General features: G+C 36.7%; 6 protein-coding genes and 1 long non-coding RNA gene across 14 annotated transcripts in view; 2 read left to right on the forward strand and 5 right to left on the reverse strand.

The window, feature by feature from the left end:
• LOC116202291 overlaps positions 1–1,243 on the reverse strand; it is a 3,102-nt gene extending 1,859 nt beyond the window's left edge. The window contains exons 1-2 of one of the 2 annotated variants that reach the window (XM_031533796.1): positions 751–1,243; positions 84–156 (exon numbers count right to left, since the gene is read on the reverse strand). In XM_031533796.1, the coding sequence (XP_031389656.1) occupies positions 127–156; positions 751–1,044 (324 nt within the window). In that variant the 5' untranslated portion in view covers positions 1,045–1,243 and the 3' untranslated portion in view covers positions 84–126. The remainder of the gene's footprint in view (positions 1–83; positions 157–750) is intronic. The other variant, XM_031533795.1, reaches the window with a different exon arrangement.
• Positions 1,244–17,308: 16,065 nt separating this feature from the next.
• LOC116205708 (F-box/kelch-repeat protein At1g16250-like) lies at positions 17,309–18,909 on the reverse strand. The gene has a single exon (XM_031538353.1). It carries the CDS (start codon positions 18,671–18,673, stop codon positions 17,543–17,545), a length of 1,131 nt encoding a protein of 376 aa, XP_031394213.1. The 5' UTR covers positions 18,674–18,909; the 3' UTR covers positions 17,309–17,542.
• A 2,077-nt stretch (positions 18,910–20,986) lies between these two features.
• Positions 20,987–23,690, forward strand: LOC116205792. The gene is made up of 4 exons (XR_004156582.1): positions 20,987–21,215; positions 21,366–21,416; positions 22,969–23,015; positions 23,376–23,690. It is a non-coding gene; the product is annotated as an uncharacterized LOC116205792 (long non-coding RNA).
• Positions 23,691–33,324: 9,634 nt separating this feature from the next.
• Positions 33,325–36,091, reverse strand: LOC116205762 (protein GID8 homolog). 5 transcript variants are annotated; one of them, XM_031538425.1, is made up of 7 exons: positions 35,888–36,091; positions 35,600–35,789; positions 34,953–35,112; positions 34,750–34,856; positions 34,278–34,409; positions 33,947–34,103; positions 33,325–33,706 (listed from the first exon to the last, which is right to left on the reverse strand). In XM_031538425.1, the coding sequence occupies exons 2-7, from the start codon at positions 35,648–35,650 to the stop codon at positions 33,585–33,587; spliced, it is 729 nt and encodes a 242-aa protein (XP_031394285.1). In that variant the 5' UTR covers positions 35,651–35,789; positions 35,888–36,091; the 3' UTR covers positions 33,325–33,584. The 5 variants fall into 5 exon arrangements, with proteins under 5 accessions (XP_031394285.1, XP_031394282.1, XP_031394283.1 ...); XM_031538422.1 differs by having other exon boundaries at positions 34,953–35,127; XM_031538423.1 differs by having other exon boundaries at positions 34,750–34,853; positions 34,953–35,127; positions 35,600–35,786; positions 35,888–36,087.
• Positions 36,092–47,107: 11,016 nt separating this feature from the next.
• Positions 47,108–48,794, reverse strand: LOC116202841. 3 transcript variants are annotated; one of them, XM_031534469.1, is made up of 3 exons: positions 48,053–48,780; positions 47,520–47,643; positions 47,108–47,431 (listed from the first exon to the last, which is right to left on the reverse strand). In XM_031534469.1, exons 1-3 carry the CDS (start codon positions 48,305–48,307, stop codon positions 47,406–47,408), a joined length of 405 nt encoding a protein of 134 aa, XP_031390329.1. In that variant the 5' UTR covers positions 48,308–48,780; the 3' UTR covers positions 47,108–47,405. The 3 variants fall into 3 exon arrangements, 2 of the variants coding, with proteins under 2 accessions (XP_031390329.1, XP_031390328.1); XR_004156158.1 differs by having other exon boundaries at positions 47,108–47,688; positions 48,053–48,794; XM_031534468.1 differs by having other exon boundaries at positions 47,108–47,643; positions 48,053–48,777.
• A 5,231-nt stretch (positions 48,795–54,025) lies between these two features.
• Positions 54,026–55,683, forward strand: LOC116204309 (F-box/LRR-repeat protein At3g26922-like). The gene is made up of 3 exons (XM_031536399.1): positions 54,026–55,037; positions 55,148–55,306; positions 55,408–55,683. Exons 1-3 carry the CDS (start codon positions 54,093–54,095, stop codon positions 55,681–55,683), a joined length of 1,380 nt encoding a protein of 459 aa, XP_031392259.1. The 5' UTR covers positions 54,026–54,092.
• A 5,496-nt stretch (positions 55,684–61,179) lies between these two features.
• The window catches only part of LOC116203692 (DNA-directed RNA polymerase I subunit 1), a 12,287-nt gene continuing 2,542 nt past the window's right edge, over positions 61,180–70,924 (reverse strand). The window contains exons 5-21 of the mRNA XM_031535559.1: positions 70,532–70,813; positions 69,829–69,999; positions 69,279–69,441; positions 68,970–69,160; positions 68,467–68,733; positions 68,164–68,252; positions 67,929–68,076; positions 67,622–67,834; positions 67,082–67,432; positions 66,796–66,940; positions 66,049–66,257; positions 65,506–65,708; positions 64,680–64,878; positions 64,318–64,589; positions 63,982–64,122; positions 62,613–63,369; positions 61,180–62,056 (exon numbers count right to left, since the gene is read on the reverse strand). Of these exons, the coding sequence (XP_031391419.1) occupies positions 61,460–62,056; positions 62,613–63,369; positions 63,982–64,122; positions 64,318–64,589; positions 64,680–64,878; positions 65,506–65,708; positions 66,049–66,257; positions 66,796–66,940; positions 67,082–67,432; positions 67,622–67,834; positions 67,929–68,076; positions 68,164–68,252; positions 68,467–68,733; positions 68,970–69,160; positions 69,279–69,441; positions 69,829–69,999; positions 70,532–70,813 (4,398 nt within the window). The 3' untranslated portion in view covers positions 61,180–61,459. The remainder of the gene's footprint in view (positions 62,057–62,612; positions 63,370–63,981; positions 64,123–64,317; positions 64,590–64,679; positions 64,879–65,505; positions 65,709–66,048; positions 66,258–66,795; positions 66,941–67,081; positions 67,433–67,621; positions 67,835–67,928; positions 68,077–68,163; positions 68,253–68,466; positions 68,734–68,969; positions 69,161–69,278; positions 69,442–69,828; positions 70,000–70,531; positions 70,814–70,924) is intronic.

Here is a 70,924-nt window from a genome sequence, read left to right on the forward strand (position 1 = left end):
TATCACATCAAGGAGCTTTTAGATTTAGTGAATGAAATGGACAAATGATATGCCAAAATAAATTAAAAGAGAAGTGTACTGACCGTATTGACATTGACAGCAAACAAAAGCAATACGATTTAATCTTTAATGAGTGAGTCCCTTTTCTCCTTTTGGCTGCCAAAAAAATACCTTGTGCAAATTACACTGATGGGGATACTTTAATATTGTATTTGGATTTGGAGATCCATCTTTTGTTTTATTTTTTTCTTTTTATTTTCCTGTTTTTCCAATTGGCAGAATATCAATAGATGTTGCTTTTTCCTTTTTTCTTGTCGGAGCTGAAATAATTAAAAAAAAATGTGGAACTTCTACAAATTATTTGCCAAAAAAGTTTACAGAAAAGGAATTAATTTTTTTCTCAATATACGGCTAAAATGAAGGGACAATAAGAATTTCACTCCAATATCAATGTGAGATAAACTTTCGAGATCGATTTTAGCTCCCTTAGATTGTGTCGGAAAAAAACATTTTTTCGGTAAGAGATTAGATACTCAGGAAATGATTTTGTACGATGTGATGCGATACGACGCCGCGAATATATTTTGTAGATTCCTCGACCCGGTAAGATCCATGTCAGTGAAAAAATTCACCATCAAATCGAAGTCGATACGACTCATGAGTCTGATATACGACAATACGGGGGGCCGCTCTGCCCCGAATCCCGGATAATCAAAAAAGAAATGGAAAATGCGGCGAGCAGCAGCTTACTTTCGGAGAAGGGCACCTGAGCTTGCCGGAGAGCTCGGCCCGGGACGCAAGATCGCGGCGTTGCCGTGCGATGGGCGGGGGCGGGTTGGGGCGGAGGAACCGCTCGAAGATGGCCATTACGAGGAACATGGAGATGAGAATGGCGGTGGCGACGAACCCGAAGGACACCGCATTGACGGAGTTGTCGAAGCTCCGGCTGCCCCAGGAGTGGTCGTCCCTCTGCTGCTGATGCAGGGGGCTCGCCGGAGCTCCCAGCGGCGACCAGCTGCCAAAACGGCCTGCCTCTGCCGCCATTGTTAATCGGAGAAGTCCATCATCTTCTTCATCATGAAGATGAGGAAGGATGTTTGTCTTTATTTACAGGAATGCCACTGGGACAGAGCTTTCTTTGATGTTTGGGTCTTGTCTGAACGAAGGAGCAGAGAGAGAGAGAGAGAGAGAGAGAGAGAGAGAGTATTCGGACTGGAATGTTGGGCTCAGCGTCGTCTGATGAGTCATGAGAGATATAAAAAGGAGACCGGGAGGATGAAAATCAAGAAATGTTGAAGTGGTCCCCAAAGTTCGCATACATTTTTAATTGGGCACTTTACTTTTTAATTTTTTATTTTCCTAATCTCAAGGCTTTGCTTCTCATCTTGGTTAGAGCTTTCGACGTTATTCATCCCGTGAGAAAAAAAAAAAGCAAAAAAGGTTCCCCCATACTTGAGCAAAGTTTTTGAGTTCGAAAAGTAATGCCACTCGAAAAATTACACAAACAGTTTTGGTCTATGTAATTTTTCAAAGAGATTTTAGATAATAGTGTGAGATTTTAAGTTGTCACCACCATTTAATCTAAAAGGTTGACATTGTTAAATATGATGTGATTTATTGTTTTATCTCAATAGATAGACTGCTATGGTATTAGTTGAATGTCTTTGCATTCCTTACCAAATGATTTTGGTATTTTTAATCTAATAGGTAAAATAGTTTGAGACTTACTGAAAATAATATAGTAGAATTACTTATATCCAAAAAAGGTACTTGAATTTTATGAGTTAAATAGTAAACTTTGAAAACGCGAGACCCTTGAACCCAGATTTTAGTTTTGGATTGTAAATGTACCATTTGAAAAGTTCAAATGATTCCATGAGTTTGGAAGTACTATTTTTTTCTTTTGGCCAATTTTCTCTATAATATTATTTCAATGCATTTACGAGTTTTTTTTTTTAGTATGAAGGAAGCCTCCTAAAACAAATTATCGGATTTGAGTGGGTGAACTATGAATCCGACGATGATATTAAGACATTCAAGCGAGAACTCATTAGCCAAAAATCATGGATCTAGAATAAGAATAAGAGACTTAACCGGAAATGTACGTATTGAAAACGGAATTTATCTCAATGGAGGAAAGATTTTTTTTTCTCTCTATTATGATAAGTTCAATGGAGGAGAGATAATTAATGTATCCCACTCATTCTCTACTTCATTAATGCTATGTGTGATTAATATGCATTAACTGGTCAATGCAAATAATATGTCATAAATTATCAGGTCCCCCAACTCATCTAATTTCATATGGCATTTATAGATATCAATTAATCGATGAAAATTAAAAAGCAATTTATTAAAAGTTGTAAATATATGATAAATATTAAATGATCCTACCTCACATTGACATGAGGAGCAAAAATCAATAAAAACTTTTTAATGAAAAGTAATTATGATAATTATCTGAGTGATTAGTACTAATTTTCATATTTTATACAATTTAATTGGTACATTTTTACGTTACGTGGTGAGGTACATCACTCAAGAACTTCTCGTATATACGTATATTTCTTTTCGGGGACCCAATATATAAGTGGAAAGAAATAAGACAACACATGAAGAATAAAGGAGACGAGAGCTTCCATCCACCAATGCAAGCTGCCAAAGGGACATAGGGCCTGTGGAATATCTTTTGCTTATAATTTTCACCCGAAATTATCGACTGAAAATTCCTCGACAAAAAATATATTCCTAATTAAAGGCTGGGCCATCGCAGCTCCAAATTTTTTTGCTTTATCACGTATGCATTCATTGATGTGGCCCAGCCCCATGAATGAATTCTCCCCGGCTTAATTTTTACTATATTGTTTAGAAATCACCTCGCGGTACAAAAGGAAAAACAAAAAAAGAGGACAGATACACCGGTCCATTGACCCCATATGATAGTTCTCCACGAGATGAAGTTCGATCCTGATAGGGTTTGTTCTACATACTCCTATTTAATTAACTTAAAAGTTATTAATTCAAAAGTCAGTTCAGGCGAATAAAATCAAAATAAAATCACCGATGCGATAATGACCTGATAACGCGCTATCACTTTCTAAATGCTTCAATCAAGAGCTCCATGTATGGCCAAACCAAGTTTTGCGTGTAATCACTCTTCTTATGCATCTCGGATCGAGTGATAGCTCGTTCTTATCAGACATAATGCCAAATTCGGTCATCCAAACTCACCCACATTCATAATCATTTTATATGATTTCGATGACAATTCGTGATACTGTACTGTAATTGGCTCCATGTAATAAAAGAAAGATCATCAATTAACACATCATCGAAAAAGATTATCAATTAACGGTTGAATTTTCAAAGAAATTAAACGTCGACCCACCTAATGAGTCCCTCACATGCACCATGTCGGGGTCCTGTGCCCGTGTCTCCCTGGCCCCTCGACTCAACTGGTCCCCAAATGTGCCCTCTCTCCACGTGTCCCTTCAACCCTCGACCCTCCAACAGGCGTCCACGTGGCAGGCTGGTACCGGTCAGATCTTAATCCTAAACAAAGGCACGAAAGCAGGGAGCCAAATCACACAGCAAAATACTCTCACCCCCGACATGTCAACTTCGTCTGTCGGCCTTTTCAGGTCCTAACAACGAACATACGGACCAATCCGGTTCTTGAGACTGTCTCGTCTCCCATCTCAACGGTTCAGGTTTCTCCTCCGTTCAACGTATGATCGCGACCGTTGATTCAGTGTACTTGGGGTCAAAGTCCCCACACGGGTCAATTGAGCGTCACCCCCCGTCAGATCAGAAAAGTACAGTGACGGGTAATCTCCTCAAGCGTGGTATAGGTATTGCACTCCGGAGTATCCGAGTTTTACGCACAGCTCCCCAAAGTTCTCAGGAGTTATCATTCATACCCTCTGGCATTAAATGTTGTGAATAGGACACATTAACTAGACGTGTGAGATCAATGACTATCGAAAATGAAGTTTATGATGGTATAATTAATAATAAAAAATCAACTATATGATTCATGAGTCTCATTCATGAGCTCATGTCATGACTCCGATTCATGCGCGGATTGTCTTATATGTTTATTTTCAGTTAATATTTGAGTACATATGATTTGATAGAAATACTATAGTTAAATAAATGAGTTAGATTTTTGTGCACTGAGAAAGCATAAATTAAATAAATTTGCCTTATTTGTCACGAAGAAAGTGTTGCATATCTTTGAGGAAAGTCATTTCAGATGAATTGATTTCTGAATTTTTCGAAATTTGAAAATATAAAAGACCTTGTTCAATTGGAAAATATTTTCGATCAAACTGCAATGTAAGCAGAAATGGATGGCAAAGGCGGATAAAGCAAATAGTTCAACTTTAAGTTATATATTTGATGAATAAATACATACAATTTCATATATAAGTAAAAACCTTGAGTTTTTGCATTATCATTCATTTAGTAATTTAGGAAAACATAGTAATTAATAAGTTAATTAGTTTTGACCTGGCTGGCTTTCTCCAAATTAATTAATATGGAACGAAGGAGACAGTAAATTTTTGCAAAAAAGGACGTTGGTGGTGAAGGAGAATGTGATATAATTGACAAAGTTGCTCTATTGATGTAATACATGTTTGCGCGTTTGCATGATTAATACCACAGGCCGAATGAAAGCATTTTGTCTGTAAACACAAAATGTATAATTTGTTGGATCTGTATATATAACACTTCTTTTCCTTTGGCAATCTGTTTTCAGATTATATGTTGATTTTACTTCAGAAAATGCAAGTTGTGAAAATCCTGCATTAAACTTATGGAAACTAAGGACCGTCTTGTGCTTACATGAAAAATATGCATTTTTTTTCCTTCTATATCGCGGGGTATCCAGACTTCGTATAACTAATTTCCATGATCCTTCATGTACACAGGTCTATAAATGCAAAGAACAGGGTAAATTCGTCAAAGGCCATGTAGGCTAGGTCCAAGGGGATTTGAGCTTGGACTAGGGTCGATACGTTCCATCTTACGACCAAGCCAAATCTTGGGGGTTTAATAAAAAAAGAAAAAGAAACGCATTTTTGATCTTTCGTATTCGAGCATCTTTCTCACGCACAATCGAATCGATTAATGTTTATATGTCTTTAGCTATGAGACTAGAAACTGATCCCTATATATGACCAAAAGTTACATATTCTATAGCATATGCCTTATAAGATTATTTTTGCTATAAGATTATCATATTATGACTCTTAACAACTATACTATATTCTACTATTGATCACTTATTGGACCTCTCTTTACAGATTATCTTTGAGGTTACAATTATCTTTGAAATTGTCATTTCCCAGGAGATATTCATTCCAACTACGACCATATTTAATTTATATAAATGACTGAAATTGTGATGTTACATAATTTTGAATAATTCTTAATTTTCATGAATTATGAAGTTTATTTAATAATGCAATTTCAAATAAGGGATTCCACTTAAATTAATTATATTTCCCCCCCTTTGTTATGTGAAAGCATATCTACTCCTCTTTTAGTATATGTCAAAACCAATTTATAAGAAAGTAGAGCGTAGTGGCACATGTTCTCATCTAAGATCCCAAGTTTAATTCTCGTGGTGTGATTATATGTGTCCCTTTATTAGCTATATTAAGAGGTATATTTTATTGTACTCGATTCATATGCTTCTTTTATAATCAAAAAAAAAAAGAAAAATTAATTCGTTATTTAAAGGTTTAGAAAGAAATGAATTTAATTAGAAAAAGGGCAGAAATAATGAAAATAGTAGAAAAGGCTTTTTTTTTCAAAATAAACATGCCCTAAAATTTTCAAAAATAAGCAAAGTGGACCCTTGAATACCAAGAGAAAATCTTGATCAACAATATAATCTGTAATTCACAAACAATTATACGAGATGAGGATTTTATTCATATGTGCCTTTGACCAGATTTCTCGATAATAAAAAAAATGATCACCTGTGTCATGAGTTTGTTTCTTTGTTTTCAAGGTTTACGAGATCAATAAAAGATAGAGACATGAGAAATCACTTACTAAGAGAACTGGACTTTCAAATTTCTTAATTTTAATTTGAGAGCGAGTTTAGTTATTATCCCTCATCAAGTTGCATGATTCCATCGTCTTACATCTTGTAGTCGCCTTTAAATCACGTGAAAGTGGTTGTGAAAGTTAAGGTGAGACTTACAATTCTTTATAAGTTCGAGAATGCGCAGCTCATATGGGGTTTAACATGAAATTTTACCTTTTATCGTCTTTCGATGCATAGTAAAGAGGTCAATCCCAATTTTCCACATGGGTCTTGGGCTAATTTTAAAAGGCACCATATAATATTGATATGCCGATACATAAAATACAATTATTTTCACATTATATATGTAATAAAATATTAAAAGTCTAATCATGGGGTTAAAAAATTTTATTTTTTATCAACCAAATCCACCTTGAGCCCACAAAAGAATATATGGGGTGGTGGGACCCATCTCATACTCACTTTAGGCCCACCGGCTTGTGGGGCCCATTATCCCAATTCTTGGATCTTAACATCTGCACTACATCGTATTGTCCGCTCTTAACTTTTTACCAAAGAACTCTAATTAGGGTGTGGTGGTGTTGTGAAGGTGAGCTCTAGGCATTTGGGACATTTCAATTCGACTAATGGACAATCTTCGTACTGAAAATTCTATTGTTCATTAACCGGACCGTCCCCTCAACTTCTCCAAGCTATTGTATTGATATAGAGTCCATCACTAAGTGTCAATCTAACAACCGAGAGAGATAAAAAGATAATCAGGCTGAGAGACAAATTGATTTCTCAATTTAATGTATGTCTGGTCAATTTCAAAGTGCATTTTAATTTGATCGATTGGGATTAATGTCAACCTCCAACTCGGTATCAGATAAGGGCTGTATGCTCGTATGTAAAATAAATCATTCACATCGATTCAGTTCGATAAGGGACTATTTGTCAATTTGGTGGATTCAATAGTCCTCAGTAGTTGAATTAATCCAGTTGGTCTTTTTAGGTAATGAATGGTCCAACTGAGAACGAAGGACATGGAAATTGGGAACACACAGCTGTGGCAAAGATCCAAGGAAATTCAGAAAACATCTCATTTTCTGGAAAGGGAGAGACTCAAGGGACCGTTTGGTAATTGCCTCATCTGAAATCCCACCCTCTCATCCGAGGCAAGTAATTAATAATTTTGCCTTTATAATATATACATATTGGGACAGTAATCACGTAAGGACTCAATTATGATAATCGTGCAGAGTCATATATACACGATACATCCTATATGATAAAAGTTGGGCTACAATTAGTATGATGTCTCGAACTGGGCAAACACGGCGTAATCATGCTAAGAGTTGATAATTTCTTTCTAATTCGGGACGAACACAACGAAACCAAACCAAACCATAACCCAAGGGCATAGGTTGAATGAATCTCAATTATCTCATTCGCTTAAATTGCATTGTCGGTGAGATGATATGCTTTGCTATATTAATTCGTATGCTCTCGATACAAACATAGTGAGCTTGTCGGAAATCTGTATGAGATCAATATCAATGATATATGGAACGGTGATCACATGCGTATTTGGAATTGTGATGTACCTTGAGATGCATGTCGGAGATGGAACTTTTGAAACGCTTGGAGGCATCCATGCGCACAAAATACTTTTCTCTGATTTCGCATGACGGCATGAGTGCTCTCTTGGCATATAACAAAACCTTGTAGTGTTCTCAAAATTTGCAACTCAAAGAATTCTCGTCTGTATCTCTTGCACTCGATTTTTCTAAGATAACACTTGAATGATTTCTCCCGATGACTTTTGGTAATAAGGCTTTGTTTTTATTCGCAGAAATTCGGGTTCCCTTCTGTCAGCACCCAATTTTGGTCCACCGGCTTCAGAGGGGCAGAATCGTCGTTTTAGCCACCCGTGAGGGAAGTATTTTCGATTAATTACCCTAGTATTCACGACTTTTCGGAAATAGCACATTTTCCTAATTTAGCACCAAATTTATGATTTTTCAAAATAATACTATTTGTGACGTTTACGAATTTCGCGTACATCGACGTCAATTTTCTAAATTCGAGACAAAATTCGAGATTTGAAAATAATTTTATCGCGTAATATCGATCATCAAATTTTTCTGAGCGTGATGGCGGTCTCGAATTATTTTTCCGACGTCCGATCAAGAAAACGAGATTTTAAATTTATACGCGCGTCGATTTTGTAATTAAAAAAAAAAAAAGCAACGGTCAGAAGTCACTGACTTCTGACCGCTGCTCCCCCCTTCATCATTTCTTTTCCTGTTCTTCTTCTTCCTCTTTTCTTCTTTTCTTTTTCTTTTCGCTTCTTCTTCTTCTTCTTCCTCCTGGTAGGGACGGACCCGAGCCTCTTGCGCCGCTGCACCCGAGCCTGCCACACGCCAACTCCTCTGCACACGCCAACGTCTTCCTCGGCACACGCGATCGGATTTTGTGCACGCGATCTCTCTCTCTCTCTCTCTCGATTCCGGAACAAAAAAACCGAAGCTCTCACACACGAAGGGGGGGACTCAGACACGAAAAAAATTTTCCCCACAGCTCACGCTTTCCCTCAGCTCACCCACGGCCGGAAACCTCCGAGCTCGATTTTCCAGAATTTCCCCCAGCTCGGACGCCCATCTCACACATTCGACGTTCTCTCTCGGATCCGAAACCCACGACTCGCCCACGGAACGACTCCCTCAGCTCAACCTCGAATCTCTCGGCTCCCTCACGCCCTCTCTTCCTCTTGATTTCTTCGCCCCCAGCTCACCCGCGACCTTCGGATCTCTCACCGACTTCGCCCTCGGCTCGTCCGGACACCCCACCCCGGAACTCTCCCGCTCTCCCTCACCTCGGCTCCCTTGGCTCCTCGTCCGGCCTCCAGTTCGCCTCTCGCCGCCACCCGAGTCGCTCGGCCGCCCCGAACCGAATCCCTCCTTCTCCTCGGTTTCGTTATTATTTTTTTTTTTGCTAACCGCCGGTTCCTCCTCTCCGGGCGAACACAGGTAGCCGCCCAACCGCCCAGCAGCCCAGCCATTCGGTCCGGCCCAGCGGCAGCCGTTCAGCCCGGTTCAGCAGGGGTCCAGCCCAGCCAGCAGCGGCCCATTCGGTCCAGCGAGCAGTCCGGCTCATTCGGCCCATCGTGGCCCAACTGCTCCCCTCTGCGGCCCAACTCCGTCCTGCGGCCCAATTCCCTCCTGCGGCCCAATTCCCTTCGAGGCCCATTACCCGCGCGTTCGGCCCAGTTCGCCGCGCCCGGCCCAGCACTCGTCCGCTCGGCCCAGCTCCCGTCCAGCCGGTCTGCACTGTTCAGACCGCCTCCAATCCGGTCCAACCGCACTGTTTCCGACTTAAACCGAGACTAGGTATATTATTCCGACTTAGTGGCATGCGTAGGACTCAATTTATGAATAAATTCGATAATTGCGGTGATAATTTGTGATTGTCGTGTTAAAAAAAATATATTCAAAAATTCAAAAATTGGGAAATAGGAAAAATGGAACAATAAAAAAAAATAAATAATTGTGTTTTAATTAAACCGACGAAAGCACGAATTTGAATGTTTTTAATTACTCGACATTAAAACCGGTTGTTTGAAGCAAGAACGAATTCACACGAACCAATCTCATGTTCACTCGGCTTTAAGAGAATTAAATCGATTAAATACATCAAAAATTGGTTTAATTAATTATTCGGACTTAAAATTGACAAATTAAATTCCGCCGTGACTAATTTTGCTTGTTCATATGCACATGTGAATAATTAGATGCGCTTTGATCGAAATCCCGCACGAATTGGTTAATCACGTAAACACGACATTAAAAGACACAACTCTTTGTTTTCTATTTATTTATTACAAGTCGAGCCCGGATCCCTAGGAATACGATATACACAGGGTCCAACACCCTCTTTTGTCAATCACGGGGCTCAACGCCCCCACACACCTAACGCACGCAACCCGAGTGCGGAATCGGGTCCTGTTTCGACTTACTGCTGCGTTCCTAGTAGTGTCTATGTGGAAGACGACTCGGATCGAGTAAGTAAGTCGCGGCCGGACATGACCCGGGAGCTCGACCGATCCTACGGCTATCAAGAGAGTCACGTGATTCTTTCGCCATCCGTTGGCTCGGTTGGACCCGACCCCCGGCTCACTGAGCCCGCGTTGCTTTAATTTCGGTTTCGGTTACTCAAACCACACGGTGAGCCACGAGTGGAATAATAACCGAACACGAACCGACCGGGACTCAATTGTTGTAATTTGTATTCTATTTATTTGAGAGAACAAAGTAAGGATTTATGTTGTACATTTATTCATGTAAGAATCCCGGTCGGAGAGTGGACGGTCGGAGTGTTCCTTCGAATTTGCGGTGTCAAAACGCGTAAGATGAGCGGAACTTAATTAAGCGGTAATTAAATTAAAATGGCAAGCTTAGATAAGCTAGAGTACCGATAGGGCATGCGAGATATAGGCTCGCATGTAACAGAATTCCCGAATTCGGAACCTCGGGTTTCGCATACCATATGCCTTTAGCAATTAGGTGTACCCCGTACCTCTAGACCCGGGTAACTTGCCGGCCCTCGACCTTCGGGTCGTAAAATGACAAGTGGCGACTCCTTCTCACGTGCGTCCGTCGTGCGTCCCCGGGAAGGTGAACACTCCCAAGCCGCGTTGCAAAGGCGCGCGCACGCGTGCCCCGACGAGACGAAATTCGGGTGTGCACACCTTCCCCATGTATTCTATATGGAATACTAATTTTCTAGTTTGGGAAACCACTTATCCGGAATATGAATTTTGGGTCGAGCTCCTCATCGGGCATGGATGCTGAATATGCATTCATCACATGGACATGTTGAATGGCCATTCCCAATAGAATCCTCATAAGGAATAGAGGCGAAATCCCATAAATGAATTCCATCACCACAGTCGTTGTTGCTTGCCTAACTCCATCTCCGACGGCGGCTTCCATCATTCCCAGCGGGTCTCAAGTTCACGAAGTCAGACTCAACCTCGGATAAGCCAGATTCGGCCTAGGAGACCGAGATCGGGGTGGGATATGGTTCAATGATGAACTCAGGGCTCGCGATCTCAAGCCCAACCTTTACCCAGGGATCGCGAGAGACATGGGTGGGTTGGGATCTTAGGCCTGACCCCAACCCATGGTTCTCGTGCATTAACTTGGTTGAGGCGAGGATCAGGAGAGCTCAAACTAGAGAGAAAAAGATGATGGGTTCGCTCAGATCGGTGGCTCACGACCTTGAGGCTGGGTTCGCAAACCTAGGGCGATCTCACCCATAGGGCTCGTGACTCACAGCTAGCTTGAGAGGCATGGCGGTGAATGTCCATGGGCCGACATGCTAGTGCTACTGTTCATCTTCGAAGAAGAAGATGAACAGTGGCCTTTTCATTTTTTTATTTATTTTTCATTTTTTATTTTACATTATTGTAATATTTAAAATCAAAGGTATACGTGTTTTTTGGCTTTGAAACATGTCATATTTCTCGTATATTTCAATCAACTAAATATAAAATTTTAGTTCTCAATTTTGTTATTCCATCTAACTAAATAAAAAAATCATCAAAATTCCAATTATATTCTCTATCCATTCTAATCTCTATCTATTTTATTCTGCATCAATTCTATTCTGGCGAACCAAACGTAGTGTAATGTGTTATTTAGAATGATTTAGGATACAAATAGAAGGGATTCTTTCTACCGAAAAAAGAAGAAGAAGGGATTCAGGTTAAGTTATGTGCTTTATTTTTATTTTTACTTTATTTTTTGTATTTCTGTTCGTATTGTTTTGTAAGGACATATTTTCCGCATAGAATTATATCTGACCTTTTTTTTTTCTTCCGGGTGGGACATGTCCCTAGAACGGATTTCTCCTTTGATTGAGCTTACCTTTTATTTATTTATTTATTTTTGGTAGGATACAGAGTAAGTGCCAAATATAAAAGGAATTGAGCTTGCTTTTTGGAAATCAAGAAATAACCTTCAATTCCCGGCCCCGTGGCTACAGTTAAGAGTTCGTCTGGGAGGTTTCATAATCACTTTTTCTTATAATCTTAAGCAGATTTGGTGTTTGTAGAGAGTTTTTGAAACCATGGTTTGAGTTGAAATTGCGGTTGCAAAAGTAATTTTCTTAAGCAAGTTGATAGGTACTTACAAAATATGTTTCTGTTTATTCTGTTTCAAGTATTAATAATTGCTTTATCTACTTTCAATAGTTTTCAATTGTTATTCCAAAATCAGCACTTATTTTTCAGCAATTATACTTTAACACTTTATATTTTAGCAATAATACTTCTAAACCAAGCCTAAGTAACGATTCAAAACCGTGGTTTGGAGCATGTTTTGCTCCTTGCCCGCGGTCACCATCCCATTGGTTGTATATTTGAGGTATTTGTTAGAAATTTTTAAAGAATTACTAAAACTAGGGAAAATATTAGAAACAATTTAAGAAAGAGAAAAAGAAAGAAAAACAAGAGCGGTCAAGAAAAACTAGAAGAAGATGACGGTACATGACTTGACCATTGGTAATTTATTCAAGAAAAAAATCAAAATCAAAATCAAAATTTTGCGGCAGCACGTAATTTGGTTGAAGGAAAATTACATCAAATTGAAAAGGTAGAACTCTTAGTTCTTCTACTTTTTTTTTTGGACGAATTAGAACTCTTAGTTCTGCTTCAAGCTAGGGCATGTTGTATCCATAAATCCCGCACTGCCTCCATAATTGAGTGTAAAGGAGAAGTTTACTAAAAACGTTCCCTTCATGTACACTCTCAGTTAATTAAGGATGTATGTCAATTATTCTTAATTATATTTTGATGGATAATTGATGTAGGATGAAAGATTCTATTACTATGTGAAATTTCTCCGAATGTGAATGAGAATTCCTAGAGAGGAAAGTCCCAACGATAAAAGAAGTTCTGAAAATGGGTCTCTCTGCCGGCCACTAACCCCCAAATTTTGAAGAGAGACGAGGCAGTTTCAATAGTTGGGGCTCTCATGTCGGTCATCGCCCTAGCAGAGAGGTTGCTGGAGGTGTTGGAGGGCTATAGGGCTGTGGCGACCTCCGAGAGGGCACTTGTGGGTGGGGAGCTCTCATCCACGATTTTCTCCCAACCTTTGTTTTTTTAAAAAATTTGTCATGTTATTTTTACTTCAGATTCTTTTTTGTAATTTTTAAAATTTCAATTATTATAATTATTGCAAAAAAAAGATTTGGACGAAAAGTGTGTTTTTTTAATGGAATCATGGACGATTGGATTAAAGTGACGAAAAAGTGAAAAGATTGATAACAGAAATGACAAAAATAAAGATTTAAGATGAAAAAGGCAAAAAAAAAGGTTTAAACTGTTGTGGACGATGCAGAATTAGAGGAATTAATTAAGAAGAAAGAACAATGAGCACTGAGATATACATGATAAAACTCTCAAGACGTGAGAAACATTTACAGACAAAGCAGGAGATTCTACTAGATAGATAAATTGGAAATTATACACTCGAGAATGCACTTGTGTTTCCCAACCCCTTACAAAGCCCAATCCAAGAAAAACCTCGCAATTCTCACAACTCTTTCACTCTATGAACTCTAAGAGAATAGCTTGAGAACTTTCATAGAGGATTACACGTAATTTTCCGATCTTACACACGATACTTGTCTTACGGCTCATCCTGTAGTTATAGATACAAGACCTCAAATATCCTCTAAAATATTTCCAAAATATGCCTAAACCCTTAGGAAGATTTCTTCTTTGAATAGTTTCTGAGTTGCAATGAAATCATACCCAAACAAAAACTAAATCTCGATCTCCGCCTTCGGTGCCATGGCACATTTTTTCTTACAGTGGCATATTTTCCTGGTTCCACCTCTATATATTGTGCTGTGGCAGATCTGGCATTTTTGCCATCGCACTTTTTGCTAATTGCATCATTTTCTTTGATTCTTCGTCCTTGTTTCCTAGTATTTGGGTATTTTTGTTCTCTGCTAAATATGAGACACACTAAAACAATCTCCACTTTGGCTCGTATTCCACTAAGCCGCATCGATCTAGACTCAACCTGCTCTATCATAGCCCTTCACCGGTCCGCCTCATCAGCAAGCCACTCTTAGACTCCTTTGAGGTGAGGGGCTTCCTCAGCTTCACTATGATGCACATTCTGAAGCTAACCTTTCGACAAGTCGTATTTCCAACTTCAGTATCACATGAGACCACTGACTCTGCAAGCCCACATCGTTCCTGCGGTCTCTATTACTCACTCTGCTTAACTCTCGCTAGCAAGCTATTCTACCGTAGAGATTTCGACCTCCATTGAAATCTTATTTGAATAATCTCTATGTCAAGCTGAGTCACTGGAGCTTTCAACCTAAGCTCCATCTTTCTCCTAGGCTTCTTGTCTTGTTCTCGGCATATGCTCTCAATTTGCTTGACCAAAGTAAGAACATCGAAAGCCACATTAATGATAAAGAACTTTGAGGCCTTACCGCACTCATGCAACCTGTGTTTTTTGACCTTATCAATCCTAAGAATATCATTGCCATCCCGAAGTGACTCCAAGTACTTTTCTTTATGAATTGGACACTCGACCACTGTCGTTGGACCCATTCCTTATAGAACATACAGATCCTTCTACAATAGTCCCTTCATCACCATGAGAGTGCCAATCGTTGTTCTTATAATTCCACCTTGGCACATGTACTTATAGTCAAGACTATCAAGAGTACCCAACGAGATCGGATTTTTCTTTGATTTTCAGGACATGCCTAACACCAGCCAATAACATCTCACTACCATTATACAACTTGATTCGCAGTTCACCCATCCCAACAACATCTCATTTGTCACCGTTGGTCATAAGAACTTTCCCACCTTATATGGACTGATAAGTAGAAAATAATCCTCTATTATGATAAACATGGAAAGTGCATAAGAAATCAAGAATCCACGTAATACTTGACGTGCCAGATATAATGAGAAACATGACACCTACATTTCCGTCAACTGATGCTATCAGAATATCTCATCCCTTGTGACTTTCCTCAACTACTACTGCATCCCTTGAGAGCTTGCCTCTTCGCCTTGGATAGTCTTTCTTATGATGGCCCTCCTCGTTGTAATTCCAGCAAATCCCTACCATGAGATCCCTTATGGTTCGATCTGCCCCTAGCTACTAGGCCTTCACCATTGCCTCCATGGTATTTCATGACCTTATTTTGCAACTCTTTCAAGTTTAACACCACCTTAACGTCCTCCAAGGTGATACTCATCCTACTATAGAGCATGGTATCCACGAAACTCTCATATGCCTCAGGGAGAGTATGAAAAAATAAGGAATAATAGCGCCATATAGCCTAACGTTTGAAGGAATTCTTAGTTCTAGCCCAAACTTGATTTTTTACCTGAGATATCCCAACGCTGACGTATTGGTTTCAAATCTATCCCGATGCTAACTTTCCATCCAAAATTGATAGAATTGCACACGTGGCACGTTATTTTGTAACAAGTGTCGGGATAGATATGAAATTAACGTGTCATGTGCGCAATTCCGTCAATTTTGGACGGAAAGCTAACGTCGGGATAGATTTGAAACCAACACGTCAACGTTGGGATATCTCAGGTAAAAAATCAAGTTTGGGCTAGAACTAAGAATTCATTCAAACGTTAGGCTATATGGCGCTATTAACCCAAAAAATAATAGAGCTTAATCTTCGTCTTTGATCTTGACCTCCACATTTGCGAGATCCATCACGATTTGATTAAAGATGTCTAAATGATCACCTATGGAGGTCCCTGAAAACATCTTCAACTAGTACAATCACTACTTCAAGTACAACATGTTCATCAAGGACTTTTGCTGATTCCAGCTTCGCCCATACTTCCGTTGCAGAGTCCTGATCGTATATTTTATGTAGAAGTTTATTTGACAGGCTCATCTGGGTGGTTTAGACCTTCAACATCACCCTATTCTTTTCGTCCAATGATAGGTTCGCGGGCAATTTCTTCTCTCCTTCTTGTGCTCCTTTAAGGCTATGCTGCATCGGGAAAGCCTTTATCTTGATCTTCCATAACCCGAAGTCATTCGTCTCGTCAAACTTCTCCACCTCCAACTTAGCTCTTGACATCTTCTTCCGTTTTGAGACTTGTGCTCTGATACTAGTTTGTTGTGGATGATGTCGAATTAGAGGAATTTAATGGAGAATAGAGAACAATGAACGCCGAGATATATGTGGTATAACCCTCAAGACAAAGGAAACATCAAAAGACAAGAGAAACATTCACGGACACAGCAGGATTCACGGACAAAGCAGGAGACTCCTCTAGATCGATAAATCAGAGATTACACAATTGAGATTACGCTCCCATTTCCCAATCCTTGTTACAACACCAAACCCAAGAAGAGCCTCACAATTCTTTCTTCTCACCACTCTATCATTCTAAGAGAATAACTCGAGAACTTTTCAAGAGAATTACACGTGATTTCTAGATCTTGCATACATTACTTGTCTTACAAGACTCATCCTGTATTTATAGATACGAGACCCCAAATATCGCTTCGGGTATATCTAAAATCTTCCTAAACCACCTAGTAATATTTCTCCTTTGAGTAGATTCTAAATTGCAACATAATTGGACCAAAACGGAAATTAAATCTCGATCTCAGCCTTCGGTGCCAGGGCACTTGTTTTCTTGCCGTGGCAATTTTCTTACTTCCGCCTCTATATGTTGTGCCGTGGGCCGTGGCACATCTGTCATTTTTGTTTTCACCCTTTTTGCTGATTGCTTTCTTTTCTTCGATTGATTCTTTGTCCTCGTCTTCGGGTCTTTGGGTTCTTCACTGAATATGAGGCACACTACAACAAGGGCAATAAGTGCCTTTTTCCCTTAATAATTTCTCCACATCTTAACGATTACTTACAATACCCATGACCACATCGGAAGCATATGTTGTACTTTGAGACCGCCGTCATGGCGCACAAAAGCACCTAAATATGGTCCTATTCCTCACAACGACTGTCATCGTCTCACTATGAAACTCAGTATGGCTCATGATGGAATAAATCAGACTTTCCATCCATTCTCACGAATTCGCAATCTAATTTTTCAACGATACCAAATCAACAATCAACGATATTGAAGGACCTGGACTAATTTTGGCAGGATTAAATTAATTTCCATTTTGAGCCACCAGCAGATCAAGAAATGACAAACAAGAATTGCCATTGAAATACTTGGAGTAAGCAAACTGTTTCTGGAGAAAGATTATTTCTTATTGATTCACTTCTAGTCAGGCCAACAGCTTTCCCCTTAGCATTCATTCCCTATCGTTATGCTTAAACTATATTTGAGACATCAATGACTAACAAGACAAGATTCTATATTTATTCAGCAAAAAAAGACAAGATTCTATATAGAGATTCGCAAAACCTTGTATTATAGGATTACTATGAGTGTCCCGATAAAGGGATCATTTAGGATAGTTGAACTACGCAGGAATGGCTGCAAAGCTCTTTCTCGCTCTCTTCGTCCATTGGCCCGAAGCTCCTCCATGCATTGCTGTTTGCGGAAGCTAAAGTGTCGAATGCGCACACCATAGAGATCATGCGTGGCGGTTCACCGACCATCCGGTAACCTCCCAAGAAGTACAAGTGGGTCCTAATTGGTGCCATGGTGAGATATAGCTCTTGGACGTGCTGCCAGTATCTCTCGTTGGAATGGTTTATGGCATCGGATAGAGTTCTTAGGCACGAGTGGTCGACCTCGTTCCACAAGTTGAGCACCGCATCATATGCCTCGATATGGCCTTTCCATGGCTTGAGGCAGTCTCCAGAACTGAAGAGTCTCCCATTCACTGCGACGATCTGATTCGGTGGCACGTCCAACTGCCACATCTTTGCCATGAGCTCCCATCTCCCGGTTTGGGGGTCGAAAACTTCCGCAGAGCTCCTTTCGGGCCTGAAGGGTGATGCAGGGCCCGAATTCAAGCGCTCGGCAAATCCCCCTACGACGTGGATTTTGCCTAGGCATGTAACACCTACACATTTGTACCTCAGCGTGTTCATGTGAGGCAACGGTGTCCACTCATCTAGGACAGGGTCGTAAACTTCCGCTGATGAAATTCCTCTCGCACAATCCAAACTTGACTGTCCCCCGGCCACGTAAATCTTGCCATCACACACCGTGCAAGCGAAGTCGGAGCGAGGAAACCTAAGACACGCAAGTTTCGACCACTGCTCGGTCCTCACATTGTAAGAAAAAACCGACGACAACATACAAACATCCTTGTCTACTAAGTCCGCCAACTCATCAGAGACGTGAACCATCTCCTTACGGCAGAGCCGCCCACCAATAACGAAAATCATGTCTCTGACCGATACCATAGCAAAACCCTTCAAGATGTGGCCATCGACGAGGCCCGGGATCGGGCTGACATGGCTCCAAGTGTGGCTCGATGGATCATAGCTCTCTATCCAGGTAGAGGCCCCGGTGTCAGGTGTCTCCTCCCTCAGGCAGAACGAGGCATATATTCGGTGCCCGGACGGGTCAAATTCAGGGGAAGGAGGACGGGTCTCGGGGTGCGGAAGGGAAGGGTGTGAACCCATTGATGGAAGTATTATTAACTAAGCAAATGGATATTTCAGTAACAACTAGTAATTAGTCAGTTTTGCTGGATGACAAAGACGAAGAATTATGTAAATAGGAATGACGATGTATATAAGAGAGGATTGACGGAGAAAGCAAAGACACACTACGAGGGTCTTGTCTCCTATCGACACCGACTAGGAAGATGGTCAGGGGAAGCACAATGCAAATGGCAATTTTTTAGATGGCTTTCCCTTGGCGGAACCAATTAGAAGAAGATCATTGTAGAATTCGAGAAATTCATTAGAGAAGAAACAAGTTCTGGTCCTCAGAATCGTCAACCGAAGGGAAGAGTCGCTTTCTACGAATACTAAGAACAATGATCAGTCTTCGTACTCTCCCATAGGCTAATCTCAGGTTGAGCTGAGAATAACATTCGCAGTAATCAAAGCATAATCCCGAGATGAAATGAGATTTAGTATGCTATGAGTTATGAATTCATTTCAAAATTTTGAATTATAATTACCTTTCGCTCCCGGCCGCTTATCCTTCTATATGTGCACCATTCATAGAGGTTTATTCTATTAGGACGATAGAAAGAGAGACATCTTTGGCTGAAATTGAAAGGTATATCCAAAATTCTCCCATATTTTTATTTGATGTGGAAGTTGGATTGTTTCGGTTAATCGGATAATTAAGATCAAGAAACACCAATTGAGACAAGATAAAATGTAACCCTAGCTTGCTCCTTACTTCCAAGGGTTAAAGAAACTCCTGACTTTGGTAAGTGATACCGAAGTCTTGAATGGGCCAAACGGAGCCCATTTTATTTGGGCTCGTTGACGCCAATTTTCATATTTCTAAAGCAATTTTCTATGCCAATCTATTGCGAGCGGATTTTTTTTTTGTTTTTTTGGAATATAAGTAACTGAATCAATTAAAATATATAAAAAACTGAGGCACAATACAAGAATGCGCCACGACTCATTTTTCTGAAACCTTTAGCTCGTGGTTAAATATCTTTTTAATTGCTTGGAGAATTTAATTTTTAATCGGATATTTGTCCATTTGCACATTTCTATAATGTTTTGTTATATCCGGTTATCATTTTTTTAATACTTTTTATGTGACCTTAATTTAGTAGAATTAGTTTCTTGTGCTAATCTTTTTGGAAATCTTGTGTATACATAACTATTTATTTTATTAGTATACATTGCATATATGTTTAACTATCAAAATAATATGAAGATACATTATAAATATCTTGTTCAAATATAAAATTTTTGTTTTGCACTCTTTTTTGAAGTGAAAATCCTTAGTTTCATACATAAAATATTGTTTTTTGATATGCTAGTAAATTTATGTAATTAGTGTGATGTGATAATTTATATATATACTTAATTAATTTTTTGATTATAAATTATTATCATATCTGTTCCCATATTTATTTATTAGAACATTTGTTTTTGTACATTCGACAATGGTGTTATTTAAAATTGTTCTTTTTCTAATACACAATTAGTTGGACACGGAAGATAGAATGAAACAATTCAAACCCAATCCAAACAATCTCAAATGAAGGAAACATAATGATATGAAAATTCTCACTAACGAGAGTCGAACTCTGAAAACTCTTGGTTTCAGAGTTTGGAGAGCAAACTCTTAATTTGCTAGTGCACCAAACCTGCTTTCTCAAGTATGGAGGCATATAATAATAATAAAAAAAAGGATGGAGGCATATCAACTAATACATATGAAAACGCACTGAAAAAGAAACTAGCAAGTGAGACAATAATAAATAAGTCTAATACAGTAAGATAGCATGTACTAATCCTAGTCATTAGGGTAATTTTTCAAACTCACTAGGAAAAATTTGCGAAGGATGATAATCCACGCGCAACAATTAACATAATTTAATGTCAAAAAGCTTATAGCCTGTGGACTCACGAGAGCCTACAAAAGGACAACCTGTGCTTTTTCCCAAGCACTAGCTAGGTAGGATTTTCTTTAACCAAGAATGCTCCCTCGACCCTACTCCACTTTTCGTGCGAAAAGTGCAAATATAGTAATGCATGCTCAAATCCTAGGATCTTGCTTGCATATCCCTGTCTGTTAGCTTTAAATCTTGTGATCAAATCTGATGCAATTGTTTATTGGCTAATGTTTAGGATTTTCATGGTGGAAGAGGAAAGAAACATCTATACTAAATATAAATCTATATCTATACTAAATATTAAAGTGTGAAGCTGGTTCACTTGTTTTTCCATATTTTTATTCCGTAATTGCCCTTTGGAAAACCTCTTAATTCCTTATATGCCCTCTCTCTCTCTTCTCTTTTTTTCGTTGGCCTTTTGCATTTTGGAAAAATTGTCTTCTGGTCCCTTGATGTCTCCGCGCACCATGTGGTCAACATAATGCTCCTTCGATTGTTGCGATTACATTTTGTAAGGGTTATTTGTTGGGTAGCTTGGTGAGACCATAAAAAAAAAAAAAAAAAAAAACCAAGAGGCAGGCAACAGAGCAACGATTTTCATAGAGTTCGGCTTAGGATCTATTCTCTAGGTATCCTGTTTTTCAATCATTTAATTTGATGATTCAAATGTGAGTTCTTAAGTTTATTACATATGCTCAATGATGAATTTTGTAATAAGCATTGCTGAAAAAATGGATGCAACCTTTGGACTGATGATCTTTCCCTTTTGTTTGTACAAGGCACTCTTGAGATTTGCCTCGGACCTGTTAGAATAGCCATGACAAGGGGTGGTAACTTCTCCGAGCCCGCATTTCTTTTTTCTTTTTTGCTTGTACTATTATCCTTTTACTGAAAGGGTAGATATAGATGTTTCTATCGTAAATATTCTGAACCATGAAATCTTTTAGCTTCTAGTCTCTGCTCTGGAATTCTTGTTTGCAAGTGTGCCTCTCTTCTAGAGATGGTGTGCAAATTCAGCGTTATTGTTAGTTTGCTTCCTCTTTAGTCGATTGGAGGGAGAGAGAAATAACTAGTTCATATCTGTCTGGCCTTGTTTGATTAATGTCTTTTTGATAGGCTACCATAGCCCATCTTGATTAGAGACTTGATATTTGATTAATGATTTCATCTTTTTCCCTAAATTGCTCTATAGATGATTATTGAGTATTCAAGATCTGGTGATGTTGTGTTGTGTAGGAGGGCACTGCATTTTGTTTTAGCCATAATGCTTGTAAAAAACTATCCAACATGTTGGTATCCCCTCATGAAGTTACCTATGGTTCACTAAATAAAATTTTCCTCGTATAAAATTTCTACTACAGTGTTGTCCATGGCACTCCAAACGTTGAGCATAAGAATCCTTTTTGAAGCTATGTGCATTACGTCGAGCCTCTCAGAGGGCAAGTTTGATATTTACCCTTCAGTCTCCATTCATCGCATCGCTTTCTTCATGACATGATTTTTCAATTAATTGTTTGGGATTTATGTTGCAGGTTCTATTCCTTTCTCTGATGTCCTGTTTTTTGTAGTATTCCTGTACCACTATTTACCTTGTTTCATTATGTGTTATCTGCAAAGCATATGAAAGATATCATTGGACTTGGACTGCCTTGTGAGTCGATCTTTGATGAGGTATATGCATATGGATTATGCGAAAGACATTTACTAACATTTTCCCAGCTCTAATGCAACTTATTGGACACACACTCTCTTTCTCTTTCTCTCTAGAATCAGTGTGATTGCCATCATGATTGAAGTTTGAATAAGATGTGCGCTTCCCTAAGATTCTTGAAAAAGATGTGTGCTTCCCAATGATTCCTTGGTAATATGTGAGTTTGCTCATGTCTAATGCTGTGATTCTATTTGCTTTTGTGTTTTTTGAAACACTCTGAGAGTTATATATCTTGAGAAAGCTTTCAGCTCTTTGAGAGATCAAGTACCATTATTTGGAGGAAATTTCTTTCTTCAAACACATAGGTTATTTGACCATGTGATCAATGCGAGTAATATTCAAGTCGTATTTGATGCCCTTTTTCAAAAAAATGTCAGGTGAGTCAATTTAATGCATGAAAGAAAAGTATTTCTCGAACAGTGAATAATGACAATAGCTTATATTCTGTTTTTTCCAATAGTCTGAGCTTGCATCTAGCGTGAAACATGATAGTTTGCTAAGAATTTTCTAAGTAATCTTTTGTTGTTAAATGTTCTGCCAAAGTATGCATCTTTTCTTTGTTTGTTTTTTTTTTTTGGTTCCACCCCTTTAGAGTAGTTTCATTGTCCTGTGGAGCATGATTTATGTTTTTTCGGCATCCTTTTTTAATGTAAAGCTCTTTTATCTGACAGGAGCTTTTGGGAAATTTTGAAGTATCAACTAATATGGCTGAACCGTGGTATGGAACTGCATGTTGTGACAAGAAAATCCCCTGCTCCAATTCTAGTACATTTTGATATCTCTATATGTGATAATAATCAAGTGCATAAATATCAAAAGTTGATATCGTGTTATAAGGTTGTTTTCCTTGCCTACTATTATTGAAGTGATCAAAAGGAGTAATAAACTAAATGGCCCTTTCTGGTTTCTTGATTGATTGGAGAGATAAAGCTGAATTAAAACTTGCATTTACCTATACCTAATGCATTGTCCCCTATTGAATCCCCAGTTAAAAATGCAGAAGAACATTGATTCCATGATTTTCTGTTTTATTTTGGTTGATCTTTTCTTTTGCAATCTTAATATTTTCCTAAAGCAGGTCAAACTCCCAGGTCTATTCAGACAAATACCCTTCTACACAACATTCTCAATACCACGGCATATGGATATCAGTTGTCCCCGGGCTAGCAACTCCCTTGAGCCGAAGTCTTCACTAATGTGTTCACTGGACTGCTGATTGATTACCTGAATGAATATGAGAAGATTTTCTAAGGAGAGAATAGAAGCATCCCAGCAAACAAAAAGCCTCCATCCTTTTTATTTTTTTTTTGTAGGTTTGTAAAGTTACAGCAGTTCAATCTCCATCCCTTAAATTTGCCTAGAAATATAAACTCCACCTTATAATTATGTGTTGGTTACGGACTTATATTACCATGGGAGTCATACGGACACTGGGTTTCAAGAACTTGATTTAAAGAATTCTTCTAATCTTATATTGAAAGGAGTCCTCAAACCGATTTGGAGCTTACCTTTCGTGAAACAAAATAGCCTTCATTGACCTTTGTGAGTATAGAGGATGCTCCATATTGTTCATTTATATCTCTACAGGTAACCTATTTGCATTGACTTTTTTTATCGGAATTTACAAGAAACACAACTCAAGCACGTGCATGTTGCTGTTAAGTTTGTATAAACTCTATTTTACATTCTATAACAATAATGAAGTTGCGACGTTTATTGAATCTTAAATGTACAGTTTATATTTTAGTAGGTATAAAGTTATGGGTAGTATAAGGAGAGAGAAAATTCACAAAGAAATGGCAGCTATTCAAAGATAATATTGGAGTGGAACCAATTTTAGCTTTTTTTTTCTTTGGTGAAACATTTGTGACTGTAAATCTATAGGTTAGAATTTTCTGCCAACATTGGAATTTATCAAAATGGTGTTAAAGATCAATGCAATTAGTAAAATATAAAGAAATGCAACTAGACTAATTGTATAACTGAAATTAAAAAAACAAAGAAATGCAATTAGATTAATTTTGAACAAATATCTATATGATAATTTGATTAATACCTTCAATCTGTTTTTAAATTCCAAATGTTCTATCCGTATAGTAGTGATAGAGAGCCCGTAATTATTAAGGTAACTGAAAATTGTTCGAAAATTGCATTATCGGTGCCTATTTTTTTTTCGATGAATACATTATTAATGTCTTGTTCACAGGTAAAAGCACTAATAGAGATAGATGAACTTTAACCAAGTGCCACTGGCCAGCTAGCGATATTAGAAATATTCTTACTGTAATAATAATTGCAATATTGGGCTATACAAATTTCATGGCATCATGGAAGTGTAACAATATTGTACAGTCATTACAAGTTACGAAATAATAGAGTCGTATGCAAAACTATTTAAGTTACATGGTCATTCTGCTCTTTGATGAATTAGATAAACACAAATAGATAACAAATCTTATATATTTCAATCAATTGTTCTCATAATATGATATATAAATAAAATACACTTATTGTCTCATATTTCAAATAATTAAATTTTGGAAAGACAAATATAAAATTTTGCTACTATATCATAATCAATATTTAGTAGTATGCGTGCAATGCACGCGCCTATTTACTAGTGGAACATAAACATTGGCATGTTGCAAGAAACCTAATCAATGCATATAACCTTCTGTTGTACTGGAAATATTATTGAACGGAACTGTGGATGTATATGTACGTAGTAGCGCTGCTATTAGATTATTATTTAGAAAGAACATTATTTAATTCATAAGGAATTAACCTTCACTAATTTTTGGTGTGCACCATGATACTCGTAAGTCCAATGAGCCAGATCGATCTATTAAAGGGTAAAACTCTTCTGGCGTGAATTTTTCTCCGTTCACAAAACTCGAACTTGAGACTTTGTTTAAAAGTAACAAGCGTTGAAACGTTTGAATTAACGTACGTTGGTAATTAACCTTCACTATTTGAACAAGCAAAAGGAAGCTATACATATTAACCACCTTTTTTTTTTTCTTTTGAACGGTCTTTTCCTTTTGAGGATGTTTTGCGTTTTAGGGTATTAAAAAAAATCGTACCAAAAGAAAATAAAACTAAAGAAACTTGACATATAGCCTCTCCATGGGCATGCTCCTTTTAATGCTTTGAGTTTTTTTCTTTTTAAGTGAAGTTACCGATATTTTTAACTTATTATCTGAGACTGATCACATCCTGACATTGGGTTTGTCCTAGTCATGAAACTTACTTTATTTTGTTTACTTGAAATTTTTTTCAAGGATACAAAGACAATTTCATGCTCAATATGGGCTCTGCAACCAACCTTACAAACCTGATTTTAGTTTTCTCTCATCTTAAAAGGACTCTTGAGTGATAAAAAAGGATGTAACGCAATTACGTGCGCCTTCGCCTTAAGAGGTTCTAAATTCAACACTCTTCATGAAACTAACCATGTCCTTTATTAAAGTACTATAGACTCATGAGTTTTTAATTAAAAAAAAATCTTGTATAATTTTTTTTACTATTCGGAAAACCAACTATTTTCGACTAATTCCCAAAGGGTAAATTCTCTCAATTAAGGACTGAAAATAGTTGGACCTCGACAATATTTTTCTTAAAAGAAGGGCCCAGATACAAACATTTACACCACCCTACTCTTGCATCACTTTGGTGGATGGAGCGATGTTGATAGAAATCCATAACATATTTTTGGACCCTAAGTAGCATAATCGTCCCTTTATAAATCATCGCTTGAAAATACCTCAATGCTTAATCAAAATATTATTTTCTCATTGAATTGAACATGTTTATTAGGACGTTCTCGAGGCACTTCCTTAATTTCATCAATCCACAATAACTGATCGATGCCTGGAGATAAAGGGAGATGGACATGGACAAGAGAGGAAAAACAAGACTAAAAACAGACGGGGCTGGCGCCAAAATTTTGGCAGGTTTTCATGCAGAAAAAAGCATAGTATCAAGTGAAGATATGCACAAGAATACTAAAAAGATATTACAGCTAACTTTGAGAGGGATTGACATTTTAACTTGGAGTGCACATGACAAAAATCAAAATCTCTGGCTTGCACAAGTGTGTGTAGGGGTGGGGCTGGAGTGGACCTTTCCTAGATAAGAAGATAGCAGGTGTCCCGTCAGCCTCATTTGAAGACAAGCCTCGATCCATAATCTCATGCCTCGATCCAAATTATTATTTAGCCAAAGAAAATTGTACCAGCAACCTATGGTACAGCCAATGGTCTTGCCAGGGATGTGGTGGCTGGCGTCAAACCCCACCCCACCTCCCCGATCCCATCTCCCTTGTTCTTTGGTTCTTTTTTTTTTTTTTAATATTCATTTTTTTTCAGAAACTATTTTTTTTCAAGATTATAATATTTTTCCATTAATCAATTTACCTATAAAAAATAATTTCTTTTGATTTTTTAAATAATTAAGCTAAGCGATATCGAATCTTTTTTTTTAAACATATATATATATATATACACACACATATATATATAGAGAGATAAGAGATATCGAATCCTATAAAGTTATCCACAACTTTTCAAACATAAGATTGGGATAATAAAATCCACAAAATTTTGAATCTAATCAAATGCCGCCCTTATATTATGTCCTATCTTCGCCACCAAACGCATTTGCGGATATAATTTATTACTTTTTTTTTGTTACAATGGAGGTCCATGAACTTAATTAAATGAAATAGAAATTCTAAATATCTAATAAATGGGTATAAATAGTCTCACCTAGGTATCGAATTTGAAACCTTTTGGTTACCATACAAGAACATGCGTCACTATGCTACATCTTCTTTTGGTTACTAGGCGAGAACGTGCACCACTGGATATTCCCACCTGGGTATTAATCGCGGAACTTTTTAGTTACTAGTCGAGAACGTGCACCACTTTACTATACTATCTTTGATATTTATTACATTTTCGAACATGTTGTTTTCGACAGAGAAATATATATTCTAATTTTCTCAAATTTTATATGTGATAAATACTTGCTTCCATTTTATTTCATAGAAGTTACTCAAAATAACTTTAGAGAGACGACATTGCTTCACCATTAGATAATTTTAACCTCAAGAAGGGATGCTCGACATATGGAATATTACACTGAGAAAATTTTAAATGATCATTCCTCATGACTACCACAAGGCCCGTTGGATTTGGTCAACATCATCGCAACCCCAATGGAATACTAAAGATGACCAGGGGCGAAGTCAGGATTTCTGTCGAGGGGGGGCAAAAATATTATAATAAATATAATTTTGGGGTAAAATTTTAAAAATTCAAAGTTCAGGGGGGGCAAAAATGTTACAAAAAACATACTTTTTGGGTAAAGTTTTAAAAAATTTAAAGTTCAGGGGGGCAATTGCCCCCCTTACTATTATGCTGGCTCCGCCCCTGAAGATGACCAACGACCACCTATCAAGCGTAATAGCGGATCGCATACATAGACTTGAATAGGATACATTTTCTGCCATCTCCTAGAGGAGACTCGAACATCTCTCTCGTTACTTGGAAATCTTTATGTGTTTTCAATTGGCCTACTACAAACTTTCTTAGTATCTAGAAATTGCGCATGCTTTCTACGAAAGCTTAATCATGTTATTTACCTTTGGTGAAAAAGGAGCCAAACGGAACTTTCATCTCACCTCAAGTATCGGGTATGAGGCTGCTAAATGATCTAGTTTCTTTATAAATATGATGAAGGGACAATAAAATCGGAACATAATCTTGAATCATTAAATCACAAATTTCCATGATAAATAATTTTTTATGTACATTTATAAGAAAAATAATGCTTATAGAGCTAAAATAAGTCTCGACGTACATTCTTACTTGCAAAAGCAAAGGAAATCATAAATTAATTCTCTAAATTTTTAATACGGGCACTATCTATATATTTTGATTCAACTAAATGCCTTAGAAAATGATAATACATTAGTTTATTTTGTGACTCGGTAGACTCAACTTTCTACTGTTTTTAGTGAATAAAATCAAATCATTGAAAAAAAAATACATTTCTAAATGAGTTTATGTAAAATTTAAGTATTTACGGCGAGTTAATTTTCCATAAGTAAAAGTGTAAAACTAAACCATGCCGAGAGTGTTTTTTCCCTTTAATAGGTCAACCCGGTTCGAACTAAATTAATTGGGGCTTGTTGGGTTTCCGAATACCATGGTACATACTGAAGAAAAAGTAAAACTAAATTTCTAAGAGTTAGAAATCAAGGATTGATTGGGAATTCAAAATAATATTCTAAGAGGTTTTTTTTCCCATCAGGTTCCAATAATTGTCTTATACTCATTAACTAGTGTCTTTGGCCCATGCGTTGCATGAGTTTCTTTTCATATATCTTTAAATCATTATTTCTTATAATTATTTATATTATGAAAAACCGATTTCAAATTAAAAGTAATAATTATTAATTTTAAGTTTCAAATAATAATCTTTAATATTTTTGTTAAAAATGAGAGTATATTAGTCATTTTAATAATAGTTTGAAACTAATTGTTTCAATTAATATGCATCATATATTTAAGTTAATTGAAAATATAGATATGTCATATATATTAAGTTAAGTGATTGAAATAAAAGTTTGTTTCGTCCTTTTTATTTAAAGAGTACTTATGATATTCTTACTTTTAAGTTTTTTTTTTGTTCTATTTATGAGCTTATGTTCATAGTATTGTCATAAGTTTTTCTATAGGGCATATTTTGTTATGAAAATCCTACACATGATCAATTAAGTTTTTGTAGTGTTTATATCATCTACATCGTATATCTTTGTTTTGACACATTTAAACATTATTTCTTATTATAATTATTTTGATATTTGAAACACAATAAAGTACTTTTACTTATCAATTCAAGTTTCATCAAATAGTAGAAATGCCAATCAATTTATTCTTTCCTTTTTTTATTTTGCAATTTTTTCATTTCTGTGGAATGATTGTCACATGCCGGCATGCAAATAAATAAATAAATATATATATATATATATATATATATATTATTAATACAAATATATGTTGTTTGTTTGTTTAAGACTTCACTTGTTTGTTGTATCTTAAAAATTATTATATCATTATTATATTTATTTTATTTAGAATAATATTTTATTTACTGCAATATTTAATTTATGAAATTTAGTTTTTTTTTACGTAACATTTATCACGGGCATTTATTATGGACGTAGTTTGTTTTACTATATTTTTTATTTAGTAAAATATTTTATTTACTATAATATTTTATTTATGAAATTTAGTTTTTTACAATATTGGGAATATTTATTTCAGGCATTTATTACATGCATAGTCTATTTTACTCTATATACTAGTGTTCAATCCCGTGCATTGCAAATGGTTTTGATTCATAATTTTATTATTTTAATGAAAATTTTAATTCTTAAGAACAATACGAATTTAGAAATATTAATGTCAAATTTCAAATAATAAATTCTAATATAATATGAAAAATTTAAATGATTCAGTTATAAATTTTTAAAATAACATTTAATGATATTATTACTTCCGAAGTCAATTTTTTTGGCTGAAATTTTTTCTTTCTGTGAACATAAGTTCATAGAGTTACTGTTTGCAAATGATTATTTTAGAAATCCAGTGTAAAAGTTGATTTAATTATTATAAAATAAGATTATGTTAATTAGAGACAATTTCGCAGCTATTGTTTTGATTTATTGTGAATTGATCATTTATTTATTGCATATATCTAGTTTGCACAATACTAATTGTTTTGAACATGTTTTTCAAAGTAGCTTTCTTCGATGTTGATATTTTCCAAACGTTGAACTTTTATTTCTTACATATGACCATAAATTAGAATTAGTGACTTGTAATAATCTATTTATACATGCTCAATTTATTACTTTGAATAGAATGAAAATAATATTTAAATCAATTTTCATATTTAATTGTTTTCTTAATATATTACTTTGATAATAAATTTTATAATAATTCTCGCATTTTTTTAAAAGGATTTAATGAGCTATTGAGGAGCATTTATTGATCTCAAGTTAGTTTTACATAATGTATAGATATATATATGATTAGCTTGTAAGTAAATAGAAAGGGCAATCGCCTGCTCGGACTGTCGATGAGAGTAGTTAGGTCGGGGGCTTTAAGTCTAGAAAAACCAAACTGTTTTACAAAAATGGGAAAAGGGAAAAAACGAATATAGAGGTGCTCTTTATGGAAAATAGATTTTTTTTTTGCTGGGTAGAAAATAGAAAAATATGAAGTGTAAATAATAAGTTTCCCACTTCTTAATTTCTGTTCATGGAAAAAAAAAAGATTTGCCATAAAAACATAAAAATAAAAATAAAATGTAAAAACTAATAAATTTTCTTTCCATTTGTACCACATGATATTCAAAAGTGTAATGGGTCCCGATTAATTTAGTTTAAACTGAGTAAGCTCTTAAGGGGTAAAGTTTTCATAATCGTGGATAATATTTCTTTTTGTCCATAATTTTGGATTTTATTTTACTTATAGAAAAATCATCCAAACTGGGGGCAAAAAGAAAAAAGTCGAGGAGTAAGGGCTGAAAAATGGGACAAAAGGGTGCCAACTGCTACCAAGGAATAATGAAAGAAAGCAAAAGGGCTTTCTAGGAGAATCCAAAAGGGAAGAGAAAAAGAGAGTGAGTGCCTTGCCAGAGGACCACTTCTCCAATTTCACGATATTGCACCCATAAATTAATGTTCAAAAATATATTCATTCCTTGATAGCCACTATTTATCAGGAAAAAAAAAGAATATGAACAAAGATAATTGTCAATCACTATGGTACCTTCGATATCATTATATTATATGATATAACATTAAAAAAAAAAACCGAAGGAAACATGTAAATTTGACTAGATACAAACGATTTTCTCCACATTTTTTGCCAAACTTGTTTAATTCCAAATTTTGATAGGATGCACATAAACAAATACGTGTATATATATATATATATATATTTATGTATATATTTCATCCCAAATTTTGATAGGAACGTATCTTCAGAAAATGCCTTCTGTTGGAATCGGAGACAAATCAGCTTGTATCCCGAAAAAAGTGAACTTTGAATTGACGTTTCATTGTTATAGCTTTTTCTCTTACCCTTTTTTATATAGTTTTTTTAACCTTCTTTTCTGATCCCCCCATCAATTTGTTGCCCCCAGACCAGACCTCCTTGGGCATTGGATCCTCCAATTTCATTATTTATTTTTTCAGTTCATTTAAAAGTCCATGAAATATTTGAAGATATATTTTGCAGTTTTTAATTAAGGGAAACACTCACTTGTCTACCAAAAAGAGTAGAAAAGAAATAAAGATAAGTAGTAGCTTGCTTTCTTCCTTTCTCTTGTTTCAATTGTGTTAAAGCATGTTGCTAAAGTCGAATATCGGCTCAGCAGTACATTCCGTATAAGCCGTAAGCGTTGCACACTGAAATGAGTTCGTCAAGGATTACCAAAGAAGTTGATAAAAGTTCATATGATTGAACCCAGGAGCAAATGGAAAATTGAGGTGATCTAAAATTAAATCAAATAACTGAGATTAGCGAATTATCTAAATACAATATTCAAAATAATTTGATAGTAAGACTTACTCTAACTTTTGTTTTTCTTTTCTTTTGATGAAAGTACGAAAAATAAAACCATAAAGCAAAATTAAGTTAAGAATTTATCTCAGTGACCAGTAAAATTAAATGGTAATGCACGAAGCGCATTGAGTACGAATGCAAACAAAAGATTTTTCTTGGGGAAAAAGATAAGCACATGAAAAATAAAGAATATAGGGAATTGGATAAGTAAAAGGAAATGGGAATCCGTAAGCAGCAGGAGAAGGAGAAAGGGGGCGAAAGAATATGGGATTCGTTATTGTGATAGCGATTCGACAGATTCCTCAATTTTCATCCCAAAACAAAAAGAAAAAAAATCTCTCTTTCTTATGGGTTAAAAAAAAAATCTCTCTCTCTCTCTCCCTAGTCTCTATCGGCCTTTTTCTCACTTTTTTGTTTTTGGTAATTACCCCTCTCTCTCTCTACAAGAGAAGAGAAGGGGGAGAGAGAATTTGAGCATCCCGATGTCGCAGACAGAACCAAAAAGCACTATTCATCAGAAATGGTGGACTCTGCAGAAAGACAACTGACCTGTTGAAGCCCCCCTTCTTCTTCGCCTGTACCCTTCTTCTCCTTCTGATCTCGTCTTTGATTGATTGAACCTCTCCTGGCCGAGGCCTGCCTTCCCTTTATAAACATCCCCCTCAGAGCATTCATTCGTTCTTCACTCTCAAGATATATATCAACCAGTTCAAGTTGAATGAGAGAAATGGGCTTGATTGGTAGCTGGGAATGGATCAACAGGTACAGCAAGAAGCAGGGCAGGAGCCTGGTCCGGAGAATCCGAGCGGCATTGAAGAACGCGATCAAGAACAGCGGAGGGGGCGGGCAGAAGTGTAATTTCAGATACGACCCGTGGAGCTACGCGCTGAACTTCGACGACGGGGCAAGAGTCCTAGCCCGCGAGGGAGGGAATGGAAGTGCTGCTGTTAAGGTCCATGAAGGAGAAGGCAATGGCGGGATTTGGGTTTATGTTCTTTGGGTTGAACCAGAGTGATATATATGTTCCTTTCTCTTGCCTTCTTTTCTTGATTTTTGAGGGCAACTTCGGTTCCATTCCTTCATAGAAAGTAGCTCAATTTTGCTCTGTGTTTGTTTGTGTAGTAGTCTGCTCTTATGAATTCCAATAGGAGATTTTCGTGTTCAAATCCCCACCATTTAACAATATCGAGCTAGTCTATATCAGTGAAGGCAACTGAGGATTTCACTGATCTTGATTCGACACCGACCAATTTACTCTTGATAAAGATGATAAGACTGGCCGATATGTCGAAGTTAAAAATCTAGTCGCTGCAATGTGCAATATCGGCCTTGTACCCGGTCATGCATACCGCGGTTTTAGCCAAACAGCAAGAGGAGAGGGAAAAGTGCTGCGAGAAATGGATCAAATTTTTTATGAAACATATTGTCATTTACACAGATGTGAATGTGAAGGAAACTGAGTGGGAAGTCTTCCACGAAAAGAAAGGGCAATCGGAATCCTCTAAAGTAATGTACATTAAGGAGATGGCCAGTAAAAAGCATCACGTACAGATGTAAATGTATCATCTAAAAGAGCTTAATCGCCAATGAAAATGGAGATGATGAAAGGGAACTGAATCCTTTGAAGGCGGCAAATCACTCGCACCTCATACAGAGGGATCTTCAAGCTTAGCAGTAGATAAGTCGTTTATCCGAGGATAAGCAGCTTTTTTGTCGAGTTGGTTCTGCGCCCAAATCAGCATCTTTAAGAGGCTTGGGAGTTTCGGGTCTGCACTCACAGAAATCATCCCAGTTGAGTTCCTCAAGAATGACTGAACTATTAGTACTGATCACACCAACCCATCAATCGGTTCACTTTCTTAACTGGTCTTTCTAGCTTCAGTCCACATTTTTAAAGTATGGTTATCCTATTCCTGATGCAATACAGTCGGCTCAAATAATACCGGAATAAGTACTTTCACATTGTCATGAGACCCTGGAGAAAATAAAGAGTGTCATATAAATTAACCTTTTTCGTGACTCTGGCTTGTGAGGATGGCGGCATTCACTTCACTAGCTGTCTTCAGGCGCTGGGACATATCAAGAAGCTCACCAACAGGGCAGTTGGAGACATCTTCAAAAGCTAGCAATGCAACGGTCCTCTCCAACTCTTCCAAGAAGCTTTGCTGTGAAGAAAAAAAAAATGTAGGTAATGGCGGTTTTATGACATGCAACTAAAAGAGTTACAACATTAGCAAGAACACAATCTGGCCATGAAATAAACACAACCAAAGGACAACTTGCATGTGAATCTACAGATAGCTATTGGGCATGAAAAGAATGAACAGAATGAGCAATACATTTTCTTCTCCCCTGGGAGCAAGTTCCTCTTGGGCAAACTCCAGAGCCTCTTCTACTTTTCCATTACGAATTAGTTCTATCAATCTTTGCTGTTGAAGATGGAAAAAGAGCTGTGGATTTGTATCCAATATCTGTACAGAAACAATTGAAGAGTAACTCAGAATGATAAGATATGAATGAAGAAATACATTAGAAAAAGTATATAGGGATTACATCTGATTTCCATATGGTGTGTTCATGACAAATCTCATTTATAAATCAATACCAAGATATCTAAAAAGAAGCAATTACAGGACCTGAATTGACTGACTCTTTTTTAAAGTTAAATAAATCTTTTTATATACAAGTAAATCCACAAAAGGGCTTGGTAGTAAATCTAGAATATACATTAACTGACAACCATGAACGAAAATTTAAAATGCAAGAGAAAATTCCAGTAGCATACACGGATATATTAATATGATTCCTCACCTCAGGATTCAAATCATTCACTTTTTCAATGGCATCCTCCACGTTCCCACACTGAACTGCCTTTTTAACAGCCATACGATCCGTAATTGTGGCAAGATCTATATCTGCTGTTTATCAATAAGATAAATACAGGTTTTGACGAAAAAAGTCAATTGTAACAGCACAGAAATACCAGAATGACAGAAAGAAGACACAGAGGATACGTTCTGTGCCAGATTCCATTCGGAACTTCTCTGCAGCCTCGACGTAGCCCTCAGTTACCAAAAAGTTCATGACCAACTTATTCATGTCCTCTTTCCTGATCTTTACATCATTAAGCTTTTTCTCCCACTCTTCCCTTGTAATCACTTTCTTTGACATCGCCTGCAGAAGATCAGTCTTTTCTCAGCGTTATTATAATATCTTACCATGAGATTGAACAGAGCAAATTGCTGGCTCTATAACCCGCCATTCCCTACTCTCTGACAAGAAATTTACCAGTATGAACAAATGAAACACGCCAAGAACGCAACAACAACAAAAAAAAGGATAACTCTACTATACGAACAATCCTGCTGCTACTATAAACTAGATGCAGATAGCTGTGCATACAACGTACAAACAAAGATAACCCCTTTCCAGTCCTATCAATGCTATTCAATCAACGATCCAAGTCCTCACTTCGGGAGGCAGATTAGCATAGGAATACCAAACTTGTATCTCAGCATCTAAACTTCCCATCACAAGACATGAATATCAAATGCAGTAAAAAGCAGATAAACGAGCTACTATCAGAAGAATTGTCCATGGACGATACATCAAGCAGAACCAACTTTATTCTCCATTGGCTATAGATTCAAGAAACAATTACCATTGCTTCAATCTCAGCTAGTTGACGAATGACAATCCAGAACAGTGACATTCAGCGACGGAGACGAAGTGTGGGGGCAAACGGGGACAGTTGACCCCACCGAGATCGCCGGATGTTCCTTACAATCCGTTCCGAAGCGAGGCAGTCTATTCACAAGTCATGGAAGCGATTCCGGAGCATTTGCCTCCTGCTGGGATCATCAGGCAAACGATTGCGAATCGATTCTTCCGCTGATTACTCCCAACAAGAATCTACGAATTGCAAAACCCTACAGTGAAAATTGCTTACCTCGTTCACGTCGGCCGGGCAATAGCACGAGCGGCTGCAGGGGCGGAAGGAGTAGCAGCGGCTGCAGGGGGCGGAAGGAGTAGCAGCGGCTGCAGATCGGAGATCGTCGGAGATTGGGGGGGAGGGGATAGAGGGGAACAGTGGCCGGAGCAACGGAGTCTTGGGATCAGTAATCTACCGAGCAAGCAAGGGTCAGTAGAGAGAGAAACTTCAGGAGATGATGAGGAGTCGGAGAAGAGAGAGAGGGGAAAGCCCACGGAAAATGGGCTGGGCCTAAAGCTCAGAAATAAAGCCCGGCCCACGAATGATGGGTTTCGGTTCGACCCGATTGATCTTCGGTAGACTAGCTCGATTGAATTGGAAATGAATAATCGGAATGCATTGCTGATCAGACCCTTTTGGTATGGCGAGCTCGAAAGATCCTTTCGCTAGAATTCATTTCCTCAACAACAATTAGAATAATTCATCCATGTGATGTATTATAGGTAGGACTGCAATTTAGAACTATTCATAAATAATTCTTCATATAAATAAATAAAAACTGGTCTATCCTCTCCATAGAAGAGTGGACCACTTTTTTATCCTCTCAAGCATTTTTTTTACCTATTAATATAATATTATTTCTTTCTTTATTTAAATTTCCTAATTTTTCCAAATCTCCACCTTGATATTCAAAAATTCAATCAATCTCAGCTAATTTAGTTTGGGTAATGTTGGCACACTAAGGGGTACGACTCGTCCAATCATGAATTTTCTCAATTCACGACACTTGAATTTGTTCCTTTACAATTTGGAGTTCATTCAAGAAAAAATTCATGAAATCACCTTAAAATAATATACATATTTTATATATATATATATATTTTAAATTGACTCGTAATCTTTATTTCAAAGTTTAATATAAGAGTGAAAGTATATCTTCCATATCAGAGTATCAAGAAAAGAATGTGCATCTTTTATACTCAAGAGTTTCTTTTTTCCTTTTATCGTAGGGCCCATTTGGCTCGGGGTCCGGTAATGGAAACGGAAACGGAATGAAGCTGAATGTGACGGAATTGGAAACAGAATGATAAATTTTCATTTTTGTTTGGTTTAATACGGAATCAGAATTCAATTCTATTGTTTCTATTTGGTTCATCGTCTGCGGAATCAAAATCAATTTTCATCATTTCGTAGATACTAGTAATATGTCAAGTGAATAGTGAACAGGTCTTGTTGCGGCTCAATAATTATTCGTGTAAAACATATATAAATTTGAATAAATTATATATTTTAGGTAGTATCTTCAATTTGTTGGGTTTGTTGAATGGACAAGATTTACTCTACTCATAGTTAACTTGTGTTTACTGTTAAGAAATCGTTCTATTTTTTGATTCCCCGCATCATTCGATGGGTCCCCCAGGGAATGGATGATTCCCTCGTATGGAGGAATCGATTCTCCGTACAAAATAAACGTCAACAATTGGAATGATCCATTACGATTCCGATTCCCCTCTAAATTTTCATGAACCAAATGGATCCTTAATATAATACTACTTATTTATTTATTTACATTTTCTAATTTTTTAGTCTCAACTAGAAGTTCAACGGATTTTTACTAATCCAGTTTGAGTAAGGTTGACTGACTAGGGGATTAATCTCTCCCAATCGTGAATTTTTTCCATTCACGATACTCAAATTTGAGCCCTTGTTTAAGAGGAATAACGTTGAATCGTCTGAACTAATCCACATTTCTTAAACATTTCTAATTTTGTTCCCTTACAATGTTGGACTCCTTCAAGAAAATACGTGAAAGGACCCTAAAATAACCTTTTTTAAAAATTAGCCCCTGACTTTATTTTGTGAAATCGATATTAGAGAAGTGAAAGTGCATCATTCATATCAGATTGCACATCAAAAAAAGAATGTGGATCTTTCTTTAACAAAATCAATTAATACAAGATTACAAAACATTAACAGATTTTTTCCTTTTTCTATTAAAATATTATTTATTTATTTTATTGAACTGTTATTTCTATTTTTTAAAAAAAGAATATGTTTTCAAGAAAAAATTCTATGAAATGACCACAAAGTAATACATTTAAAAAAATTGGTTCTCAATTTTAAATTGCCAAATTTTATTATTGAAAAAGTGAAGGTGTATCTTCTATAGCAAAAATTAATTAAATAAATTAAAGTAAAATAGAAGAACAGTAATATGTGCTGCACATGATTTTCGAGAGTCAACATGATTTTTAAGAAAATTAGATAAAGTGTCGACAAAAAAATTGAAATATAAAATTATAATAATGTGGTGAATTATGATATAATTGTCGTGAAATTATTCTCCTTTAGCATCGCCCAGATACATATATCTAGTAACTTTGATTTTATGTTATGCGATTCCTTATGATATGAGAATGCATCACGACACGCCCTTTTTTAAGACCCTCAGTTTCTTATCAATTTACTCTTCGAGTTTCTTTCATTTTAGTATGTCCATTCCTGATAGTCCACATTTTTTGGGATATGCACTGTCTCCCGGTTTAAAGAACCAATAGATTGAATTTATACTCTATATATTTTGAATATCAAGAGTGTCAACACATTCTTCGAGGGTAAGGCATACACTACAATACATTGTATGATATATTAACAAATAAAATTTTCCAATAAATGTATACATATTTCATGACATACTAATCCGAAGACAATAATGCATATATAACTATGATCAAAGTATCTTTAAGATAGCAGCCACTGCCTTGTTTCTTTTCTTATCGCAAAATCAAATCAAAATAATTAGAATAATTTAACACCACGTTTGTTCGACCGGAGAAGATAGAATATAGGAGGAGGATAAATCCTAAGGATTAAAAATATCCTAATAAAATGTTTGGTGCATAGGAAGGTTTATGATTAGGATATCAAGGTGTAATGACATGGGTACCCCAAATTTTTTGAAAATAAATATAATGATATTTTTGAATTAAATTAAAATTTTTAAAAATAAAAAAGAAGCAATAGACATAATAGGGAGGGGCGACGGGGCGAGGGTGCTGGCCACCACCTCATTATTTTGCCCAATTTCTTCTCTCGCACATTGGATTTTTAGTTATGAGTACTTAGCATAATTTTTATTTTGTTGGTTACGACAGAGACACGTGAGTCTAGTTAAATGAAATAAAAATTCTAAAAGCTAATAAATTGATACAAGTAATCTCATAATGAGTATAACCTCTTTGTTACATTGTGAACGTGTGCGCTACTGCGGTAGCTACACCCTCTTTAATATCAGTTAGTACAATTTAAATCCATGTGAGATAATCATGAGAATGCAATAATTTAAAATGTACTTTTACTATTTTGCTCTTATAAGCTACTATTGATGTATCATCCAAACAAGGGGAGCATTCTTCTTCGATTCCGTCATGCACCCTCCCTCTCTTATCTCGTTTTCTCTTTTCTCTTATTAATATGCATTCATATTGACTATAAATAAAATGGGGGAAGGATTGAGATTAGTATGTACCTTATGATGCTCATAAAATATATGAGACATAGTACGTTACTAAACTAGTAGAGTAATAGACACACTTGCAGGATATCATGGGAATTATATCAATGGGAGACATATATGGATCTTGATTGAATCCTGTTTGTGATATATAATTTTACAACTGATGAAAAGCATAGGAATCTAATGTACAGGCGAAAATCTAATATAAAGGCTTGGTAAGAGCCTTGGGACAAGGACAAATGTAGAAAATTTTCATGATGACAAGAGGGAAAAGGAAGTGTGATTTAAGCACAATATAGTTTGACATGAGAATTGCCAGAGAAAGTGTGCTATTTATGGAGAAAATGGAGGTCATCAATACATAATATATAAAAGTTAAAGCGTGAGACATGGGAGCTCCATTGGCTCACCTTCAACTCTCTAAATTTTTTCCATTTTCCGACTAACCCTCAGCTCTCAAATTTATTTCCTTGATATTTTGACCATTTTTAATTTTTGAAAAATTATGGGTCTCAATTATTATCTTTAAAAAAATTTAATATTTCGAGAAGATATATGTCATATTAATTCTATTTATAATTATATATTTAGTTATTAATTATCTTACTAGTTAATGTATTTAATCAATATATAATATACAAAGGTTGAAGTGCGAGATGTGGGAGCTCCATTGGCTCACCTTCAACTCTCTAAATTTTCTCGATTTTCCGACTAATCCTCATCTCTCTAAATTTCCATGATTTTTTGACCATTTTTAATTTTAGGAAAATTATGACTCTCAATTATTATCTTTTAAATTTTTTAATATTTTTAGAAGATATATGTCATATTAATTTCATTTATAGTTATATATTTAGTTTTAATTGTCTTACTATCTAAAGTATTTAATGCAAGAATTTTACTTATTTTCCCATAAATGATAGTTTAATCTTAAATCTTATTTAGACATTGACATTTGTGACCCAATATAATCTTGACATTTACTTCTCTAATCCTCTTAACTGCATGGGATATAACTTTATATATATACTAGCTTTTTTGCCCGTGCTATGCACGGTTATTAGATGGAGTAGTTATTTTTAGATGAATTTTTAAAAATTTTGACATTACTCATTGAAATGTTCATTAAGTTTTATATGTTCTTAAATTGAAATCATTCAGATATTAGTGCATACAATGATAACCGAAAATGAATTATAATACTAAGTATGAATGAAGAAAATGATATTACTTTGAAAACATATTATAATTACTTAAATATCAAATTCTAAAAAATTGTAATAGACCACTTCCATGTATTTTGTAAAGAAAAGAAGTGCAAATCATTTATTGTCATAGATTATTCTTGCAAATTATTGGTTTTGAAAAATTTTAAATAGATTTATCTTTTACTATTTCAAAATTACTCAATATTTAAACAAACTTATTGCGTATCAGTAAAATTTTCTTTTAATTACTAATTATGTCGAAAAGTTTTTTATAGACATGTTATTTTAAGAAATTGTATTTTTTTCTTAAAAAAATTTGAGATTATATTTTTAAAATTAAGAATTTTTTGCTTGCATGTTAAAATTATTAAGTATGTAATGATTTATATGCATTTATTAATTTAATCATGATTATACATATACAATTACAATTGTTTATCTGGACATTTACATTTATAATCTTATACTATATATAAGATTATCATTCTAACCCATTTAATTGACTTAAAATAAGTAATGTCCTTGGTAAATGTATTTAAGTAGTTACACGAGATTTTTAACCTTGTTTCGACTTCTAATTTTTACAATATAAAATTAAAAATACCAGTGGAACAATGAAAGTTTGCGCAATTATTACTAAAGTGTATTTAACTAATTGAGATTTTTAATTTCAATTCCAATTATAATTTTTACAAATGATGTGAAAGAAAAACTCAATGGACAAATAAAATGCTTTTGCTATTATTTAACAATAATATCGAGTAGAACTATTGCACTTAATTGAACGCTTGAAATAACAATTTAGGAAGCACTACAACACTTAATTCTTAAGAATAAAATTAAAGAGTGCGATTTCCAGTGCCCTGCATGCTTTGAAATTAAATCAGTGAAATGTTTTTGGTCATATATGAAGTTGTGGAGCCATGCATCTTTGTTACATGAGTCATGTGGTGATGCAAAGGAGATGACAGGCTATGGCAACCATTGATGATGAATTTCTCTGTGGTAATTCTTTTGCCGCAAAACATAAAATTTTATTCACCGGTGTTAATTTCGATAGAAGCGTTTAGAATACTATTGCTTCACTCATTCTCTGCTAAATATGAATTCATCAAACTATATCTATTGAGATGTCTGAAGAAAGAAATCAAAATATGTTTTCTTTTGAAAATTTTCAAGTATTATTATTTACTGCTATAGTTTTCTCAATTTTCTAATACATAGAAATTAGTTTTAGTTTGAATTATTTTGTAATATCCATATAATCCATGCTACTGTTAATATTACATGCTCAATTACTGGAATTTAACCATTGTCTATACGTATTATAATTTTAATTTCCAATACATTTTTCATGGATGAATTAATCTTCCATCATAGTCTGACCGAAGTTCCATGTGTAACATACATCTGTATAAGTTAGTAACCTATTGTATGATAGTTAAATTTGATCCAGAAAGTACAAAACTTAAAAGAAAAAAAGAGGTTTTACCTTATCGCACAAAAAATAAAAATAATGAAGAATAGTGAAAGAAAAATAACAACAAATAATGTGAGAAAATTAAAATAATAATTTATTTGCTATCAGGAAAAATCATAAATATAGAAATTAAAGATCATGTCGTTTTTGTATAGGTAGAAGTTGGATATTGCTAATTAGCCTTCACACAGATCATGTGAGAAAGACGAAGAAATACTTGACATGATATATATATAGCATGATTTGAGAAAACTAACTATAAATAATCATTTTCTTATGGTAGAGGTGCATCTATATTTTATTCGGGTTTACTTTCTTAATTATGGTTGATGATAATTACAAGACTGGGGCCATTTCCACTCTCTATTTGACTAATACACCATATTTGTTATTTGTTGTACAAAATTACCCCTAATACTGTATTTATGGCTCTAATAAATGTGATTAGACCCCCTAATCAGTCTCTCAATCATCTTTTTCTTTCTTAATTTGGGCACAGATTTTACCATTTGCAAACTCCTATATTTTGTTGATAAAAAATTGCTAAATTATTAACATTATTGTATGTTAAATCATTGTATAATAGATATAAGAAAATCTTAAAGATTTCAAATCTCCTATATCTAGAGCTAGACTGATGTTTTAAAAAATCTCAATGCCAAATTAAAGAAGGAGCCAATCATCTTTAACGTACGTGGAGTAGACAATATCATTAGCGTTATCGATCCACTATTCTCATTCATCAGAAGATCTTTTTAAGATTAAACAAGTAATCCTTGCACAGGCTTTTTTTTTTATGAAAGTCAGTCAAATTATGTATTATTGCACCTAAAATAAGTTTAACTTAATATAAAAAAATTATTATTTTATGATTTTTTTTAGATGCAACCATGGACTGGAAGTCTGAAATGATCGAACACCAATTGTCTTTGTGCATATTTTGACATGAAGAAGTAACATATTTAATATTCCGCAAACTACCTCTAAACAATATCTAAAAGGAGGAACGAATTGTAAGAGAGTGCCATGTAGGACGAAAGTATGTTATGGTTAAATAATTTTTGGAGTCACCAACAATAATAATACGGAAAATGGCACAATACTGTAATGCCACTTCGCTTAAAGAATTCTAAAATCTTCAAATTATGGAAGTTCAGAAGATTTAAATCGATGGAAGTTCAAAGTTCCTAATTCTTGGAAGTACAAAATCCCAATCTAATGGAAGTCCGGAAGTCGTAACTGTCATGGAATTTTAAGAGTCCTATAGGTTTCGCTCTCTTAATTTTTTTTTTTTTGAAATTGTCAACTTGTCCATTGCTGCTCGACAACCTAGGACACCGCACGAAAATGGATTTAGTTCGATTTGTTGACATCCTTAAGTAATGCTATTATGATATGTTATCTTGATTTTGTAAATTGTGGATAATAACGAGAAAGGGGTGCTGTGCATGGTGCACGGCCTAGCCCAGGTTCTTTTTAAATGTGAAATGCTTCTTCATATCCTAACTTCTATTTAAAATCTATCGCAACTGTTTATGTAACATAAAAGGCTGAACACATCTAGAAAATAATTGGATGTCTAAAGTATATCCTTAGCAAAAAAATAAAATTAAAAAAAAAACAATTATACATCTATAACTAATATAACAGCATGGAGCTCAACAGGTTATTTCAATTCCAAAGGTTCGTCTCGAACCACTGTCACTGTTCGGAGTTATCCCAAACCAAAAAACTACCAAAATATGCTATGGTAATCTTAGAACTCTTGAATTTGCAGAGATAGTGTTTTTTTCTCAAAAGATTTACTGCTCACATCGTCATCAACACTTGAAATTGTTGTCGTTGGGGTTTCAGGCATTCGACTCATTTATGGAATCGATGAGAACCGTGCCTCGGTGTTTCGATACGCAGCTCAAGAAGATAGTTATAGGCACTTTTCCTAAGACCTCCGAGAAGTTTTCAACAATCAAGGCTTTGCTCCGTCTCAAACATATGGTGCTTCCTAGGGGATTGAATTGTTGAATAGTGTCAGTACCCAAAAAGAGAAACTCAGTCACATAGCTGTAGGATCTTGGTTCTGGTTCGCTCGAGAGTGGAAATAACTCAGATGTCAAACTTGATTATGATCTATAGCTTTCTCAGGATATATTATCTGAAGTTTGTATCCTACCTCTTCTAATTTCTGATTATTGAAAAATGGCATAGTATAGTTGAACATGTCGGCTGTGTAAATTAGTAATAATCCTAGTAAAAGGAATTAGAGGTAAAATCTCATGAAAAATTTGGGAACAAAGATGGTCCAAAATGCCCAACAAAGGACGAATGCAGCTGACTGCCATCTCCACTCCGCACTTCCGGCTATCAACAGAAGTTCCAGTTTTGTATCAATCAGCAGAAGTTTCTGTTTTTTTTATCGATCACACTATATAGACATAACCATGATGATGGTTGCCTTTCAATATAATCCACCCTATGGTTCGCTCAAGTGGGCTCCTGGTAGTAACTAAGAAACGCTTAGCAGGCCCTGGCCGACGACGTGCCAGAAGGTGACGCACGGAGTTTGTAAGCGGATATTTTATATAAACTAGTTTAGGAACGTGATTAATGGGCTTTCTTTCTTTATGTTAATTACCCAAAAAAATTTACGAAAAAACAACAGCGCCTTCCTACCATAAAAAAAAAAAAAAAGCGCCTAAAATTTCCCTCTATCTTTTAATATTATTTCAAAATTTCCCTCTCTGTTATTTCTTAAGGGCTGTCTTCCAAGATGGAGCTACACACTTGATCGAGTTACAGCAATCGGTACTGATCTGGTCTTTCTTTCTTTCTTTCTCTCTGTCTATGATAGCTATTTCATTTCAGCTTCTCCCGCTTATAGCTAGAGATAAACAACTATCGATTCTTGCCGTCTATAATGCCCGATTAGGGATACGGGAACTAGATGCTGAGGAGTGATATCGATCAATTAATTTTCGAGACCATCATTTTCCTTTTCTGGTAACAATTCACAATATAATTGATTAACAGAGGATTGTATGTGTCCTAGAATTACTCGGATATATTCTAGGCTATGCGGTTAAGGTACGAGATGATGGCTAATTTGTTATCTATACGTATAAACATTTTCAGGCCGTTACTGTGCCTTATTTTTCCCCCCTTTAATTTGGGATTGCTTTGAATAAAGATCGAATTGCTGTTAATTAATTGGAAGATGAAGAATACCACTGCTGATATTGATGTAAATTATTTATAGGAAGATATATAGAATATTTTTGCTTTAATTAGAGAAGAGAACGATTGTATTGATGTATGGATAATCGGCTTTGGTTGCCTTGAAGTTGCCGGGGAAGATGTATGGAGGGTCTAACCATGAAAAGCAATATTCAATAATTCTCTGAATGTACTAGTAGAAAAACAGTGGCTTAGGGACAAACAAAGACGGATGTGATTCTGTCTTTCGACAGGAGTCGACCCGGGAAGATATTCACCAAGTATGCAGTAGATCTACTGCCTACGTTAGCTAGCTAAACAGATCCTTACATTAAGAGATAATAGCTTTCTTTCACCGAGTAATCACTTATTGACGTTATCCTGCTTACATGACACTTTTGAAATGCTAGGTGGAAAATCGTTTACTCAATGGATGCAAGTTCCATGTTGCACCAAGCTAAATCAAACACACCGCATAGGAGACGGGAAGTCAATTGGTTCTCTTATTTACCTTTCGAGATCATTGTGCATATCCTGTCTTTCCTCCCACTGGAGGATGCTGTGAGAACGAGCATGTTGTCGACTATGTGGAAGCACCTGTGGGCTTTTGTCCCTGATCTGAGCATTACAGAAGACAAGTTTCTCTGAGAGGTCACTCTTTCTGGACTTTGTGGGAAGAGCCCTTGCTCTTCGTGGCGAATCTTCACAAAGAGCACTCTCTCTCATGTGAAGATGTGTCTCTTATCATGAACTGGATCAATACTGCATTGAGATGCAATGTGCAGGATCCTGGGCTGGACCTCCGCAGTTCTGGAAGTCCTTATCTGTTGGATTTCCCGATATTCAGGAGTGAAGCTCTGAAAAAGTTTCGAACAGGGTCGTCCTGTATCCTTATATTTCCGTCTTCAGATTATCTCCCGAACCTCAAGGTCTTGTCTCTTTGTGAGGTTATGTTTGTGGATGAGGATTCTGTACAAAGGTTGTTCTGCGGTCCATCTCTTGAGTCATCATCCATCAAGCGATGCAAGTGGAGGAAACTCACCAGCGTACACATTTCCGCCCCCAAGTTCCAACAATTGTCTATTGATGATTATGCAGATGAAGAGCACTACGGTGAAAAGTTTTTCATATCAAGATGTTTCTGCATATGACCGTCGCGAATACACATCAATGAAGCCTCCCTCAAGTCCTTCCTTTACAAGGGCGAGTTCGTCAATGAATATTGCATATTGGGCAGCAACTTGCAGCTGGTTGAGGCAGAATTTCATGTGTTCCATCCGTATGATCTAGATACAGATATAGTTGTCTCTCATGGGTATCAGCTTTTATTAGTTGTCCGTAACGTGAAAGTCTTGATTCTATCCTCGTGGGATGAGGCTCTTCAGTAATATGACCGACTATGACCATAGAAGGGGACATAGATTCTTCGGCTTTTAGGGTGCTTCTAATGATACTTAGAATATCTCCTCACCTAAGAAGGCTTATCCTTACAGATGTAATATGCATATTCTTATAAAAGTGTCCTTTCCAAAGCATTTGATTTATATGCTCTAAGTAATCTCCTTATAAACTGTTGAGTTCTGCTGACTTTAGGGATTTGACCACTATTCGCAAAACGGAGGAGATGGATGGTCCTTGGACCCGGTGCCTTCGCGCTTCGTGACAGGGCTCACAGAGATGTCGGTCTGCTTACGCTCTAAAGAGAATCTCGAAAAAGACCTTTCCATTTTAAGGCAATTGCCTGAGAGTGCAACTGCTTTGGAGAAAATGGAAATCTGCTATGCAAGGATTTTGTGGATACTAAGTAATAGAGGAAATAATGATTTCAAATCCTAGTTTTCCTTGTATAGGCACTGTATTATAATCATGTAATTATTTTTTTTCATATACACGTCATGTAAAGATCTATATCATTCAATACACCTCAAATGATAAGTTGAGGTTTCAGCTAAAATCCTCTAACTTTTGATGGTATCAGAGCTTACGGCCGAGTAATCTATACAGTCGACCTTGATCAGTCTAATCTATCTATTCTACTTCAACCCTCAACCTTCCCAATTGAAACTACATGTTCTGAAAGGACATCATGAGCCCCTTACTCGAGACCTATGGTCTCCTTCCCTACGCTAAAGGTCGAGTACCCGAACCTAGCAAGATAATCAAAGGATCATATGGCAGTATCTCACAAAACCTAGAGAAAATGCAGTGGGTATCCTGAGACGAATTTCCACTCACCTGCATTATGCTTGCGAGGACTGAAGAAATCAGTTTCACCATTCTCTTCGCCAAGACATCCCGCGAGGCTTGGCACTCTCTGGAAACCGCATTCCTCGGGCAGACAGCAGCCCAAGAAGATATCCTGGAACAACAATGGCGTGACCTCCGCAAGGGCTTACAATCAATGCTGTGATTTATCAATAATGTCAAGAAGAAAGTTCTCAATTTTGCACAAATTGGGAAACCTAAGACTCCCGCAGAGGTAAACCATCGTCTACACTGACTTAGGACCTCAATGGGAGCCTCTTATCTTAGCCAAATCAGACACAATGGTAATGATGAGCAGGGGCAGAGCCAATGTATTGGTAGGGGCAATTGCCGCCCTGAACTTTGAATTTTTTAAAATTTTACTCTAAAAGTATGTTTATTTATGAGTTTTTCCGTTTAAAATTAGTATTTTGCTCCCCGAAAAAAATTATTTAGGTACTACATTTTTGTCCCCTGGATGAAAATCTTGGCTCCACCCCTGACGATGAGTATCATAAGCTCACCTCACTCCTCATGGGAGACACGATGAACATCGATCCTATGCTGTTGTACACGAGCAAACACAGCAGCAACAGTCGGCTCCCTTGCTTCTCTCTCTGGAATTCTCGGACCACCTCCCATCGAAGTCCATTATGCTGATGGTCACGGAAAGAACGGAGATCGCGGCAAAGGGAAGAACAAAGGGAAGGCAAGGAAACGGAGTGAACGGCGGTGGCAATGGCTACCGTGGTCATGGCGGTGGTTTCTACGGTGGCCATGGCGGCTACGGTTATGGGCAAGGCAGCAACAGCTCTCGGAGCTCTGGCTATGGCAGCGGGAAAGGAACGAGTAACCAGTTCAACGCTAATTTTGGAGGAGAGGGACGGCAGATTGGGTGGAGCGGTCCTGGTCAGAATTTCAACCGGACCCGAGACACGTGAACTCCCCAACCTGGCCCAATCTCAGCCCGGTGCTTTCTATCCTTTTGGATCCTCTCGGCCCAGCCTAATCCAAGCACGATCCAGCCCAGCATCTGCCTACAGCCCAATCCCTTCCTCTGTTTAGTGCCAGAACTGCGACTGAATTCGAATTTCATTGTTCGGCTTCTATTCAGTGCACAACTCTTTCACTATGGATTCTATTCGCATACTTTGGAGAATTATCTCCTAAGGGGTGGTCGTTTTCTGTAGAGAACTAAGGACTTTCTCTTATATTCGATAAATTCTATCGTCCCTATAACATCTATCCTGTAAGCATGCTTCTTGATGGGATGCTCTAACATTATCCAGCATTTCTAGCATAATCTTAACAAGCAAATGTCACACATATATATAGATATCCTATGGAGGTGGAATCGATATGATCTTAGTTGTCTCATGCATACTAACTACTTGCATAACTAGTCCAATTTGGATTTGTCTTCCTTCCACGTTGATGACAGTTCACAGCTTGAGTGTTCAGATTGGATTTCTCTTCTTATCCACTAGGATGCCAACTAAGCATCTTAGATTTCATGTTGAATTTCTTTTGAATTCGCTTGGATAATAACTCGGCATTATTAACGAGTTCAACTTGAAATTATCTTCTCAATGGAGGTGGCAAGACTTCTAGGTTGAGTTATCTTCACCATGAGAAGTAATTATATCCTAATTGCAAATTTCTTTTTGTCAGTAGATACCTATGCCATGGAAATGGCAAACACAGCAGTGCGATTTGCATGGTGCTTAATTTGCTTTTGTCACGGACAGCAATTCGACATGATAAAATGACTTAAAATTTGTTTAAATGCTTTTCAAAATCTCGAAAATTCGTTGATTTTTTTCATCAAGTGTAAGAAAACAATGACTTACTGATTTCAATGTTCGTGGAAAGTAATTCCATTCTTCATGATAGCCAATTCATGAACAAAAAAGGCAAAATGGTTCTTTTTAATAGTTATACCATACGTTGTGCCCATTCTACGCGCGGTTAAAACAAATTTTTAATTATTGATTTATTGATTCTTTAATTAAGGGGTTTACCATAAAGTATTATATAAAATTATTGGTCCTCCACTTGTATCTAAAATTTATCAATAATAAAATAAATAAATAAATTGAATTTATGAAGAAAATGACTAATTAAGGGATTTACCATAAAGTATTATATAAAATTACTTGTATCTAAAATTTATCAATAATAAAATAAATAAATAAATTGAATTTATGAAGAAAATGACTAAATTATTTTAGGCAGGAGAGAAACGGGCAAAATTAGAATTTCAGAAGGAATTGAGAAAGAAAGTGGAGTGTTTGGAGAAAATTGTGGGAAGTTAAGGGTGGTGAGAGGGTGAATTGACGAATTTATCCCCATCGATTGTCCAATCTACTGACTACAATCTTTTCTTTAAAATTATTTGCAATATGCATTTTAGGAAATTGAATCTGAGACAAAAATCTTCCTTCCCTCTTTGGTATTATTAGTATGGATGAGTACAAAGAGAGAAATACTTCGTTGATCCAACCTCGACCTGTGAAGTGAGGAAACACCAACGAAATTGTAACAGATAAAGAAATAAGTGTTAATCATCGAATAATTGCTTTAATTGTTCTTAACTGTGACAATCTTATTGGTTCTTTCTTACCAGAATCACTATGGGTAGGACCATTTAAGATTTTCTCGACTCTAAGTCATTGTAATAGTGGGAAAACCAATAATATTTGAAAAAAAACAAATGCTGATATTATTAAAAATCCCTCACCATAGACAGGCCCTTACTGGTCCCTACTATTATAAACGACGAAGAAAAACTACCGTCTGAATTTCACTACTCTTACAAAAATAAATTCAATCAATAACAACTACTAAATTAAAGTTATAATTTAATTGTAATTTTACAAAAATAACTATCTAACTTTACCTATTTTTTCTCATCCACACGAGAAGGTTATGTGGGATTATTTGGGTCATTAGGTTATGTATAGACTAATACGATTATTCTTTAATCGTTCAAGCAAAATACTTCATATATCCTTTTGGGAAAATGACCCAAATAATCACAAATTTAACACTTTTTCTACGTTTTATCACAAATTAATTTTTTCTATAAAAAATACACAAACTATCGATCCATTATAAGTTTTATCATACCGTTATAGTCTTTGTCAATTCTAACTGGAGGTGCTGACATGGCATTGACAGTGACACATGGTGCACGGAAATTGGCTATGTAGGCCCCATATAAATTTTATTATTAAAAATCATTATAAATTAAAAAAAAAAAAAAAGAGATTCTATGCACCACCATCCTCATCTTCTTCTCCCCTCCATCTCCTTCGGTCAACTACATGCCCCTCTGCCTCCGATGATCCTCCACTTCCGACAAGTCTCTACACCGAGCCTCTTTCTCGACTGTAGCAGCATCTTAGCAGCAAGCAAGGGGATGGCAGGAGCCACGTGAACCCTGGAAACTCCTTGAAACGAGCTCGACACGGGTTGTCCAAGGGCACTACAGTGGTAGGGGATGGAGTGGTAATAGCAGCTTCGGGAGAGCAACAACGCAGAGAGTTCGGCGGAGGCAGCAATAGCTCAGGATGGATGGGAGCTGTAGCAACGTGAAGGTGGGGGGAGGAGCGGCAACGGCAGAGCTCAAAGGGTGATAGAGGAGAAGGAAAGTGAGGATGGTGATGGTGATGGTGTAAAGCAAAACAAAAGAAGATGATGGTAATGGAAGTGGATGGTGGTGGAAGGAAAGAACAACGGCGATTCTGCAGTGGCAGGGAGACAGCGGCAACACAACAACAACAACTCAGCGAGTTTCGAGAAGAGGAATGTGATGAAGACGAGGATGATTGGTGTTGGCGGTAGTGGGCAGAGGAAGGTGACGAAGAGGAAAGAAAATAAGAAAGTTATGGAAGGGTGGTGATGGAAGGAGGCTGTGAGCAAAGGGTGAACTAAAGAGGGGAAAGGAAAAGGATAATGGTGATGTAGATGAAAAAGGGTGAGGAGATGGGAATGGTTGTGATGGCTATGATGGAGTGACTGTGATGTGGTGAGGAACGAAGGAGGTCAAGGAAGATGGTGGTGATGGAATGGAGAAGTAGAGAATGTAAGAGGGGATGGTCGAGGTTGTGGTGATGGAGGCGGCAGAGGTGAGGATGATTGTAGAGAAGGTATGTGCAGAGACTTACCAGAAGTGGAGGTTGGAGGTAGAGAGGCGTGCAGTCGAACAAAGGAGATGGAGGGGAGAAGAAGATGAGGGTGGTTGTGTGTGCAGAGACTTCTCTTCCTCCCCCTTTACCTTTTTTTTTTAAAAAAAAATTTATAATGATTCAGAGGTGTAGTTGCCTACGTAGACAATCTCCGTGCGCCATGTGTCACCGTCAATGCCAAGTTAGCACACCCAATTAGAATTGATGGAGATCGTAACAACGTGGTAAAACTTATAGCGGATCGATAGTTTGTGTATTTTTTATATAAAAAAAAATTATTTTGTTATAAAACATAGAAAAAGTGTAAAGTTTATGATTATTTTGGTCATTTTCCCTATCCTTTTGTATAATTTATTTTGTTGATTAAATAACTCGTAACGGAAAATAAATACTTCAAATAAAGTTCATGATAAAATAATTTTAAATAAATATTGTCAATTTAAAAATATATATGTTGTCATATAAAAATAAAATAATTATTTATTTTAAATTTAAAATAAAAAGTAAATTTAAAATAAAGTTAAATGATTTATAAGATCAAATAAATAACCAAAACAATATAAATAAATAACTAAAAATATAAAATTAAATATATTTTTTAAAATAAAACTAAATAAGAATAATGAAGTTGATCTTTTAACAATATAAAATTAAAAAAGAATAAAATAAATATAATAAACTACAAATTTAATGAATTAACTATTAGAAAATATTGTCAAATATTGTAAAATTGTTTTTAGAAAAATTGTAAAATAAATATTATTCGATAAAAACAAAGCATTCTTTGAATTGTAAAAAAAAATTAAAATAATATTAATTTCAAAATTGTAGAATAAATATTTTTAAATAATATATATTGAAATATAATTATTATTTATTGTAGGTAAATAATTTGAAAAAGAAAATACCCAAATAAAGTGGATAAAAGAATTTTAAAAAAGAAAGAGAAGAACAAACTTCTCTCTCTCAAGGAAGAAGAAGATGATTGGGGGTAGGGTGTGGTGGCTCCCGACGCCGGCCAACACCCCCAGACTAGATCGCCCCGAAGAGAGAGAGTGGAAAGATTTTGATCTCCCCCGGATCTGTGAAGAGAGAGAGTTGGGGAGCCACCACCGCCTCGAATCTCCCCTACTCTCTCTCTTCGCGGCGACCTGGTCTTGGGGTGTTCTTGCCGGCCCGGGAGCCACCACTTCCCCATCTTCTTCTTCAAGCAGTGCAGCCAGTCCCCCTTTTTTTCTTTTAAATTGTGCTGGCTGGTTTAGTTTAATAGAGAGGGTCATTAAACAGGTCAATCTTCAGGGATACGTCAGCGATCCTTCAAATTACTAAACTTTGGCTTTGACCTGATAAATTTGTTACGAATTTAAAGATTTGTGGATAAAAATGAATTTTTCATATTAAAAGGACTAAAAAAAACTCGTGTACTACCTTGGTACATAAGATTGGGTATCGTGATAGAATCATTATAATTTCAAGGATTTTATGTATTTTTGGTATTCAATCAAATTCTATTCTGTCGTTATTCTGTCCAATAAGAAAAAGAGGAAAAAAGAAAAAGAAAAAGAAAGAATCAGAATCTCAATTTTAAGTTAAACCCCCTAAATCCATATCCTGTGTCAATGCTACTATCCCTAGTTTCTATATTGCGAATCAAAACACCCCCCCGCCGAAAAGTTCAGGGATATGGAAACTTCAAGGGTAACATACAAAGGCAACTGAAACTATATGATGCATTTTCAGATTGTCTTTAAACTTGAGGGGCCTAATTAAGTGGAAAATGACCCTTAAATAAAAGAGAATAATATATTTTTGCGCCAAGCAAACAGAATAATATATTTGCTTGATCATCGGAATGAAACTAATATCTGCTTTCTCTCCCTTTGGCCTCTTAAGTTCCTAAAACCCTACACACACACACACACACACAGAGGGAGGGAGAGATTAGAAGGTGAATCGTTAGTTTCCATTAATTTTCTCCCATGCAGTAAGTCTTGTTTTGTTGTTGTTTCTCTTGGAATGTCGTACGTACGTTTGCTTTCATAATCTGTGAATGTAAACAATAATGTTCCCTGTGCTGTCAGCTATAATGCTGATCCCTTAATGGCGTAAAATCATTTGTTCTTGATCTTATCTGCCAATTGTTTGATGAGATGCCTGACGGTATATATTTACGAAATGTCATCCTCCTACTGAATTGTTTTTCTTTTCATTTTTTTCGTTCCGTGTGTCTTTGCTGATGGCTTGATTGCCGATAACTTTTGCTGTCTTGCACATACGTGACTTGATGGACTGCTGATTAATGTTATTTGCTAAAACTTTTTATTTTGCCCCTTGATTGGCAGTTTAAGGTTGTAGGTCATAATTGGTATATTCCATGGAGCCGACTTCTGTGGTGGCTCAAGCTATATGCAAAAACTTGTCTGATAACCAACATGTGACTCATTCTAGTTGGCTTTGCGATCTGCCTGATGCGGTTCTTTACCACATCTTATCCTTCCTCCCTATGAAAGATGTCGTGACAACGAGCATATTGTCAAAGAAATGGCAATATTTTTGGGCTTCAGTTCCTAATCTTGAATTTTGTGAAAGCGATTTCAGTGAGAGGTCCCTCTTCATGAACTTTGTCGACAGAGCTTTTATTTTTCGTGATAGGTCATCCATAAGAGCTCTCTCTCTCTCATGTAAGGTACGTCGTGATGCACCCCGCATCAATGCATGGATTACTGCTGCGGCAAGGGGTGACTTGGTGGAGCTCTCTCTAAACCTACAAGATAATGAGCCAATCACGTTGCCTTGCCGCATATTTGGATCTGGAGCGCTGAACAAGTTTGAGTTGAATTCGTCTTGCATCCTTAGGTCTCATTCTTCAGCTTGTCTTTCAAGTCTCAAGGTCGTAAGTCTGACGAGAGTCACATTTGTGGATGATAGCTCAATCCGGAATTTGTTCTCTTCACCATTGTTGGAGGAGTTGTCTATTAAGCACTGCAAATGGATGAATCTGAAATCCGTGAGCATCTCTGCTCCTAAGCTTATGAAGTTGTCAATTGATGATTATGATGGCGATTTCTTGGAGGAATGTGTCTCGTATGACCGCCAAATAGAAATAGATGGGACTAGTCTCACTTCTTTATTTTATCGAGGTGAGCTGATCAATAGATATTGCCTTCGCTCTGCCTATCAGCTTGTCGAGGTTGAGATTTCTACTTCTGATCATCCTGCTCTAGGAGTAAAATTTGATCTAGTTGCCAAGAACTCATATGAGCTTCTTGGTAGTCTATCTAGTGTGAAAAGCCTAACTCTTTCTGAGGTGTTTCTCGAGGTATGCCTAATTCCATGCATTTTGTACCTACTGTCGATATAGTCGCAGCCTTTGAAGAACTTTGAGGTCAGTATTTAAAGAACACTTACATCATTTGGCTTTTCTTTTAGGATCTTGGGAGGAGGATTCAGCTCTTTGATGCAATTCCCGTGCTCAGCATGATGACCAAGTTGAAAGTGACAGAGGAGTACTTCACTTTAGTAGATTATCCCGCATTTTTTATGCTTCTCAGAAGATCCCCCAACATTCATACCCTTGAATTTGCAGAGGTAATGATTTTTCTCATAAGATTTACTTGTGACGACATCATTATCAACACTCGAAATCGTTGTCGTCCGGCAAGGCAACTGAAAAGCCATTGTGGTTTCAGGCATTGGACTCGGCATATACGGAATCGATGGGAGAGGTGCCTCTGTGTTTCAGTACGCAGCTCAAGAAGATAGAAATTGGCACTTTTTGTGCAACCTCTAACGAGTTTTCAGTGGTCAAGGCTTTGCTGAAGGCTGCGACTGCTTTGGAAGAAATGGTTATGCACGTCAAGGGGGATAACATGGATAGAGATGCTATCTCGAAGAAGTTGATGGTGCTTCCTAGGGGATTGAATTGTCGAATAATCGTAGTACCAGATAGAGAAACTCAGGCATAGGAAGTGACTCAGATGTCAAACATGATTAGGACTTATAGCATATTACCTGAAGTCGATATGTTTCGCCACATCTTCTATGAATTCTGAACATATGGCTGGTTGTCTAACTAGGATGACTTGGAGCATAGGTTGGTGACCTTTCCTTTTCCTTTGATGGTTGCATAGTTACTCGACTTTCTTTTGTAGGTGACATACTATCCATTTTTTAACGTGCCGGTCGCATAAATTAGTTCATCACTTGCTTAAATTGTAAATTTAAAGGGGCAATGCTATTTATCCTGTTAGAAAACCAAACATGTTTAGGCTTCTTTTTTGTTTCAAGAAAAACGAACTCCAGAGTGACATTTGTTCTGCAGTAAAATCTCGGTTTCGGTCAACCGCATATCATTACAACAAATGAGCTAAGCTATTAGTTATTAAACGGAAAATATTAGTAATCTTTGTAAAATATCTCCTTGAAGCCAGTGTTAATTAAGTAGAACAAAGGCAAGGAGTGGTAACACCTAAAATCTCTTAACAACAAATGAGCTAAACCGTTAGGAATTATATTGACAACAACACAACAAGTGGATCTGTCGTTGCCTTCCTAGCAAGTCAATTAGCGCAAATATTGACATCTCAATGGATGTAGTAAAATGTTGCCTTTCGTTCACATGAGTGTATTTTTGTAATCATGGTATGATACAATCTTTTTTTTTCCCCCCTTTATGTTGTCAGATGACCAATTATTTATCTATTTATCGTCAGATGACCAGTTCAATTGTCCTTCGCAAAGGGGAAAATTTGAAGAACTGAGCAAGAATCGAACTGGAATTCTCTTGCTTGGGACGTACTCTACTTGCTGCACTATCACTTCTTCAATGGCCTATGCAACAGGTTGAAGATAATATATATATATATATATATATATAATGAAAGCAAGATACGAGGTGGGTCCAGTATATATTCATACATAATATAAATATATTAATAGATTGCCTCAGAACGCTTTGTTTTTTAGTGAAATTCAATAATTATATTTTGGTATACTTTTAAAATGAAATTAGTAACAAAATCTTCCAAAATTATTTTCGGTTACAATAGTCCATTTAAAAAGACAAAAACATATCATAAAATCTTTTGGATACTATAGTGATTTCCATTTGAAGGCAATATAATTTTCTGAATGAAATTTTCTAGATTTTATTTTTTGTATTTTCGGAGTTATTTTTAATAAAAAATATTTTTTTTTAAGATATCTCATCATAAAATTTGATTTCTTGATTTATTTAATTTTTATAATTTATATAACATAATATACTTGAAATAAATGAGAGGATTTTATAATATGTATAGATATTATTTAATAATCTTGAAAAAGTGCAAATGTCTTTCCTTGCTATTTAAATAAATGCCTTTTCGTGCTATTTTTAAATAAATGCCTTTCCGTGCTATTATTTAAATAAATGCATTTCCGTACTATTTTTTAAAAGTTGTGCTATATTTAGGAAAAAGTGCAAATATCATATCTTTCTATGCTACTATTCAAAAGTCATGCTATATTTAAGAAAAAAATGCAAATGTCGTGTCTTTCTGTGCTATTTTTTAAAAATTGTATTATATTTAGGAAAAAAAAAGTACAAAAGTCGATATTTTCTAGGTGATTAACCCTAAAATAAAATATGCTTTCCAGCCGGATGATATGTGTCCTTCCAAGTTCCAAGTGAACTAAGAACTAAGTCGTGACAATGTCACTTAAGGGACCCGATGAATGCTGGCCTCTCATATCATATATTTTTTATAATGAATATTGGAATATTAGGCGGTAGCTTTAGATGATATATTTAACTAGTTAGTGTCTTTCAATCGAATAAATTATGCATAAATTAGTACATTTCTAATTATGGAATTTAATGTTGACTTGACGAGTCTCTTGCAATTGCTGTTTAAGGCATTTCGATCGACTATCATCATGATTGATCTATCACTCAATCATCCCTCTGTGTGAGAAATTGCTGTTTAGTACATTTATACTGTGAATGATACATCAATTAAGGTTACAGAGATGATACTCAAATCAAAATTGACACTTACAATAAAAGACTAATCTATGTATACTATATATGACTATTAATCTCCTTGGATTGTCTTCGAATATACATTAGCGAGACACTCCACATACACGTTGAACCAACCTCTGAGGAAGAGGGACGCCGACCTACGCAGGGGCGGAGCCAATGAAGGAGCAGGGGGCAATTGCCCTCCCTGAACTTTGAAAATTTTAAATTTTACCCCAAAAGTATATGTTTTTTTTATGTAAAATTAGCACTTTACCCTCCCTGAACTTTGAAATTTTTAAATTTTGCCCCAAAAGTATAAATTTGCCCCCCAGATAAAAATCTTGGCTTCGCCCCTGGACCTACGAATAGTGGGCTAAGCTCTTAACTATATTCATAGTATATTGATAAAAACGTGTATATGTTATAGAATTTTATATCCAGTCATATGTGTGTTTAAATTGTATATATGTGCACTGCAACAAAGTAATTTATTAGCAACTAATTACTCAATTTTAGTTGCTAAAAAGTCACTTTTAACAACTAAAATATTTTTTAATCATACATATATTTAGTTGCTATGCCCTTTAGCTATTGAGTTGTGACAACTCATATGCAACTAAATTTTTTTAGTTGTTATAATACCAACTACATTTCACCTCTTAGTAAAGTTAAAAATGTAGCTGTTAAAGAATTCATTTAGCAACTAATAAATTCTTTAGAAACTATGATTTCAGTTGTTAAAGAACAAAATATATTTGCTAAAGTTTATACCAACTAAAATAATTTGATTGCATTTTAGTTGTAGCAGCTTAGTAGCTAAAGGAATTAGCAACTAAATATATATATATATATATATATATGGTTGAAGTATATTTTAGTTGTTAAATGCGACTTTTTAGTAACTAAAATTGATCACTGCTGATAAACCACTTTGTTGCTGTGGCGATAGAGTTTTATATCTAGGCATATATAGAAGGTACGAATTTGCATTCACCAACACATATTATAACTTGCTATTTTTAACTTTTCTGTTGATCATCTTTTTATGTCACTGCGACTTTGCCTTTATCCTTCAGAGTAATGTTTTGAAAGCCGCTTGTATAAGTGCTTGCTTCCCAAATTCTTTCGAGGATATCATTAAAAGTCGAAATTTCATATGTTCGAGGCGTAGTCACGAGAAGCTGCGGAATGTTATCCGTTTCTTCATCGCTTATATTGGTCTGAGAGGAACCGAAGGACTTTTGAGGAGGACTTGGAGAATCCGATCTCTTCTATGCTTCCAGCCTTTATTTCAGTTTGGTTTCAGTGGATTTTTGCTATTCACGGAATTACCCCTTCTTTATGTAATTTGTTTACTTAATTAGGTCCATTTTCTTCCTTTTTCTTCTTTGTTCTCTTCTTTAATTTCTTGCAGCTCGTTTATATTGAGGTGCTTTGTATACCCCGTTTACTTTGTTCTTCACTCATAAATGAGTTCAGCACAAGCCTTGCGCTGTGCTACCTTAGCTTTATCGTGTGAGATCTTCGACAATCATATCAAACCGAACCTCGGTTGGCCACTACTATCCAGCAAAATATTGGACACTTTCTTTTGAATATAAGTTCCAAGATCACCTAAAGTAAACGAGGAATTGCAGAGAGGGCCGTTGCTATCGACGGCACGGGGAAGCATGACAGTGATATGGATAACATAAATCAACTTATTGTTACTTTGGGGTGATACTCTGCAACTATCATCATGGCAATGTTCGGGATAACAGCTTCAACGAACTGAACCACGTTGGGATGCCGAACCTTCTCCAGCAGCACTAACTCGTGCTTGAATGTATTTCTAATCACAAAACTATGCCAATAGTTTACATCAAAGAAGATACTTTCTGATGTATGGATCGTTTTTATCGTCTGTATCATTCAAATATCACATCGTCTCCCCGTATATCTTTGAAACTGGGAGGATACATTGGGGATTACGTGCTCTCTATCAGATTCTGAAACTTTCTTGATAGTATATCTAGATGGCAACCTTCGGACCATTCCATTTAGCCACTTGATAGTTTCCCCTGTCAACAGAAGGCTTATTAAAAATTGAGATCAAAAGCACTTAATAATCACGATATTATCGCATTAAACTTATCGAGAACAAGCTATTGGAGAGGTAGCATAATAGCCAGTTCTCATTCTCCTTGAAGGAGCTCTTACCCTTGGATTATCATCAGCTTCCGAACTGCAATTCCCAGATGATTAAGCTCCAAGATTTCTCGAGGATTTGCAGCGGCCATTGGTATCCTCCTGGTTTTCAAGAAATCATAACATAAAAGAAAATCTTCATAAATAAGTTTCATTCACGTCCTACAGGGGACTTCCGCTCCCTAAGCTTTCAATATGTTGTATGCTTCCAAATTCCAGTAATACTTGGCATCGGCAGCTGTTCGTCACAAGGTGGACTCATACAATTAAGACCAAAATGAGCCGGCGACAATGGGGTGGCCTTCTTAGGCTGCAATGTGCAATGCCATTCTCCCATCCAAGCCGATGCTGTTGCCGTTGATTCCTTCATTCAGCAAGTCCTCTACTCCCCCCCACGTCCCTTCTGCAAGGCATGAACAGCAGCTGCTTGGTCAACTTGAGGTTCTAAGGCACCATGAGCTCATACTCCCCATTGGATCGAGTAACAACTGCTTGCCAAAGCTCAATCCCAGATTGTTGCGCCAAGCCTACTCTGTCGTGTGAATTGCCTGATAGAATTTAATTTTGGATGAGGACGAAGAAATCAGAAAATCAACGAGGAAGAAGAAATCAGAAAATCAAGCTACTAACATGCCTTGCAAGATAATAATACGTGATGTGATAGCACCATCTGATCCAGGCAAAGATAACAGGCTATAGCACGAGGCATCGAAACAAACTCGGAACCACATTAACATTTTAATGGACCAAGAGATTGCAACACAAACCTACTGAGGCTCATCCGGAGGGAACCGGTGGATATGCCTCGCTTTAACTGCAAAGCAATTTCCATCATTTTGCATAGACTCGGTGGATCAGAATTGACAAGGGGGGCCAAAGGGGAAACAGCCGGATGATGACGATCGAAATGTCTTGGCTTGGTCCGGGGCCAGAAAACAGGGGATGTATTAAATTTTAATCTGCCTGAGAGCGACTCCCACCGGAATCCAGGCCGAGATTGTTGGAATCAAAGCTCGACGAATCGAAAGCTTCTTCTGGGAAAGGGGAAACTTCGATTTTCCATTAACAGTTGGCTCCCTTCATTTTCAAATAAATGAATAAATAATTCTATTATTAAGTTGATTTTGCTCCCTTAAGGCCTGATCCAATCAGTCAAAAGAATTAATTAAGAGCTGATCCGGAGCTTATCCGTTCCCTTTAAGCAATGACCACAAGATTCACAACCATCTGCAAGTCAGCGAACCAATGCTTAGTGATAAGAGTAAAAGAGTACAACAAAAAAAATTGATCTAACTAATAGAAGTCCGATAAACGGTTCTTTAAAGGAATGGGATAAATCTTTGATCTTTGTATAATGAAGTTTTCCTTCTAGCAGAAAAACTTACAATGCTACAAAATTTCGGATACATCGCTTCCCACCAAAACTTTCATTGGTAGGCACAAAATTTTCAGGCACATCACTTTTGCATCGAAACCTGAACTAACGGGCAGACTCTATACAATATCAATCGATAAATCTGTAAGCCAATCTGCGTTCCACAACTTACACCTCAAACTTCAATTTTCTGCAACAGATCAAAAGATCCCGTGCCCATATTAACGGGCAACCCCAGGCAAATCCTTGAGGATGGGGTCTCCAAATTATCTACCTCCCCATGACAGGCTGCCTCGACTATGAACTTTGAGGCCGTCTCGAACGACATCTTCCCGAAGGGCGAGACCGACTCCGCAATCCCGCCAAGCCTGCTCATCGGCCGGTACCCCCCTGACTGGGTCATATAGTCTGCGATTAAAGTCAAATGCCGAATATCCACAGAGATACCATATGACTTGAACACGTGCTGGACCTCCCTCATGATGGTTTCTCGGGCAGCTTCCACTCCATACTTTGTGAGCATTGCATGAATGTCGTTGGAGTAGATGTACCGGGTCTCGAGCACGTCTTGGAGTTGCCAAGTTGCGGCAAAGTCAACCCCATTCGTCTGGATGGCCGGGATTGATTCCTTCTCCCTGGGCTTGATCTCCTCTCGGTTCTTGGGGTCATCTCCATAGTAGATGACTTGGTTCTCCTTGCAGGTGATCACTTGGCAGCTCTCGATCTTTCCGCAGCTCCTGATGTACACCCTCTTGGCCACTTTCTGAGCAATCTAGATCGGCAAGTAAACATCGTAGTTAGGCAGAAATACTACCATAAGACCTCCATCAACACAGAAACAAATCCTCTGAGCTGTTTCTCATTGAGGAAAACAAACTACTACTCCAAATATATTAAATAAAAAGTCTTAAGCTCCACTTTCATAAGACGTATAAGATAGCAGTACACAGGATAACTGCGATCTAATGCATTTTTTCCTTTCTTCTGTATTTTTCTCGATTTTTCAAAAGAATGGTTGGTGAGACTGAGATCAATCTCCAATGAAGACCACCAAGCCAACAGATGTTGGCTGAGCAATGGAAAGATAATAATAATAACGAGGAGAGATGAAGGCTGAGAGTTTGAGTTGACGTGTCACATGACACGTGCTTATACTGTTTCTTTGAAAAATATCATGCTTATGCTGTTTCAACCTTAGTGAATCTCAATTTCTAGCATCTAGTATGAAGTATTGGTGAATCCCAAAAGTAATAATAATAGCCATATGAGTTAATAAATGTGTCTAAATGCGTATAATTGTGAAGGAAATGGAGACAGATATAAAGTACCTGTGCAAGCAGAATGTGAGGTTCATCGGTGAACCTGAAATGGACCTCAAAGTCCAATCCCTCAGCTTTCACATAGATTGCTCTATCGGTCTCCTTCTTCGGGAATCCCTTGCTCTTGCTTTTATTCTTTGATTTTCTCTTTTTATCACCTTTCATTTGTTTTGAAGTTCCCTCCAATTCCGAGGTTTCATGTAGGGCATCATCCTCCATTCTCATTTCATCATCTTCCTCATTACCCTCCCGTTCATTCTCCCCACGGTCATCTTCTTTCTCGAGTCCTCCAGCCTGCTGCCCCTCCGTGGCCCCATCTTCATAGTCCATGTCGTCATTCCCTTGCTGTTTACGCTTTTGCCCATCATACCCAAGATCCTCCATGTCATCCCCCTCATCTCCATCAACCTCGTCTTCGTCACCATTACTCGCATTCACGGTGACATCTCCTACATCACCTTCTCCAGTCTCAGATGCCTTTGATCCCGACTCAGGTGAGAAGTTCTTTATGCCACTGATTTTCGAGAGCAATAGGATGTGGGCTTGTATTGCATCTTCCAGGGCCCTTAAGTATGCAGATTCTAGAACCTCCTCACATCGTGTTATGGAGCAGACTTTTGGTTTGTTGAGCTTCATTTTCAGCTTGTAGATTCTGCAAATAAGGTGGTCTTGAACTTCGAATGGGACAAGTGCTACTTCCATGCTGTCTATCAGATCAGCCACAGCAAGCTTCTTCAACTTCTGAGCAAGGAGAGCAGCATCTTCCCTGAATATAAAAGATAAACTTCTCCATCAGCACAAAATGATAATTTTACAATCTAGAGAGAATGAAAATAGAAGAGAAAGCAGATCAATTCGTATTGATGATAGAGGTCCACAGGATCAACATCATTGATAGCTCTAGTGCCCTCATAAGAGAAGCCGCTAGGAAAATTTACAATCGTTGCCAATCAGAACTTCAACATGGTTTCAATCACTCCTGGTGCCCCTTTTGCCCTTCATGCCCATATCATGGCAAACAACATAATTGGCGAACATAAAAGAAGCTCTATGAAGAGCACAAAGAAGAATGACAACACCCACAAAAATATATGGTATAAAGAAATATCACAGACGAAACTCCATCTCTCTCATCATGCTAAATTTCTTCCCCTCCTAGATTTGGCTTGCCACTCCCTCCTTTACCATCCAGAATTTCTTTCCTTTTAATCCAACTGCTACACCGACTAGTGTCAAATTTTCCATTAGTGCTAATGATACAGCATATCTTCTTTTAACGAAAAAGTGTAAATCTACAGAACAATCTATGTTTAGTAACACATCAGCCTACCATAAGACAAATCGAAGGACATTGTTCAGCAATAAGATAGACACTCACTTTGAACTCCCCTCCCTTAGGGGACAAGTCATAATTGGCGTCTTTATCTCGGCAGAGGCACTCATCAGTATCTCTTGCAGGCGCGGGATCCCAAGCGTCACATTCATCTCTCCTCGGCCCGCATGATGGAAAGTGTTTAATCTGGAATTAAAACGAAAGTCAGTGCAATTAGAGTGACCCTTCATATTTCATAACCTAGAGACAATTAACAGACTTAATGGGCAGTCAATCACAGACCAAAGCATGAAATAAAACACAAAGTCTATGCTAAAGAACAAAAGAAATACAAGAAAGGAACAAACAGAAGCGATTATTGCAGAGATAATTAGAAATTACGTCATTTGAGTTGAGGGTTCCCCAACAGACTGAGCAGCGACTACACCAACCGGCTCCCCCGGCTGGGCAAGGCTCGAGAAGTATTTATACTCAACTGATCTCATGAACTCCTTAGGCTTTAACATGACCTTCTTCGAAGATGCAGAGGTTCTTTGATTTCTTTCTTTCATGAATTTTTCGGCCTTAAGTCTAAGAGCTTTGGGCAGATCCCCAATGTAACCATTGCGCTTCTGTAGCTCAGCTGAACATTTTTCTCTCATTATATCAAGATTCTGAATCACACAAGTGGGGACAACAGAAACAATAAGATAACTAGCAATGTTGGAAAAAAAAGTGCATATATTAGATTAACAGTTCTTTACCGATGACAGGATATCAAATTTTGCAACAAAGCTTGTTTTGTGGACGTCAACTCCATCTTCTCCGTAATAAAATTGGACAATGGAACCATCATGGTCACGGACACTATGGTCATAACAAACTTTTAGACACTCGAGATTTTTTACTAGGCATCTCTGAAGGTATCCGCTACGAGATGTTTTAACTGCAGTATCAACTAACCTGAGGATAGGAGAGAAAAAGGAAAAAGATTAGCACAAATTATCCAAAGAAATTCTATTACCTAAGTCTAGTTATGTAGAACTAGCTCTTCTGATATCGAAGAAAGGTGCACACTTAAGTTGGGGAACTTAGAACGTAATACAAGTAATGGGAGCACCGTTCTAATTCACATTCTAATTCATAACCAGACACCACTCAGCAACATCAGCAAGATAATCTGGAAACAACAGAGGAAGGAGAACTCAGAGATGATAGTTTATAACCTGAAGATAAAAGCTGCTTCTACCAGATTTTGATCTCTAACAGCATGTATCTCGTGGTTAAAAAAATAAAAATAAAAAATAAATAAAAACAATGTATCTCAGAATTTGAGAGACTATTTTCAACAAGCACACGGTGGAATCCAGATGGACAACCAAGTATACACCGAGCACACAACCTCTAATTGACTACCGGTGTCAGCTATTTAAACTTTTTCACCCTAGAACCTACAATTCTTTTAACTTTTCAGAGATAACACTTACAATTATGACCATATAAAAATAAGTCAACTGCTAAACTAAACTTCTAATCCAACTTGGATGAAAGTGATGTCAAGGAAGAGCAGTCAAATCAATGTTTGTATACCCTTCACGGCCAGCCATGCAATGGAAGTAATATTCCTGTGGACGTAGACCAGTAAGAAAACGATCAATGATAAAGCCTCCAGCACGAGATGCCCAATCCCATGGAGGAAAGGAAGGCAGAGTCTTCCCGGAGACCATTCTAGGAACTCGTTTGCCTTCTAGTTCCTGTTGACCCAAATGAGAAGATATCTGCTGGAAGTTGGCCTGCATTCAAAGTTAAAGGAGTTGAAGATAGCAAAAAGAAAGACGAAATTAAAAGGACAAGTTATGGCTAAAATGAGACTACTCTGATTTGTGTAGTTTCAATCAAATCCTGATGAATCCTTCTCGAAGACAAAAATAACTTGACAAAGAACCAAAAATACATGCAATTGATCTGGAAAAGAAAGAGGCATAAAACAGTAGAGGCAGCTGCAAAACATAACAAAGGAGAGGCAATATAATTATAAGGCATCTGAGAACAAAAAAGTAACAAATGGGTAGTGAATAATTGTCAGTAGTGTAAATAAATGAGACAAGTGAAATCAGAAGCATGAGCACTCACACTGCCACCTTTGGCTCCAGAAGTGGTCATCAACGAGATGCAATTCTTCCCTGTGGGCTTTAACAACCCTTCAGAAAGAAGGTCTTTCTCGATCTTATTGCTACTCAACTCATTCAGCTTACTAATCATCCGCCTGTCCAAATTTGTTAATGCTGCCTCCCCATTGCTGCGAATAACTTCTTCAATCCTCATTTGCAAATCCAATGGATCTGTGATAAATAAATCGAAGCAGATAAGCCATAGCCATAACTTTCTTGATTCACAAGCTCACAGAAAATCAATTAATCAGGGACTTCAAATTTTAAAATTCAACCCCTATCCACAAAATCTCAATTCACCCAGCACTACTGCCCCAGCTGAAGGCACATAACAGAACTTAAGTTGCAAATACACTAATATACAACTACAATTAAGTAAAATATACTGGTAAATCAAATAAGAAACAAAAGGATTCACATTAAAAGTAGGTAATACTACAGATCTCTAAATGAAGTATTTATTGAAAATGTTCCAAAAACTGAAATCACACATTGACAGAAGATGTAAACATGAAAATAAAAGAAAGGCACAAACGCGGTTGAAGTTTAATAAAAGTACAGGATCACTCAACTTCTCATGCAACTCTCTTCAGAACACAGTAAATTATTCTCCAATGTCGGAAATGAGAGAAATTTACAACTATAGGCTCGTAATGTCATCCATCAGCATACTCAAATTGAAAATCACTCAAAGCATCAAAGAAAGTACCTAGGCTATCAGATTTCTTAGCCCCAACAACTCCACGATGGACTTCTTCTCCACATCTTTCACATTCCTCAAGTTGCGCCTTCCTCTTTTCATCCTTATTCTTCCTCAAGAGAAGATCATCTACTCCACACGTGAACCCATGCATCTGAATCATCATAATTAAATAATGCAAGTCGTGACAATGAGAGTAGCCCCACTTGCTTCTAGAGCAACACTAGAACCTTTATTTCATCTAAGAAAGTAAACCATAATTAATATGCCTAAGGTAAAGCAGCAGAGACTTGACCTGAAGAAAAGTTGTAAATAATCGACTGAATGCAGAAAGCAAAATCCCAGCTGCATTTGAGCCATAAAACTCCTGAATTGTATGGACCAGACCGTAGTCGCCAAATTGAGCCTTATCGATGACCCCAGCAATCAAGTAGTTCTTGAAGATGAAGACAGTGTCTTCTCCAGGCTCTTCAGTTTTTTTTAAATTATCTCTCCCAGCTTCTTTCCCATTACTGGATTTATCTTTTCGGTGCTGGTCTTCCTTTCCAATTTTTCGCTTGAAAAAATCAGAAGGTATCTTTCCCTGCTTCTCCACACTAAAAGGTGGGTGACCTCGGGTTAAATGGTCCATCACTGCAGTGATGACCTATAAGAACACATTGGGATAGTATCAAGATAATCAGTTACAATGAAGGCTCATTGTCCGTAGGCAGAAATGGATTTATCAACATAAGTAAAAGGTCCCTCTAGAAAACATGATAAATTTTTAATCAGCCAAACGACATCAATATAATGGATTATCAACTTAACTAATATCTTTAACATTATTTGCTACCTGTTTTCCTGTCCACAAAGGCTCTGGTTTCAATATTGCGGGCATTGGGTAATGCAAATTCTCTTCAAAACTAACGACAACCTTCTGACCAGGTCTTGCGACAGAACCCGACCTAGAAGTGCAAACACCTGAACTGTAAAGAAGCTGATTGAATTCATTATAGCTCAGAAACGTATCCTTCTTTGTTAATAAAGCAGCACTAACAATATGATCCTGCCAATACAAGAGCATAAACAAAATCAGTTTATGCACAACAAATCTGAATAACAGAACAAGCTGAATTTTGAGAGTACTGAAGAATAAATACTTGGATCAATGCTCGAATTGGAGATCCATTTGTAGGCTTAACATATTGATTGTTGGCATTCACAATGTTGTACGCTTCAGCACGTGAGATTTCATCTTGAGGAAAGTGGACATTCATTTCATCACCATCAAAATCAGCATTATACGTGCTGAGAACAGGCAGAACTAGATAAATTAAACTCAGCAGATACTAAAACTAACTTCAAATATGGATTCTTATTGACGATCAATCAAACCTGCAATTTGCGTAGTGCATTCGGAGGGTTTTCTCCCCCTTCAACACACGTACAACATGTGCCATTATACTGGGCTTGTGAAGTGTAGGCTGCCATGCAAAATCAAGTCAATTTTCCTCAATAGCAAGGGGAAGAACAGACAAGTATACATTCATCTAACTGGTCAATTTAATTCTAAGCCAAGCACCTTTGTATGTCTTGAAGCTTCTCACTAGATAATTAAAGGAGTTATGCCTTCATGTCATGTACTTAAAACTTTAATAAAACAATTAGAATATGTCCTCATGTCAAATTAAAAGATACCTGTCTATTGACCAACACTATATCCCCGTCTCGCAAGTGGCGATGCACGACTTTGCCCTCAAACTCATGATCAGAATTTCTTCCAGGTTGGGTGACCACGCCTCTCGAGGATGGTAATTTTCTAGATATTGTTATTCGCCTTTTTTTTTCATTTAGTAGTTTGGAAGGACGACAGAATTTCTCAATGTAGTGCGTGGCTCCAGGATGTACATCAGGGCCGTTGATAATGGCTTTTCGCAAATCAACAATATTCCAAGGCATGACTTTCTGTACATTTGTTAGAACAAGAAAAACTGGGATAATCAGCACCCCAAAAATATCCAATAAAGCATCAGAAGCAGAAAGAACTATGTCCACTTGGCATATAGTTTCGGTCTAATTAAGCATAGACTTTTTCGATTACTGTACATAACTACATACTCCATGTCGATCACTTGAACAAGTTTTTGAAATTAATTAATTATAAATCCAACAATCATATTCCTGCAAAAGTAAGAATTTACCTCAGGATAGGTTAATCTTAAGGCGAAATATGGAGGAATGCCGATTTCATTAACTGCTAGATATGGATCCGGTGATATAACAGATCGACATGCGTAATTGACCCTTTTGCCCATCATATTCTGGCGGAAGAGGCCTTCCTTCTTCTCTAACAGCTGACATATTCCTGAAGCCACATCTCTTTGACCTGGACCTACCCAAGGAAAAAACACATCTGCATAAGCACTGACAATTATCCGAATGTGAAGATCACACAAAAATCGGATCATCCCTATGAAAATAAGCGAAAAAGAATATATCATAACACTAACCCCCAGCAGTTTTGCTATCAAATAGCACATTTACAGATTGTTGAAGATCCATCCACCGGCTAATAATGCTCCTACGCTCCAACTTGTTAATATGAGCATTTCCCAGAGATATGTTGGACTGCAGTACCTTAGTTAATAAAACAGTTTGAGGATGCTCCATCACCTACCATTAGAAGATCATCAAAAGATAAACAGATTAAGACACATCTGATTAAGGCAAATCTCAACAAGCCAAAGAAGATTTCAAAAGGGAAATGAGTCCACCAGAAGACAAACTTCCACATTAACTGATGGCATATGGGCTTGGATTCTAGGATGGTTAATATATATCTTGAATGATGCTTCTCCGAGAAGTACAATAAAGGATCCCATTTGATTGGCTTATTGTCATCAGTCACTACTAATGGAGTGATTGAGAGAAGACAATGGGAAAAATGATAAGGCTCCACAGAATTCTTGTTCTAAAAAAGAGATACTTGCAATTTGCGAACTGCTGAGAAATTCTCTGCCACGGTAAGTTAAACAGATCATTGAGAATGAGATAACTTACTGAATCACCTCCCTTGGAAGGGGGACGAAATTTGATTGGAGGCACAAGAATAGTCTCCAAGAAAAACATGGAATGTCCTGCTTCTGTTCCAGTACTCTGCTGCTGAATGTCGCTGATAAATGAGCATAAGCGTGCTTCATTTTCCCAAAGAAGTTTTACAAGCTCTTTCACCTGTTGAAATCACAGCTCTCATATTTATGTTTCTGACAATTGTACAAAGACAAATTACAATGCTCAGGACGGGCATAAAGTATTTGTTTTCTAAGACAAGAGAGGGGATAGGATCTTCCTTTTCTTATTTTTCTTCATATGATGAAATATAACTTTCATCGAAGAATATTGAGATGCAGAGGGTACGTTTACAGAAAGAAGTCAACAAAGGAACGAGAGAATTAAGACAATTGTATCTAGCAATACAAAAATATCACTTCTGTAACTAAAGTGCTTATAGAATCTCAACTACCTTAGAGGTCCCTTGATTTCTGTACACCCTTGTAGTCCAAAAGACAGAAAGAAGTAACATGCCAGAGGTCCTTCCTTTACAAATCTTTTACTAAAGAACACAAATAATTTCTAGCAGACATGGTATGTGTCTAACTCAAATAGCTTCCCTAGATTGAAAGGAATGTGACTGCTGATAAAAATTTAAAATATATATGGCATGCGATTACGACCCGATAACCCATCTTGGCAAATAACATACCGTTGAAGGCAATAATGGTCCTGAGAAGAAATGCTTCTGCTTCAAATACTCACGAGGCACCTTGGCACCTTTTTTACCATGTCCTTTTCCTGTATTGGTTTTCTCAGATGCAATGGTAGATGTATCTGTCTCAGTGGTATCTACGCCTTTCCCATATAGGCCGACATTTTGTTCATCTTCTGCCTCAAGCACAGAATCCTCATCATCTCCATCAGCTAACGGCCCCTTTAACTCACGCCCTTTAATAATGTTTGCTCTAGTCTCAGCACCCGACATACCTTGCTGTTATAAAGCAAAACTTCTAATTTAGTCCCAAAAATGTATATGCAATATATCCTAGATAAAATGGTCCTAAACAACTAGAAAGTTGAATGTTGAATCTATTTTTGTAAT

Source organism: Punica granatum, chromosome 4 (assembly GCF_007655135.1).
Source record: "Punica granatum isolate Tunisia-2019 chromosome 4, ASM765513v2, whole genome shotgun sequence".
Classification (NCBI taxonomy): domain Eukaryota; kingdom Viridiplantae; phylum Streptophyta; class Magnoliopsida; order Myrtales; family Lythraceae; genus Punica; species Punica granatum.

What these genes read in the sequence shown, in the direction of transcription:
- LOC116205708 (XM_031538353.1), bottom strand. Translation starts at nt 18,673, where the DNA reads ATGGGTTCACACCCTTCCCTTCCGCACCCCGAGACCCGTCCTCCTTCC.
- LOC116205762 (XM_031538422.1), bottom strand. Translation starts at nt 35,650, where the DNA reads ATGTCACTGTTCTGGATTGTCATTCGTCAACTAGCTGAGATTGAAGCA. An exon ending in AATGGAATCTGGCACAGAAC is followed by an intron (nt 34,857 to 34,952) that starts GTATCCTCTGTG and finishes ATTGATAAACAG; the next exon opens with CAGATATAGATCTTGCCACA. An exon ending in TGAATGATTTGAATCCTGAG is followed by an intron (nt 34,410 to 34,749) that starts GTGAGGAATCAT and finishes GTTTCTGTACAG; the next exon opens with ATATTGGATACAAATCCACA.
- LOC116202841 (XM_031534468.1), bottom strand. Translation starts at nt 48,307, where the DNA reads ATGGCCACCGTAGAAACCACCGCCATGACCACGGTAGCCATTGCCACC. An exon ending in TGTCTCCCATGAGGAGTGAG is followed by an intron (nt 47,644 to 48,052) that starts GTGAGCTTATGA and finishes TTGTTGTTCCAG; the next exon opens with GATATCTTCTTGGGCTGCTG.
- LOC116204309 (XM_031536399.1), top strand. Translation starts at nt 54,093, where the DNA reads ATGGAGCCGACTTCTGTGGTGGCTCAAGCTATATGCAAAAACTTGTCT. An exon ending in TTTCTGAGGTGTTTCTCGAG is followed by an intron (nt 55,038 to 55,147) that starts GTATGCCTAATT and finishes CTTTTCTTTTAG; the next exon opens with GATCTTGGGAGGAGGATTCA. An exon ending in ATACCCTTGAATTTGCAGAG is followed by an intron (nt 55,307 to 55,407) that starts GTAATGATTTTT and finishes TTGTGGTTTCAG; the next exon opens with GCATTGGACTCGGCATATAC.